This window comes from Glycine max, chromosome 18 (assembly GCF_000004515.6).
Source record: "Glycine max cultivar Williams 82 chromosome 18, Glycine_max_v4.0, whole genome shotgun sequence".
NCBI lineage: Eukaryota > Viridiplantae > Streptophyta > Magnoliopsida > Fabales > Fabaceae > Glycine > Glycine max.
Window position 1 is genome coordinate 41,055,069 of NC_038254.2, and position 51,633 is coordinate 41,106,701.

The 51,633-nt window shown below is 35.7% G+C and overlaps 2 protein-coding genes and 2 non-coding genes across 5 annotated transcripts; 1 reads left to right on the forward strand and 3 right to left on the reverse strand.

Moving 5' to 3' along the window:
• Positions 1 to 10,770: 10,770 nt before the first annotated feature.
• Positions 10,771 to 10,877, reverse strand: LOC113000261 (small nucleolar RNA R71). The gene has a single exon (XR_003265552.1). It is a non-coding gene; the product is annotated as a small nucleolar RNA R71 (small nucleolar RNA).
• An 8,834-nt stretch (positions 10,878 to 19,711) lies between these two features.
• On the forward strand, positions 19,712 to 19,818 carry LOC113000257 (small nucleolar RNA R71). Its single transcript, XR_003265548.1, has one exon. It is a non-coding gene; the product is annotated as a small nucleolar RNA R71 (small nucleolar RNA).
• Positions 19,819 to 28,381: 8,563 nt separating this feature from the next.
• LOC100801469 (outer envelope pore protein 24, chloroplastic-like) lies at positions 28,382 to 29,332 on the reverse strand. Its single transcript, XM_003551383.1, has 3 exons — positions 29,296 to 29,332; positions 28,849 to 29,030; positions 28,382 to 28,747 (listed from the first exon to the last, which is right to left on the reverse strand). The coding sequence occupies exons 1-3, from the start codon at positions 29,330 to 29,332 to the stop codon at positions 28,382 to 28,384; spliced, it is 585 nt and encodes a 194-aa protein (XP_003551431.1).
• Positions 29,333 to 36,025: 6,693 nt separating this feature from the next.
• Positions 36,026 to 43,756, reverse strand: LOC100802527 (uncharacterized). Of its 2 annotated transcripts, none has more exons than XM_006602470.3 (9): positions 43,570 to 43,756; positions 42,926 to 43,100; positions 41,736 to 42,059; positions 41,400 to 41,610; positions 40,460 to 40,606; positions 40,220 to 40,344; positions 38,992 to 39,196; positions 37,986 to 38,239; positions 36,026 to 36,443 (listed from the first exon to the last, which is right to left on the reverse strand). In XM_006602470.3, the coding sequence occupies exons 2-9, from the start codon at positions 43,033 to 43,035 to the stop codon at positions 36,275 to 36,277; spliced, it is 1,545 nt and encodes a 514-aa protein (XP_006602533.1). In that variant the 5' UTR covers positions 43,036 to 43,100; positions 43,570 to 43,756; the 3' UTR covers positions 36,026 to 36,274. The 2 variants fall into 2 exon arrangements, with proteins under 2 accessions (XP_006602533.1, XP_003551433.1); XM_003551385.4 differs by having other exon boundaries at positions 43,403 to 43,730.
• Between the last annotated feature and the right edge of the window lie 7,877 nt (positions 43,757 to 51,633).

Genomic DNA, 51,633 nt, shown 5'->3' on the forward strand with positions numbered 1-51,633 from the left:
CACCAATGTTTATTTGAGAAAAACGCTAGAAAAACCAAAAAGTGGTCTACGAATTTTAAGAAATAAAGGTTCGGGAGTTGTTTACGCACGGGGAAGGTATTAGCACTTCATGCGTTCGTCACAAGGGACGACAACCTTTAATCAAATGTGCAAAATCATAACTTTAATTCTTAGTTTATTTTCCCTTTTTTATGTTTTTTTGTATCTTTTGGGGTCGACAAGAGCGGGGCTCTTGCTCCTACGTATCCTTAATCGCAATGAGGAACTTAGACCTGCGTAGTTCTTTGAAAAACAAGAAAGTTATGCGGGGTGTTGATTTTAGACTTTTAAACGGTTTGTTTTAACCGATAAAAGTAAAAAAGGGAAATCGTCAAGGTGTTGGACCTTTGAACGGGTTCAAATGATTTTCTTGGGGACAAAGGTTGATTTGTGAGTTGATTTTAGCTTTGGTTTCACTTGGTTATTTCTCAACTCATTAAAAGAAAACTTTCAAAGTAAATGACCGGTTGAAACTTACCTTTTTGATGATTAACTGAGGTTACAGCATAAATGATCGGTTGAATTTTATTTTAAAGGTGATTAAACGAGATTACGATGCAAACGATCGGTTGAAATTCATTTTGACATTGATTAAGTGAGATTACGACTTAAATGATCGGTCGAAACTCACTTAAAACAAAGAAAAATAATACCGATGGTAGAAGAATGAAGATGAAGACATACAAAGCAAGAATGGACCCCTAAGGGTGCATAGAATGAATTCAAAGCTTCAAAATTGAAAACTAACTGGTTGAAGATCGAAGAACGAACGAAGAACGACGAAGAACGTCCATGGAATTAATCACGAAAACATTACGAAAGAGTTACGGAAGCGCCTCGACCTTGATTTTTCTTCTTTTTTCTCCTTCTTCTCACTAATTTCAGTGAAATATGCTTACTAAGGATGTTAAACCCCTTCCCCTCAGCCCCCCACGCCTATTTATAGGAAAATGGGGGGAGGAAATTGCAACACAGCTCGCCCAGGCGAGCTGGTTGCTTCATCTTGAAGCTTTCTAATGGGCCTAGGTGGGCCCAGAGGCTGAGGAATGCCCCCAAATTGACCATTTTGCCCCCATGTTGAGTGTTTTGCTCATTTCCTTTCGAAATGTCACAAAACCCTATGGATTGCGCAACAATTGGCGTTAAGCAGCTCAACTCGACTAGTGAAAATCCACATGTTGACAAACAATTGTCCCCAGACGAAATTAGGGTATGACAGTATCCATATATATTGTACAACACGTCTTGGCCATCAACATGTGCGAATGATGAGTACAATTTGGCCGTGATTATCACCACTAAACACAATTAAAAGTAATCACTTGATTGGAAGTACCTAAGCATGATTAGGAGTAATATTACACAATTGGTAATCAAGATGTGACAGACCCATAGACCTCAAGCCCAACAATGTTAGTATAAAAAGGGGTGAACCCTCCTAGGTAAGAGGATTGATTCATTCTAAAATATTCACTATATACCATTAACAACTTTGAGTCGAACCCTTACTTGAGCATTGAAGTGTCTTTTATAGGTACCCCTCCTCGCCTTTTTAGGCTCTCACGCACCCGATGATGTAATCCTACCCCGCAAGGGTATTGGATAGAAGACTCCAAGTAGATTGGGCTAGAGATGCAAGAGAAGGCCCTAGGGTTCTCATGAGCCTTAGGGTAGATTTCGGGCCCATGAGCTAAGTGTGAGCCCACTTATCTTTATATATATTAGATTAAGGTTTCATTATTTTTGGGCCTTGTATTTAGGGCTCCATAATGTAGGTAGGGTACCCTTGAAATGTAGGATTTTCCAGTCCTTATATTTTAGGGCACCTAGACTAGTTTTTGCATTAGGGGTAATTTTGTAATTTCACATGCATTGAGTGAATATTTGATGTGTGTGTTGGTAAATAAATTTAATTGAATTGGGAGAAGCCCAATCCAATTAAATTTTAGAGGGGGAGGTGAGTATTTGCTTGCTACACCCCATTGCCACATCATATAGTCACACTTTGTGCATGTCCTTCATGCTTTACATGCCTCATGACACCTAAGCACACTTAGTGGAGAATCTTGGACTTGATCTTGGATTAGTTTGCTGAACCATAGCTAAAATTCACTAATCATAATTAGTGAAATTTTGGCTCCAAAATTTGGCTTCACAAATTCAATTTCAAATTCAAGTAAAATTTGAATAGAAATTCAAATTTCCCTCCAATTTTGTGTGACACTTAGGCTATAAATAAAAGTCATTTGTGTGCATTTTTTTCAACTTTGATCATTTGAAAATTAAACTTAAGATTTCAGAGCTCTCTTAGAGCACAAAATTTTGTGCTCTTCTCTCCCTCTATTCATCTCCTTTTTCCTCCAAGCTCTTATCCATGGCCTCCTATGATGGTGAGCTTCTTCTAGACTCATCTTCTCCTTGAAGTGGCGTCTCCTCTCTCTCTTCCTTCTCCATTCCACTATCATTCATCTTCCAAGAAGCAAAGAAATCCATTGATGAAGAAGATCCTAGGCCTACAAGCTCCCATGGAGCTTACATCACCCGAGACTTCGATAAAGAACTACAAGAAAGACCCTTCAACACGGTAGAAGACCCTTCGACAGAAGGATAGGCATGCGGTCCATTTGCGATAGGAACATTTTAATGCCCACCGTAGGGCCATGTAAGACATATCCTAACCCCATGAGCTCATGAAAATAACAAGAACTAGTACAAACACAACACCAATGGAGCAATCGACTAATCACCACAACAAAAATGTTCATGTAGAAGATCAGACTGATATGTCTTCAATAGTTAGGAGACTATAGGCTTAGGTCTTCGAAATGCAAAAACACTATCCTAAGGAAATCGTGGCCTTTCAGCATGAGAATGCTCACCTTTGGGATGCACATAGGTCACAACAACCTGATGCTATCCCACAAGAAGGAGGAGAGGCTAAATCAACCACAATCGACTTACCCCGAGCCACAAATCTAAGTGTACGCTCGGACGCTATTCCCTTGTCCTTCAACACTTTGGGCAAGTAGTTATCGCAGTTCAAGAACCATTTTGTCCTTAGCATTATGGAGGCAACTATTCCTTCCAACTCGAACAACTTGACTACTAAGAAGTACGATGGTACCACAGACCCAAACGAGTGCCTGGATGTGTACATTACCCAAGTGAGGCTCTACACCACATAGGATGCAATCCTTTGACGAGTATTCCTAACATCACTAAAGGGGTAGGCCTTTCATTGGTTCACACGACTACCCCCAACTCCATGGACTCATTTGACACCCTGGCGACATCAAGGCAATTGACCTGGTACAGGACGACCCAATGCTGAGTAGTGTTGATATAGCCAACTGTATCATCAAGATGACCCTTGCAGATCAAGGAAGCTCGACCGACATCTTGTTTTGGAACACCTTGAAACAAATGGATATACTTGAGTTCGAGATCCTTTCACATAATGACCCCCTATTCGGCTTTGTTGGGGAATAGGTAGGGACAAAGGGTTGCATCTGGCTCTACACTAGGTTTGGGCATGAGGGGCCACTACAGAAGAGGTTGAAGATACAATATGTGATAGAGGATGCTCACAGGTCGTATAACATCCTCCTCGGTCTTCCTTCACTCAATGCCCTCGGTATGCATGCCAACTAGAGGACGACTAGAGAGTGCTACATGGCTAGCCTTAGGTTACACCCTCACACAAGAAAGGAAACCACACAAGTTGTCCACTATGTGAAGGCTGAAGCAAAAGTCGAGGAGGTAGAGGGATTAAAGCTCGATCCCAGAACTAACAATGGCAACTAGGTGACCCCGGTCGAAGAGATGACCACTTTCCAACTTGGGCCTAGAGAGGGGCATGTCACTCAGTTAGGAAACTAGTTACCCGAGGATGACAATAGTTGAATACATCGAGTCATTTGAGAACACATTGACTTGTCTGCATGGTCCGCAACAGACATGCCCGGTATCGATCCAAGCTTTCATTGTCATAAGTTGGCCATATATGAAGATGTCAAGCCAGTCGCCAAGTGGCCTAGTTAACGGTCGTCGGGTTCATTAGAGAAATTGACTACTCTTCTTGGGTTACCAATATGGTCATGGTCAATAAGTTGAACGGGAAGGGAAGGATGTGCATGGACTACAAGAATTTGAATCAAGCATTGTTAACATTTTAATTACATTAGGATTTATGTCGGTCAAGTGTAACAGAATCCCAATTGTAGTATTGAACCAAAGCTCAGGTTGTCTCCCAAGGGAATAGTGCAAGGATGAATATTTAAATTAAAACCTTTCAATTAAAGATATTTTTGTGTTTTTATATTTTAAACTACCTAAAACTAAAACTAATCAAAATAGAAAATAAAAGATATATTTTTCTAGAAAGATTAATATGCTGAAAATTTAATAATAGAAATTAAAAGAAAAGGTAAGAAGTTACTAGTTGACATGATAATAATTGTAGATAGAAATAAAAATGTTGAAATGCTAAGATTGTACTTAGAATCCCCTTATTTGTTGTAGTTCCTCACACTTCTACGTCATTATATCATTTATCCCTAATTCACTAATGTATTCTATCCATAATCCCTTAGGTGATAAACCCTAAATCACTTGCCTTGATTCCCAATCACTTGGCAAACCAACTTAAGGAATCAACATTATCGTTTAGGAATTAGCGAGACTTAACCAAGATTATTCTATTCCTAGAGATAACCCCAATTAAGTATCCGATTCATTTCAGGTTTCAGCGAGACTCACCAAAGTGCACGTCAATTCCTAGGATCATCTATGAGGTGTGCAGACCCACAAATCATTAAATATAGAGGTGAATAATGAATTCAAAAAATATATTAATGTAAGAAAATTACATCAAATAAGGTTCAATCCTTTCCTCTCTTGGCTAAGAAAGAAACTAGCCGCTCATGAAATACAAGAGAAGAGAAGATAAGAGGGCTTTTCAGTGATGGGTTGTGTGTAGAGGTGTCTTTTTTATTGCTGCCTATTCCTCTCTATATATAGAATCATAGATGTGTTTAATAGAGACAAATAATCTCTTTAATTTACAAAATAATATAATTTATACAAGGAAATAATCTCTTCAGTTGATATAATATGTTTTAATTGTTGCAATTATTTTCAAAGTGATTTCTTCATTTATCTTTGAGCCATATCTCCATAATTATATTTGTTTTGAATTAATTCAGTTTCTAGACGCATTGTCTTGTGCACTCCTCGCTTAAGCAACATATCTTCTACAAAATTTCATATTCTCCTTTGTTTGAGCTGGCTTGAGCGGCCTATACCTCGCTTGAGAGACTACCTTGTAAAATTACCCTAATTCTCTATAAAAACTCACACAATCATTCTAAGACGTCTTAGAATGTAGACATTCTAAGACTTAGAATGTATTCTTTTAAAAAAATAAAATATTTATATGTATATACCTCAGAAAAATTCTCTGTCTCAACTTAAAACCTATCTTACAAATATTTGTATGTATACATAATGCATGTATAGATACTTTAAAGTAGTATTTTATATTAGGTTTATGTATTTGGAATCAATACATGCAAATGCTTGCTTTCAACTAGAATATTATAAATAAATATTTCGGTTTAGCTAATTATATCCTTTTAGCTCATCGGTTTGAATTATCTGCCAACTTTATTAACAATTAATAATATTGAGCGTTACTTTAATAAAACATCCCTTCTCACCTATACTTTATATGAATTTGAATTCAAGACTTTTAATAAAGCATCCTGTCTTAGAATATATATATATATATATATATATATATATATATATATATATATATATATATATATATATATATATATATATATATATATATATATATATATATTAAAAAAATACATTCTAAGACGATTTTCTAAAAAACCGTCTTAGAATGTCTCGAAACACCATCGTAGAATCCTCAAATATATTTTAATTTTTTTAAAAATATATATATTTTTTAAAACGGTTATCTAAAAAGTCGTCTTAGAAAAGTGTCATTTTAAGATGGTTTTTAGCCAATAACCATCTTAGAAGGATACATTTTTCTAAGACGATTTTTATGAAACCGTCATAGAAAGTGAAGACTTTTTATGATGTTGGTTACGACGACGGTTAATAACCGTCGTAAAAAATGTCTTTTAACCAACGTAGAATAACCTTTTTCTTGTAGTGGTGAACCTAGTTCTAGTATAAAACTAAAAACATTTTTGGTATAATGAAACTTATATTTAAATCAATGGATCAACAATAGTGATGTATTGAGACTAACTAATTAAAGTGAGACGCGATTATGATTTAAGAATTAATAAATGTAAAATTGAAGGAGAGGAGATACTTAGTCATAAAGAAATTGGAGAAGATATTAGTTTGGAACACCATCTCAAGTCTTTTATCATCAATAAGTGAATCACTCTCGTACTGCACAACTGCATTGTCGACCAAAATGTGGATGCGGCCATAAAGTGTTGACAACCTGGTCCGCCACTCTCTTGCAATTCTCTTCAAAACCCAAATGATCAGCCACTACAACCATTGGATCTTTGACATCTTCAGTCTTAGCCTGATAGAATTAGAAACCACAATTGTATCACACATCACAGAGAATTAAGGTATGTCTCTTCTTTGTTTTTGTTTTTATCTTTTTGTATAAATATATGCTACTACTATTTTAATTTTTATATTCATTCATTTTATTTTTCTTATTATATCATTCATTATGTTTATTATATATAAAGTTAATCATTCATTATGCTCATTTGCTCTTTTATTTTGGCATTCTCGAATTGGTTATTCTTTCTTTTAGCTTATAAATTTTTGTTCTTCCTTCCCTTCATATCTCTCCCAACATGCAGCAGTCATTCCTATTGGTTCAATAAAATTTCAAATGTTAAAGCCAAATAATAAAATCCCATTGTCAAACAGGAACAAACTCATACCACCTTCCAATTTTATCATTTCTGTATCAAGTATCAACCAACTGCCACAACATCAGTTTTAGGACTTGTATCCAGTAGTTGATGCAGCTTTCCACCAGAGTTTCGTTTATTTTCACAAAAGCCATTCTCATGCTCTACATTTCTATCATTAGAACTTGAATTATTAACTCAAGCTAAACAAAAAGAAAAGAAAGAAAGAATAATAGTAATGAAAGCCTACCTTATTGATTATATTCAAACCATCAATAGGTTCCATTCTCTTGACATTAGCTAAGCTAGTTTTTGGCAATATTGTTAACACTTATTAAAAATAACCAAACTAAGGAATAAAAAAGAGTATATAAAGTAATACACAAACAAACCAGGCATCTACGACTACATGGCACATGCTCAATGAGCCCACTAGCCATTTGTAATAGGCTTCATTGCACCACCTAGAAAACTAAATTATATATCCAAACTCCCAAAGGCATATAATTCTAATTTTACCATACCATCATTATGCATTTGTCACACTGCAGAAATAGATTGTTCTCATACTCCTACAACATAAAAATAACTCCCATTTAATCCTTTGATAAGGTTTAAAATAGTAGTAATGTGCATATTTACTAGCTTGCATAATGAATTAAATGTTGATATATCAAAGCAATTGAAGAAGCATATGACCCGCATAAAGAGCAAAAGAAAGTCTCACAACATTGTGGAGTGACCAAGCTAGGGCCCTGAGATCAAAACACAAGTGACCATGCATTGAAAGCTTTCCAAGAAATGCATTAAGTTGGTGCTCGTGTAAGGAGTTGCAAACTTCAGCTTATGTTTGTTTGAATCAAGAAAAAAAGTATATAATAATATATTGATTATCCAAGTTCTAATATAAAAAGAAAATGAGGTTAAGATAACTTAATTAAAAGTGTAATGACTAACTTTGAAAGTACTAGACCAACAAGGTCATGCTCCATGTATTCAAATACAAGGTACTAAGACAAACCTGTGAGTCCGTGAACAATAATTTCCTTACCATGAACCTAATGTCAGTCATTTATTTGTGCTATTTGTTACATTGTACCCGAGGCTGATTAATAATACTTTAACCAGTGCTCGAACAAGTGAAACCTCCATGGATTAAGTTACTAATACAAAAATAGACAAGGCATCTATAAGTCAAAATGAACAGTTCTAACTTCTAACATTTATCCAAGTCTGTAAAATATATTTTGAAGATAGAGAGAAAGACCACATCACTGACAAGTAGTAACTCATTGTATGCCCCACATATGTAACTGATTAAGCTTAAAGAATGTAAGGAATGATGATCCAAGGGAAAAATCAAGACTACAAATAAAGATAGATATCATGATGTAGCTCCATGTGGAGTGATGTGTCATCATTTTCTCTTATTTCTTAACCCTTTTTGTCACCATTTTAATTACTTATTAGCCTTAATTGTCAAATTAATTATGTAGTTTTATCATTTGGGGCTACTGGACTAGTTTTGTGTTTTTAATTTAATTTCAGGAAAATTATAAGCAATTGGGCTTGAATCCGGAATTGAGCTTGGACTTGAAGAGAGCAGACAATTTTATTCTACCAAATCTTTTCTTATCCAGATTTTATCTCGTCTAGATATTATTTCATCTAGATTTTATCTTATCTAGATTTTATTTTATCAAATCTTATCTTATCTTGTCAAGATTTTATTTTATTAATGGGCTTGGACTTAAAACAGATTTGTAAGCTTTGGGGGCTGAGAACCTATATAACAACACCAAGGTTTTAGTTTAGGAGTCTTTTCGTTTTGGGAGAAAGAATAATTTTAGGTTTTGCAATTCCAGTTTTCACTATTCACGTAGCAATAAATTTCGTTTTATGCTTCAATCTGCAATTTCGTTTTCTACTGATTAATGGAAGACTAAGTCTCCAACGTTGTTTTCTCTTGAGGATCAAACACAACTCTCTTTGAGGTTTTATTATTACTATTGAATTTTGATCAGTTTTTCCTCTTCACCAATTACTCTGTATTTGTTGCTATTAATCCCTGCATCCTGCATGCTTAGTGCTTGATTAATTGTCTCTGTGCTTAATTTACGTTCATGCTTAATGATCAGTTTCGTTCATGATTAATTGGTGTATGTGTTGCTTAATCACATAATGACAGCCTTATGTTAAATTTCACTTAGTAATTTAATTTAGGGTTGGATTAAGTGGTTGAACTGATAAAGGATAAATTCTCGTAACCTAGGATAAGAGACTTGCTTGTGAATCAAGGAAAAACAACGTGTTTTAATTCTGATATTTTCTAATTAAATTTGCTCGTTGTTTAATTTACAAAAACAAACAACCCCCCCCCCCCAAATTCGTTACTGTTTTATTACTATCTGTTATGAATGTTTGGTTGACCATTGCTCGTTGGGAGACGACCTAGGATCACTTCCTAGATACTGCATTTTTAATGTTTATTTGATTCGGGTACGACCTCGATCAAATTTGGCGCCGTTGCCGGGGAGCAGTGGGCCAAAGGTTCATAATAGTGTTTAGTTATCTTATTTTGTGTAGTGTTGTGTTTTACATTTCAGTTGCACCCCTTGTTTAGCGACTATTTTTAGCAACTGATTCAGCGACTGTTTCAGCTTTGTGTTTTGCTGTGAACAGTGCTGAACAGTGATTAGCGACTGATTTTGCAATTTAATTAGTAATTTTTGTTTTGATAGTTAGAGTTGTTATTTTTGGCTGGTTTTTTGTGTGGTAGCTTCTTTTGATCCATATTTTGTGTGAAAAATACCAGGAGCACTTAGTGTGACAGTATTTGAGAGAGATAAAAAATTTGGGAACTTGTTTTTAGCAAAACTTAAAACGGCCATAACTTTTGCTCCGGGTATCAGAACGACTATTATTATGTATGCATTTGGGGTAGAAAATTTTTTTCCATGTTGTGACAATCGGCTTCAGCCGGTCAGGGTCTCCCAAGCTCCAAAAATCAGCCGTTTACTCAGTTTTTTTTTTCAAGTATTATTGTCCTATTTTTCTAAACTTTGCTTAGGTAGTTTTCATAGTTAGACTTTTAATTTTTGTTTGAAAGTTTTTGTGCTATCTTTTCATGATTTTAGGGTGTTCCTCACAAAATTTTAGCTCATTTTGATATCGTTTGAGTATAGTTGTAATTTTACCCCCTTGTTAGGTGCTTGTTGAGAAACACATTATTTGCTACATACAGTGTATGACTAGGGGCAATCCAAGTGATTTACAACCCTTTGATCCTGAAATAGATAGAACCTTTCATAGATTAGTTAGGCATAGTGTGCATCCTGGTCATTCTGTGCATTTTGAGCATTCTGTTGAGGGTGATTCTGAATATTCTGATTTTGAGCATTCCACTACTAATTTTCATACTGAGAACATGGCTCAACCTCCACCTCGTGAGAGGACTCTTAGGGAGATGGTTGCACCTGATTTCACTTATGAAAGCTTGTGCATTCAATATCCTGGTGAGGGTGTTCCATATGTTCTCAAGACTGGACTAATACATTTGCTGCCCAAGTTTCATGGTCTTGCAGGTGAAGATCCTCATAAGCATATTAAAGAGTTCCATATTGTTTGTTCCACCATGAAGCCCCCTGATGTCCAAGAAGATCATATCTTTCTAAAGGCTTTTCCTCATTCTCTGGAGGGAGTGGCAAAAGATTGGCTCTACTACCTTGCTCCCAGGTCCATTTTTAGCTGGGATGACCTTAAGAGGGTGTTCTTGGAGAAATTCTTCCCTGCATCTAGGACCACTGCCATCAGAAAAGACATTTCCGGCATTAGGAAACTTAGTGGAGAAAGCTTGTATGAGTACTGGGAAAGATTCAAGAAATTGTGTGCAAGCTGCCCTCACCACCAGATTTCTAAGCAACTCCTTCTTCAATATTTCTATGAGGGACTTAGCAACATGGAGAGGAGTATGATTAATGCTGCCAATGGTGGAGCTCTTGGTGATATGACCCCTGCTGAGGCTAGGAATTTGATTGAGAAGATGGCTTCCAACTCCCAACAATTCAGTGCAAGAAATGATGCTATTGTTCTTAGAGGAGTCCATGAGGTGGCCACGGATTCATCTTCATCTACTGAAAATAAAAAGCTTGAATGAAAACTTGATGCCTTGGTCAACCTAGTAACTTAGCTTGCCATGAATCAGAAATCTACACTTGTTGCAAGAGTCTGTGGTCTATGTTCTTTTGCAGATCACCATACAGATCTTTATCCTTCTTTGCAGCAATCTGGAGTCAATGAGCAACCTGAAGCTTATGCTGCAAACATTTATAATAGACCTCCTCAACGGAAAAACCAACAACAGCAGAATAATTATGACCTTTCAAGCAATAAATACAATCCAGGTTGAAGGAATCATCCAAATTTGAGATGGACAAGTCCTCCACAACAACAACAACAGCCTGTCCCTCCTTTTCAGAATGCTGCTGGTCCAAGCAAGCCATATATTCCTCCTCCAATACAGAAGCAGTCAAAACAAATACAACAAGTAACTGAGGCTCCTCCTCAACCTTTCTTAGAAGAGTTAGTGAGGCAAATGACCATCCAGAATATGCAATTTCTGTAAGAGACAAGAGCCTCCATTCAGAGTCTGAAAAATCAGATGGGGCAGATGGCTATTTAGATGAACCAAGCTCAGTCCCAAAATTCTAACAAATTGCCTTCACAAAATGTGCAGAATCTGAAAAATGTGAGTGCCATCACCTTCAGGTCTGGCTACCAAATTCAAGTGCCTCCACCAGTAGTAGCACCTACACCTGAAAAAGAGGATGAGATAGTTGCACAAAAGAGAAAGCTTCCTAAAAAAAAATTTCATGCAGGTGGACCTTCTTCTAGTAATTCCGACTTACAGCAGCCTCCTATCCCTCTTCCATTCCCACCTAGAGCAATTCTAAACAAAAAAAAATGGAAGAAGCGGAAAAGGAGATCTTGGAGACCTTCAGGAAAGTAGAGGTGAACATACCTCTGCTAGATGCCATCAAGCAGATTCCAAGATATGCCAAGTTTCTAAAGGAGCTATGCACCCACAAAAGGAAGCTCAAGGGCAATGAAAGGATTAGCATGGGCAGAAATGTGTCAGCATTGATAGGTAAATCTGTTCTTCACATTCATGAGAAATGTAAGGACCCAGGTACTTTCTGTATACCTTGCATTATTGGGAATAGTAAATTTGAGAATGCCATGCTAGATCTAGGAGCATTAGTTAGTGTCATGCCTCTATCCATTTTCAATTCTTTATCTCTTGGACCCTTGCAATCTACAGATGTGGTGATTCATTTGGCAAATAGAAGTGTTGCTTACCTCGCAGGTTTCATAGAGGATGTGCTGGTTCGGGTTGGTGAACTTATTTTTCCTGTTGACTTTTATGTTCTTAATATGGAAGAGGGATTTTCCCATGGTTCAGTTCCAATTATTTTAGGTAGGCCATTTATGAAAACAGCCCGAACTAAGATAGATGTTTATGCTGGCACATTGTCTATGGAATTTGGTGATATTGTTGTTCATTTTAACATTTTTGATGCCATGAAACATCCATCTGAGGAACATTCTATTTTTTGTGTCGAGATAATTGATCAGATCATTGATGATTATATGTTTGATTGTTGATTTTTTAGAGTCAGAATGCACTAACCATGTTGCAGGAAGTTCATATACTTCTGACTTGCTTTATGAGGTACATGCTGAGGAACCTTCTTCTTCTCCTACCCTGGTTCCTCCCACTGTTCAGCCACCACCCACACCAGAGTTGAAGCCCTTACCAGCAAACCTCAAGTATGCTTACTTGGAGGACAAGGAAAAATTTCCAGTGATCATCTCTGCCTCTTTTGCTGCTGAACAAGAGGAAAAGTTGTTGCTAGTGCTCAAGAAGCCCAAGAAGGCCATTGGATGGACTTTAGCAAACATTCCTGGTATTAGCCCATCTACTTGCATACATAGGATACTTTTAGAGGATGGAGCTAAGCCAGTGAGGTAGCCAAAGCGGCGACTCAACCTCGCCATTCTAGATGTAGTGAAAAAGGAAGTGACCAAGCTCTTACAAGCTGGAATCATCTACCCCATTTCTGACAACCAGTGGGTGAGTCCAGTCCAAGTGGTTCCCAAGAAGACAGGCCCCATAGTAATTAAGAATGAAAGGGATGAGCTTATCCCCACAAGAGTGCAGAACAACTGGCGAGTCTGCATTGATTATAGGAGGCTGAACCAGGTAACCAAAAAAGATCATTTTCCCCTGCCTTTCATTGATCAAATGCTTGAGCGCTTGGCAGGTAAGTCTCATTACTATTTTCTTGATGGTTTTTCTGGTTATTTACAAATTCATATTGCTCCTAAGGATCAAGAAAAGACCACATTCACCTGTCCCTTTGGCACTTTTGCCTATAGGAGGATGCCCTTTGGCCTATGCAACGCCCCTGGTACCTTCCAGCGGTGTATGCTTAGCATTTTCAATGATTTTTTAGAGACTTGCATAGAGGTGTTTATGGATGATTTTACTGTTTATGGTTCCTCTTTTGATGCATGTTTGGATAGTCTGGATAGAGTACTTAATAGATGCATTGAAACTAACCTTGTATTGAATTTTGAAAAATGTCACTTCATGGTAGAACAAGGTATAGTTTTAGGGCATATCATTTCGAATAGGGGCATAGAGGTAAACCCTGCAAAAATAGATGTTATTTCACAATTGCCTTACCCCTCTTACGTGCGAGAGGTTCGTTCTTTTCTTGGTCATGCAGGGTTTTATAGGCGCTTAATCAAGGATTTTAGCAAAGTGGCCCTTCCACTATCCAATCTGTTGCAAAAGGAGGTGGAGTTTGATTTTGATGACCGATGCAAAGAGGCTTTTGATTGCCTCAAGCGTGCAGTGACTAACACCCCTATCATTCAGGCACCTGATTGGACAACCCCATTTGAGCTAATGTGCGATGCATCCAATTACGCATTGGGGGCTGTCCTTGCTCAAAAGATTGATAAGTTGCCTCAGGTGATCTACTATGCTTCCAGAACTTTGGATGCTGCTCAAGCAAATTACACTACCACAGAGAAGGAGCTATTAGCGATAGTTTTTGCTCTTGAAACATTTCGTTCATATTTGCTTGGCACTCATGTTATTGTTTATACTGACCATGCAGCTCTAAAGTACCTATTGAAGAAGGCTGAATCAAATCATAGATTGATCAGGTGGATGCTTTGGCTCCTAGAGTTTGATTTGGAGATTCGTGATCGGAGCAGTGCACAGAACCTCGTGGCTGACCATCTGAGTAGGATTGAGCGTGTGTCTGAGGACTCACCCATTCAGGATGATTTTTCGGATGACCATTTGTACATTCTGTATAGTATTTTTGATTCCTTCCTCACTCCCTGGTTTGCTAATATTGTGAATTATTTGGTTGCTTCTGTTTTTCCTCCCTTAGCATCTAAAGCTCAAAATGATAAAATTAAAAGCGATGCTAAGCATTATATTTGGGATGACCCCTATTTGTGGAAGTTGTGTAGTGACCAGGTTATTAGGAGATGCATTCCAGACCACGAGATTGACTCGGTCCTGCAATTCTGTCATTCTTACGCACTAGGTGGCCATCTTGGCATACAGAGGACAGCTCACAAGGTGCTTGACTGCGGTTTCTATTGGCCCACCATCTTCAAGGATGCGTGGAGAATCTGTAGCACTTGTGAGCCTTGTCAGAGAGCAAGCGACTCACTTTCATGGAGACAGCGAATGCCTCAACAACCCATGTTGTTCTGTGAGGTGTTTGATGTCTGGGGTGTAGACTTTATGGGACCTTTCCCTGTCTCTTTTGGTTTTGTTTGTATTCTCCTTGCTGTTGATTATATTTCAAAATGGATGGAAGCCAAACCCACCAAAACTAACGATGCTAAGGTTGTTGTGGATTTTGTTAGATCTAATCTATTTTGCAGGTTTGGAGTCCCTAGAGCCATCGTTAGTGATCAAGGCACCCATTTTTGTAACAGGTCCATGTATGCCTTGCTTAAAAAGTATGGTGTCGTGCACAGAAAGATATGCCAAGTTTCTAAAGGAGCTGTGCACCCACAAAAGGAAGTTCACGGGCAATGAAAGGATTAACATGCGTAGAAATGTGTCAGCATTGATAGGTAAATTTGTTCCTCACATTCATGAGAAATGTAAGGACCCATGTACTTTCTATATACCTTGCATTATTGGGAACAGTAAATTAGAGAATGCCATGCTAGATCTAGGAGCATCAGTTAGTGTCATGCCTCTATCCATTTTCAATTCTTTATCTCTTGGACCCTTGCAATCTATAGATGTGGTGATTCATTTGGCAAATAGAAGTGTTAATTATCCCGCAGGTTTCATAGAGGATGTGCTGGTTCGGGTTGGTGAACTTATTTTTCTTGTTGATTTTTATGTTCTTAATATGGAAGAGGGATTTTCCCATGGTTTAGTTCCAATTATTTTAGGCAGGCCATTTATGAAAATAACCCGAACCAAGATAGATGTTTATGCTGGCACATTGTCAATGGAATTTGGGGATATTGTTGCTCATTTTAACATTCTTGATGCCATGAAACATCCATTTGAGGATCATTCTGTTTTTCGTGCTGAGATAATTGATCAGATTGTTGATGATTATATGTTTGATTTTGGTTCTGCTCTTCATGGTAGGAAACATCCATTTTTATCTGATCTGCATAGTTGTCATTCCTTATGCATTGAATCTGAATTTGAGTTTGAATTTGATCCTGTATCTGATTTTTATGCTGAGAATGAATCTGAATTTGAGTCTGGTTCTGATTTTCTGGGTGTGTACCTCTTGATGTTGATTTTTAGAGTCAGAATGCACTAATCATGTTGCAGGAAGTTCATATACTTCTGACTTGCTTTATGAGGTACATGCTGAGGAACCTTCTTCTTCTCCTACCCTGGTTCCTCCCACTGTTCAGCCACCACCCACACCAGAGTTGAAGCCCTTACCAAAAACCCTCAAATATGCTTACTTGGAGGACAAGGAAAAATTTCCGGTGATCATCTTTGCCTTCCTTGCTGCTGAGCAAGAGGAGAAGTTGTTGCTAGTTTTCAAGAAGCACAAGAAGGTCATTGGATGGACTTTAGCAGACATTCCTGGTATTAGTCCATCTACCTGCATGCATAGGATACTTTTAGAGGATGGAGCTAAGCCAGTGAGGCAACCACAGCGGTGACTCAACCCCATCATTCTAGATGTGGTGAAAAAGGAAGTGACCAAGCTCTTACAAGCTGGAATCATCTACCCCATCTCTAACAGCCAGTGGGTGAGCCCAGTCCAAGTGGTTCCAAAGAAGACAGGCCTCACAGTGATCAAGAATGAAAAGTATGGGGTCGTGCACAAAATTTCCACACCTTACCACCCCCAAACTAATGGGCAGGCTGAGGTTTCAAACATGGAGATAAAAAGGATCTTGGAGAAGATTGTGCAGCCGAACAGAAAGGATTGGAGCACCAAGCTGGATGATGCTCTTTGGGCGCATATGACTGCCTACAAAGCACCCATAGGAATGTCTCCTTATCGGGTTGTCTTTGGCAAGGGATGTAATCTTCTTGTAGAGATAAAGCATAAAGCCTACTGGGCTGTAAAAACCTGTAACTTCTCTATTGATCAGGTTGGAGAGGAAAGGAAGTTGCAACTAAGTGAGCTAGATGAGATCCGTTTAGCAGCCTATGAGAATTCCAAATTCTACAAGGAGAAGACCAAGAAGTTCCATGATAGTTTGATAGCTAAGAAAGACTTCGTGGTTGGACAGAAAGTTTTATTGTATAACTCTAGGCTCGGACTCATGAGTGGTAAGTTGAGGTCAAAGTGGATTGGTCCTTTTGTGGTGACTAATGTTTTTCCTTATGGTACAATTGAGATCAAAAGTGAATCCACAGATAAGAGCTTCAAGGTCAATGGACACCGGCTGAAACCATTCCTCAAAAATCCCTGCTTAGTAGATGTAGTGGTGGAGGAGACCTCCTTATTTCATCCTACTTCTCTTCCGCCATGACTTAGGGAGTTTTCTTTTTCTGTCAGCCTTCTTCAATAGGTACTTTAGAGTTGCATGGTCAGTATAAACAATAACATGAGTACCAAGCAAATATGAAAGAAATTTTTCAAGAGCAAACACTATCGCTAATAGCTCCTTCTCTGTGGTAGTGTAATTTGCTTGAGTAGCATCCAAAGTTCTGGAAGCATAGTAGATCACCCGAGGCAGCTTATCACTGTGAGGCCTGTCTTCTTAGGAACCACTTGGACTGGGCTCACCCACTGGCTGTTAGAGATGGGGTAGATGATTCCAGCTTGTAAGAGCTTGGTCACTTCCTTTTTCACCACATCTAGAATGACGGGGTTGAGTCGCCGCTGTGGTTGCCTCACTGGCTTAGCTCCATCCTCTAAAAGTATCCTATGCATGCAGGTAGATGGGCTAATACCAGGAATGTCTGCTAAAGTCCATCCAATGACCTTCTTGTTCTTCTTGAAAACTAGCAACAACTTCTCCTCTTGCTCAGCAGCAAGGGAGGCAGAGATGATCACTGGAAATTTTTCCTTGTCCTCCAAGTAAGCATATTTGAGGGTTGCTGGTAAGGGCTTCAACTCTGGTGTGGGTGGTGGTTGAATAGTAGGAAGAACCAGGGTAGGAGAAGAAGAAGGTTCCTCGGCCTGTACCTCATAAACCAAGTCAGAAGTATATGTACTTCCTGCAACATGGTTAGTGCATTTTGACTCTAAAAAATCAACATCAAGAGGTACAACACCCAGAAAATCAGAACCAGACTCAAATTCAGATTCATTCTCAGCATAAAAATCAGATACAGGATCAAATTCAAACTCATATTCAGATTCAATGCATAAGGAATGACAAGTATGCAGATCAGATAAAAATGGATGTTTCCTACCATGAAGAGCAGAACCAAAATCAAACATATAATCATCAACAATCTGATCAATTATCTCAGCACAAAAAACAGAATGATCCTTAGATGGATGTTTCATGGCATCAAGAATGCTAAAATGAGCAACAATATCCCCAAATTCCATAGACAATGTGCCAGCATAAACATCTATCTTGGTTCAGGCTGTTTTCATAAAGGGCCTGCCTAAAATAATTGGAACTAAACCATGGGAAAATCCCTCTTCCATATTAAGAACATAAAAATCAACAAGAAAAATAAGTTCACCAACCCGAACCAGCACATCCTCTATGAAACTTGCGGGGTAAGCAACACTTCTATTTGCCAAATGAATCACCACATCTATAGATTGTAAGGGTCCAAGAGATAAAGAATTGAAAATGGATAGAGGCATGACACTAATTGATGCTCCTAGATCTAGCATGGCATTCTCAAATTTACTGTTCCCAATAATGCAAGGTATACAGAAAGTACCTGGGTCCTTACATTTCTCATGAATGTGAGGAACAAATTTACCTATCAATGCTGACACATTTCTGCCCATGTTAATCCTTTCATTGCCCTTGAACTTCCTTTTGTGGGTGCACAACTCCTTTAGAAACTTGGCATATCTTGGAATCTGCTTGATGGCATCTAGCAGAGGTATGTTCACCTCTACTTTTCTGAAGGTCTCCAAGATCTCCTTTTCCGCTTCTTCCATCTTTTTGTTTGGAATTGCTCTAGGTGGGAATGGAATAGGGATAGGAGGCTGCTATAAGTAGGAATTACTAGAAGAAGGTCCACCTGCATGAAAATTTTTGTTAGGAAACTTTCGCTTTTGTGCAACTATCTCATCCTCTTTGTCAGTTGTAGAATAAAGCTTGACATGTTCAGGTGCAGGTGCTGCTACTGGTGGAGGCACTTGAATTTGGTTGCCAGACCTCAAGGTGATGGCACTCACATTTTTCGGATTCTGCACAGTTTGCGAAGGCAATTTGTCAGAATTTTGGGACTGAGCTTGGTTCAACTGAGTAGCCATCTGCCCATCTGATTTGTCAGAATCTGAATGGAGGCTCTTGTCTCTTGCTGAAATTGCATATTCTGGATGATCATTTGCCTCACTAACTCTTCTAAGGAAGGTTGAGGAAGAGCCTCAGTTGCTTGTTGTCTTTGTTGTGACTACTGCTGCTATTGCTACATTGGAGGAGGAACATATGGCTTGCTTGGACCAGCAACATTCTGGAAAGGAGGGACAGGCTGTTGTTGTTGTGGAGGACTTGTCCATCTCAGATTTAGATGATTCCTCCAACCTGGATTGTATCTATTGCTTGAAAGGTCATAATTATTTTGTTGTTGTTGGTTTTGCTGTTGAGGAGGTCTATTATAAATTTTTGCAGCATAAGCTTCAGGTTGCTCATTGACTCCAGATTGCTGCAAAAAAGGATAGAGATCTGTATGGTGATCAGCAGAAGAACATAGACCACAGACTCTTGCAACAGGTGCAGATTTCTGATTCATGGCAAACTGAGTTACTAGGTTGACCAAGGCATCAAGTTTTCCTTCAAACTTTTTATTTTCAGTAAATGAAGATGAATCCGTGGCCACCTCATGGACTCCTCTAAGAACAATAGCATCATTTCTTGCACTGAATTGTTGGGAGTTGGAAGCCATCTTCTCAATCAAATTCCTAGCCTCAGCAGGGGTCATATCACCAAGAGCTCCACCATTGGCAGCATTAATCATACTCCTCTCCATGTTGCTAAGTCCCTCATAGAAATATTGAAGAAGGAGTTGCTCAGAAATCTGGTGGTGAGGACAGCTTGCACATAATTTCTTGAATCTTTCCCAGTACTCATACAAGCTCTCTCCACTAAGTTGCCTGATGCCTGAAATGTCTTTTCTGATGGCAGTGGTCCTAGATGCAGGGAAGAATTTCTCCAAGAACACCCTCTTAAGGTCATCCCAGCTGAAAATGGACCTGGGAGCAAGGTAGTAGAGCCAATCTTTTGCCACTCCCTCCAGAGAATGAGGAAAAGCCTTTAGAAAGATATGATCTTCTTGGACATCAGGGGGCTTCTTGGTGAAACAAACAATATGGAACTCCTTAAGATGCTTATGAGGATCTTCACCTGCAAGACCATGAAACTTGGGCAGCAAATGTATTAGTCCAGTCTTGAGAACATATGGAACACCCTCATCAGGATATTGAATGCACAAGCTTTCATAAGTGAAATCAGGTGCAGCCATCTCCCTAAGAGTCCTCTCACGAGATGGAGGTTGAGCCATGTTCTCAGTATAAAAATTAGTAGTGGAATGCTCAAAATCAGAATATTTAGAATCACCCTCAACAGAATGCTCAAAATGCACAGAATGACCAGGATGCACACTATGCCTAACTAATCTATGAAATGTTCTATTTATTTCAGGATCAAAGGGTTGCAAATCACCTGGATTGCCCCTAGTCATGCACTATATGCACAAATAATGTGTTTCTCAACAAACACTTAACAAGGGGGTAAAACTACAGCTGTACTCAAACAATATCAAAATAATCTGAAATTTTGTGAGGAACACCCTAAAATCATGAAAAGATAGAACAAAAAATTTCAAACAAAAATTCAAAGTCTAACTATGAAAACTACCGAAGCAAAGTTTAGAAAAATAGGACAATAATACTTGAAAAATAAAAAAAAAAATTAGTAAACAGCTGATTTTTGGATCTTGGGAGACCCCAACCAGCTAAAGTGGGTTGAAACAATATGGGAAATTTTTTTCTACCCCAAATGCATATATAATAATAGTTATTCTGATACCCTAAGCAAAAGTTATGGCCATTTTAAGTTTTTCTAAAAACAAGCTACCACACAAAAAATCAGCCAAAAATAACAACTCTAACTATCAAAACAAAAATCGCTAATTAAATTACAAAATCAATCGCTAATCATTGTTCAGCACTGTTCACAGAAAAACACAAAGCTGAAACAGTCGCTGAATCAGTCGCTAAACAAGGGATGCAACTGAAATGCAAAACAGAATGCTACACAAAATAAGATAACTAAACACTATTATGAACCTTTGGCCCACTGCACCTCGGCAACGGCACCAAATTTGATAGACGTCGTACCCGAATCAAATAAACATTAAAAATGCAGTATCTAAGAAGTGATCCTAGGTCGTCTCCCAACGAGCAATGGTCAACCAAACGTTCATAATAGATAGTAATAAAACAGTAACGAATTGGGGGGGGGGGTTGTTTGTTTTTGTAAATTAAACAATGAGCAGATTTTAATTAGAAAATATCAGGATTAAAAACACGTTGTTTCCCCTTGATTCACAAGCAAGTCTCGTATCCTAGGTTACGAGAATTTATCCTTTATCAGTTCAACCACTTAATCCAACCCTAAATTAAATTACTAAGCGAAATTTAACATAAGACAGTCATTATGTGATTAAGCAACACATACACCCATTAATCATGAACGAAAGTGATCATTAAGCATGAACGTAAATTAAGTGCAGAGACAATTAATCAAGCACTAAGCATGCATGGATTAATAGCAACAAATACAGAGTAATTGGTGAAGAGGAAAAATTGATCAGAATTCAATAGTAATAATAAAACCTCAAAGAGAGTTGTACTTGATCCTCAAGAGAAAACAACGCTGGAGACTTACCCTTCCATTAATCAGTAGAAAATGAAATTGCAGATTGAAGCAGAAAACGAAATTTTATTGCTATGTGAATAGTAAAAACTGGAATTGCAAAACCTAAAATTATTCTTTCTCCCCAAAACGAAAAGAGAGCCTAAAACTAAAACCTTGGTGCTGTTATATAGGTTCTCAGCCCCAAAGCTTACAAATCTGTTTTAAGTCCAAGCCCATAAATAAAATAAAATCTGGGCAAGATAAGATAAGATTTAATAAAATAAAATCTAGATGAAATAAAATCTAGATAAGATAAAATTTAGATGAAATAATATCTAGATGAGATAAAATTTGGATAAGATAAGATTTGATAAAATTGTCTGCTCTCTTCAAGTCCAAGCCCAATTCAGGATTCAAGCCCAATTACTTACAATTCTCCTGAAATTAAATTAAAAAACACAAAATTAGTCCAGTAGGCCCAAATGATAAAACTGCATAATTAATTTGACAATTAAGGCTAATCAGTAATTAAAATGGTGACAAAAAGGGTTAGAAAATAGGAGAAAATGATGACACATCACTCACCTCCCCCTTAGATTAGACCAAAATTTAATTGAATTGGGCTTCTCCCAATTCAATTAAATTTCTCTCTCAACACACATCAAATAGTGCACCAAATGCGTGTAAAATTACAAAACTACCCCTAATACAAAAACTAGTCTAGGTGCCCGAAAATACAAGGGTTGAAAAATCCTAAATTACTAGGGTACCTTCCTTACACTATGGAGCCCTAAATACAAGACCCAAAAATAATGAAATCCTAATCAAATATTGTCATGCCCTAATTTCGTCCGGGGACCATTGTTTGTCGACATGCGACCTTCGTTTGACCACCTCAAAATGTTTAACATCCATCGTTGTGGAATCCGTAAAGTTCCAAGATGTTTCGAGAAGAAACCGGTCAAAAACACAAAAACGGGAGTGTATTTAGCAATGTGGGGTGTGTGTAAATAAACTGTTATACTCTAATTTCATCTGAAAACCATTGTTGATTGCTTCGAAAGGCTTAACACTCATCACGGTGGAATCCGTAAAGTTTCGTGAGATTTCGGAAAGAAAATGGCCAAAAACACAAAAATGGGGGGTGAACTTATCAAGATAGGGGTGTAAATAGCAATTCAAATCTAGGCCCCTCTAGAACATTTTGGAGGTTGGGTTGCTTTAGGAGGAAGCAACTGGGCGGCAAGCTCCTCCACGTTGTTGAAAAATGGTTTTCGGGACTTTCGTGGTTTTCGTAAAATTTCTGAAAACCTTGGATAAGCATATTTCACTTAACATTGGCGAAAGGGAAGAGAAAAAAAAAGATGAAAATCAAATCCGAAACACTTCTGTAAGGCTTCCTTAACTTTTCCGTAAAGTACGAAAAGGGGGGTGAACTTAGTAATTAGGGTGCATTTAGAAATCTTCCTCAAAAAGCCTCAAGGCGACAAGCACCTCCCTTTTTCCCTATAAATAGGGGAGGGGGTTGTTTCAAAATGTTCATGACCCCTAAGCTATGCATTTCGGTATTTTTGGACAAAAAACATGTTTTCGTGAAGAAAAATCGAGTCGAAGTGCTTCCGTAATGCTTCCGTAACGCTTCCGTAAGCGATTCTGTGGAAATTCTTCATCGTTCTTCACCGTTCTTCGTTCGTTCTTCGTTGTTCTTCATTCTTCAACCGGTAAGTTCCCGAAATCGAATCTTTCAATTCATTCTATGCATTCTTAGTGGTCCCTACTTATTTTGTGTACCTTCACTTTAATTTCGCTTACTTTCAGTTTTCTTTTCTTCCACTTTAACGAGCTTTTAATCGTTTATTTAATCCGTTTTCTCACCTAATAAATGATAAAATGAATTTCAACCGATCATTTGTGTTGTAATCCCGTTTAATCACTGTTAAAACAAAATCTAACCGATCGTTCACGCTATAACCTCGGTTAAACCAAAAAAAAGCAAAATAATAATAAAATAATCAAAATATCTTTGAATAAAATAATCAAAAAAATCAATCGGACGTTTTTCTTTGAAAGTTTCCTTGAATTAATTGACTAATAATCAAAGTGAAACCAAGGCTAAAATCAACTCACAAATCAAGCTTTGTCCGCAAAAATCACTAAAAACCGTTTTAAGGTCCAACGCCTTAAATGGTCCTCTTCGCTTTTATCGGTTAACATGGACCGTTCAAAAGCATAAAATCAACATGTAACTTTACCACTTTTGCAAGAACTACGTAATTCTAATTTTCTCATCGCAATTGAGGATACGTAGGAGCAAAAGCCCCGCTTTTGTCGACCACCCCAAGAGATTGTTAATGGTCCAATGCCTTAACGTTTCTCTCCTTTCAAAACCAAGAGATCATTAATGGTCCAATGCCTTAATGCTTCTCTCATTTCAAAAGAATCAAAAGATCATTTAATGATCCAATGCCTGAAACGAATTTTGTTCGGTCAAAATATATCTTGCGTAAAAAGATAAAAACAACTTAACCAACGTTCAGTTCTGAAAGAACTACGTAGGTCTGATTTCCTCATCGCAATTGAGGATACGTAGGAGCAAGGGAAACACCCTTGTCGACAACAAAAAGATAAAAAAATACAAAAGGCATAAAAAGACATAAAAACGTAAAAAAGGGAAAATAAAACAAATCGAAGACATGATATTGCACACTTGGTTAAAGGCTGTCGTCCTTTGTGACGGACGCGTGGGGTGCTAAAAACGACTCCCGAACCTTTTACACTTAATGTTCGTAGACCACACCTTTCCGGTTTTTCCGACGTTTTCCTCGAATAAACATTGGTGGCGACTCCGTGCATTTTCCTCCCATGGAAGACGCACCCGTGAGCCCTCGCGTCGCCCTCCCACCGAAGGGTAGGTTGTGACAAATATGTACAAAGATAAGTAGGCTCATACTTAGTTCATGGGCCCAAAATCCACCCTAAGACTCATGAGAACCCTATGGCCTTCTCCTACATCTCTGGCTCAATCTTCTGGAGTCTTCTATCCAATACCCTTGGGGGTAGGATTGCATCATCCCCTCCCCCTTGAAAAGGATTTGACCTCAAATCCGAAGGTTCTTGAAACTGTGGGCTTCTTCCCTCAACACTTGTAAAAAGAATAAAAACATATATATTAGGGGTGTTGGGTATGTTAAAGTAGGGTAAGGTTTGAAAATCCCTTTCTTGGGCATCTTCCCATAAGAGAACATGATTCCTCACCAACTCAATGAGTGGTGCTACAAGTATAGAAAAATATGGGACTAACCTTTTGCAAAAGTTTGTTAAGTCATGGAAGCCCCAAATTTCCCTTATACTTGGTGGAGTGGGCCACTCAGGAATGACCTTTATTCTCGTAGGGTCCTTGGGAACCCCTTGATAACTATTTAAAAAATTAAGGAAAGTGATGCAATAAAACATACATTTTTTGTATTTTCATGATGATTACTCCTACCAAAAAGTACGACAAACCTAAGGTGTCCCATATGAGCACCTAGGTTTATATTGAAACCAAAAATAAGAAAAAACCTACCTAATATGTCCCTATGTACACAAATTATGAAGATGTTGGGTGCATAAGTGATTTTACAAAAAAGAGTTGCACCACTCAACACATTCATCATATCACCTATTTTAGGGATTTGGTGCCTAATGTTGGATCGAGTGGCCTCAGAATAATTAAGAAGGGGGGGTTGAATTAATTATTCCTAAACCTTTACTAATTAAAAATTACTCTTCTAAGGCTTTTACTAAATTGTTAAGAGAATGAGGAGTAGAAGAGAAACTTAACAGAAAGTAAAAGCGGAAATTAAATGCACAACGGAAAGTAAAAGAGTAGGGAAGAAGGAGACAAACACACAAGAGTTTTTATACTGGTTCGACAACAACTCGTGCCTACATTCAGTCCCCAAGCGACCTGCGGTCCTTGAGATTTCTTTCAACCTTGTAAAAATCCTTTTACAAGAAAAGATCCACAAGGGATGTACCCTCCCTTGTTCTCTTTGAACCTAGTGGATGTACCCTCCACTAGAACTGATCCACAAGAGATGTACCCTCTCTTGTTCGCAGTCAAACCCAAGTAGATGTACCTTCTACTTGTACCACAAAGGATGTACCCTCCAATGTGTTAAGACAAAGATCTCAGGCTGTTAAACCTTTGATACTTTGTGAATGGGGATACAAAAGAATTCTCAGGCGGTTAGTCCTTTGAACACTTTTGTATTAGGGAAAGGGAAGAATCAAAAGAATTCTCAGACTGTGTCATTTTGAATTCTTTGACAAGGGAGAAGGGAGACACAAAAGAATTCAGGCGGTTAGTCCTTTGTTCTTTTGGAAAAGGGAGAAGAGAGACACAAAAGAATTCAGGCGGTTAGTCCTTGGCGAATTCTTTTTGACAAAGGGAGAAGAGAATGAAAAGATGAATAGCACAAGTTTTCAAGGTTTAGAAAACCAGAAAACTTTGGAAAGCTTTTGGTACAAAGAAGAAGAAGAAGTTCAAAGAGTTTCAAGGCTTGTAAAAGATTGATTGAATGAATTGTTGAAATGTAAAACAAAGCCTTACTTTTATAGACTCTTCATGTCTGGTCAAGACAACCATTTAGAAGAGTTATAACTTTTAGAAAAACTTAAAAGTAATTTGAAAAAGTCAAAAACCTTTTGAAGAGTTACATCTTTTGATTTATTCAGAAACAGTCACTGGTAATTGATTACCAAATCAGTGTAATCGATTACACAAGGCTTTTATGTGAAAGGATGTGACTCTTCACATTTGAATTTGAATTTCAACGTTCAAAGGCATTGGTAATCGATTACCAAAACATTGTAATCGATTACAGCTTTTTGAAATTAATTGGAACGTTGTAAATTCAATTTGAAAACTTTTTCAAAACAATTTTGCTACTGGTAATCGATTACCAGAGAGTAAAAACTCTTTGGTAAACATGTTTTGAGAAAAATCATGTGCTACTCAATTTTTGAGAAAAACTTTTCATACTTATCTTGATTAAGCCTTCTCTTGATTCTTGAATCTTGAGTCTTGAATCTTGATCTTGATTCTTGAGATCTTGAACCTTGAATCTTGGTTCTTGACTCTAAACTTTCTTCTTGAGTCTTGAATTCTTCTTGATTCTTATCTTGAACTCTTGAATTGTTCTTGATTCACTTGAGTTGTTCTTTGATTGATCTTTGATTCACTTGAGTTGTTCTTTGATTGATCTTTGAGCTTTTTGTCATCATCTTTGGTTATCATCATTGTTATCATCAAAACACCTTTGAATCACCTTTGATTCATCTTGAAGCTTTGCTTCTACACCTAATAATACCTATTTTGGGCACCAACAAAGCACAAAGATTTAAGCTTTTGTGAACCAACAAAGCACAAAGATTTAAGCTTTTACGAACCAAACCCTCATCCAATAACTCATTTACTTGAGGAATAACCTCAAGCCTAAGAGGTGTGGCAGTGCTAACAAGTGTCTTTTTACAAAGGAGAAGATGTGGAGGTTGTCTAAGAAGGAAAGTTTCTTTAATGTTTGTCTTTATTGAAAAATGATTTTTCTTCTTAGCTAACCTCTTGGAGGAGACACTTACCTCCTTACACTCCTCCTTAACCATTAAAGATTATTCTTCTTCTTGGGGGTAGATTTTTTCATTAGATTCTTCCCCTTTTGCTTTTTCACTTTCACTAGAGGAAGGTGAAGTAGTAGCCTTATCTTGGCTACTATAAAGGTCATGGCCTTTCATAATCAAGGTTTTCTTGGTTGGGCATTGGGAAGTAATGTGTCCTCTTCCAAGACATTTAAAGCACTTTATAGAGCTAGTCTTTTCTTGCATACTAGCCTTAGGGGGTTGCTTTTCTATTGTCTTCCCCTTATCATCTTTGGGCTTAGAAGGTGTCGCCCCTAAGATGCCTTGACCTTGGTATTTCTTTGGATAAGAGTGAGAGCCATAAGATTTTGAAGTAGACTTCCTTTTAAGTTGTTGCTTTACCCTTATTTCCCAATCTAAGTAAGCCTCTACATTGTTTGGAGCCCTAAATACAAGGCCCAAAAATAATGAAATCCTAATCTAATATGTACAGAGATAAAAGAGCTCATACTTAGTCCATAAGCCCAAAATCTACCCTAAGGCTCATGAGAACCCTAGGACCTTCTCCTGCATCTCTGGCCCAATCTTCTTGGAGTCTTCTATCCAATACCCTTGGAGGTAGGATTGCATCATATCAGTACCTATTGCAACCTTTTAACAAATTCTTGCCCATTTAGGATTCTAGACATATGATATGAGCTTACATAAATAATCCAATACAACCTTTACTTTGACTCTTAGCACCAAAAGAGGTGAAATCATTTTCTAAATCCCCCCTTGTCCCATCTTCTGAAAGCAATTGGCACCTCCTCCCACATAACCAACTTTAGAAAACCTACTGGCTTCATATTTTCAAACAGAACTCCCTTCCCACAATGAATGACTACATCCTCACTCCAACAGCCTTTATTCATAAACTGACTCATCAATCATCACAAAACCCTTCCCTTGGTAAATGAACCCTTGAATGAACCCTCTAGCAAAATATAAAGCAATCAATTTTCTACTCCAAAAGTCATCTCATGAGGTGAAAGTTCCCCTGCTTATATATACACTATTTTGACTATACCACAAATCAACATAGGATCTCCAGCACAAATCTATAAACTCTACCAAACAAGTTAAACTTAAACATCAAAATTCTCACAACAAAAACAAAAGACAATCAGCCACAACTAGCATCCAAACATTGACATTCATTTGTAAACTCATTCCACCTTGAAGCCAGCGGTATGTTTGGGATTCCTCAACCACTCAACTCCCAAAACCCTGTTGTATGTCTGGTAGGAGGCCCTCAATGTGTCATTGCCGCTGTAGACCTTCCACAAGATGAAAAAGTCCCACATGTTCTTGGCCATGTCATAGGCGAACGTGGTCAAGCCCTTGTGGACATAAGTGTACTTGAGCTTGTAATTCCCTGAATTGAGTGTGTAATTGGTAGAAACCTTGTTTGCGGAATCGTACACGAAGGTTCCGTCCATGATGATCCTATAGTCGCCCCTGCTATGCACGTAGGTCAAGTTCAACGACCTCTCCCTAACCCTAACCGTGTTCATAAACTGAAACCAAAAATCCTAAAAAAACATAAAAAAATAGGTTGTAGAATAATTAAGTAGGGGAGCGATATTGTACGCTTTAATCAAATAAATAAGTAGAATTTGAGAAAGTAGAGAACCATTTTGGGAACATTGTAGTCGACGAGAGCCAGACCGGTCAGGCTGGGGCCGTTAATGAAAGTGACTTCCGAAACGAAATGTCGGAGGGACCAAACGCGAAGGCTTTGTGGTGGTGGCGGGGAAAGTGAAACGAGGAAGGAGGAGGAGGTGGGAGAAGAAAATAATGGGTGAATTAGGATTTCTAGAAAAGAGTATTTAAAAACACACTCAATTCTAAGACGGTTTTCACAAAACCATCGTGATAAAAAACTTTGTATTTACAAAATTGCCATCGTGGTCAAAATTGCCATCACGGTCTTAGAAAGTGTGTTGTAAAAAACTACTTTTGTAGTAGTGTGCTCATGTAACCATCAATGTTTGTAAAGGAGTCTACACACTTAGAGAGGGCAAGAAATGAATATTCTACTACATTCAAGGCATTGAAGATTCCCAACGAATCAACTCACCAACAACACCATCATACAACACCTTGACAATCCACATGTCATACGTCAAGCTATTGATGTTAAAGAAGCGCTTACTAGGAGACAACCTAACATTTTAACTTTAACTTTTTTTTTTCATTTTAAATTCTTAGGATAGTTTAAATTTAAATTTATTGCATTTCAATTCTTAGTATAGGTTTTAATTTTAAGTTTGGAGTCAAAAAAATAAAATAAAAATTTGTCTTAAAAAAATTATCACTCAGTAGCATAGCACTAACTTGCATTTGAGTTTTGTTCATCATGTGCAGTCTTATTAGTAATCAACTCATTTGGAGGACCACGTACTCACTATCCAGGGAGGTGGCAAGGCAGCAATGGATAAAAGGAGATGTTGAGGGCTCTTCAACCCCAAGTGAAGCCTTATCTACCCCTCTGTTTTACCTTTTTTTTAATTTCGCTTTATTAGTTTATTTGTTTAGTATATGTGTGGTAATTTATGAATATGTTTATTATTAGGAAGATAAGGAAACACAAGTGATTAAGAAGCATCACCATTTTCTTGCAAACCCACCATAAAATAAAACAAATTTGTGTGCTTAAATCATTCTTTATGCAACTGAACTCAAATGCTAAAAGTGAAAACCATTGATTTTGCTTGATTGAGATGTGTAATGAGTTTGGTATGAAAAATTGAAAGCAAATAAAGCAACTTGTAGACCTAGCCTGATGAGTGAGTGATCCTTATAATGATACAAATATATATTGAGAGACATTCTTATTTCACTCATAGTAGATTTTGACTGAATCTCTTGTAGATTAATTGCAATTGTATGCGTTGAAATGATCAAGGCCATGTTTGCATGTTTAGCCAAGAGCCAAAAAGCCTACCCTACATTGTTTATCTCTTGCACCTTAATTTGAGCTTAATTGATGTATTCTTTTCTAATTCCCTAACCTTTGAAGTTTATATGTTTACATATCCACTACTATCCTTAACTTAAAAGATAGGAGAGCATAGGTCTAGGAATTGGGAAACATTTTAAGTTTGGAGTGGCAATGCACCACTCAAGGGGAACAAAATAAAGGGTACCAACAAGCTACCACTTGAACAAAGGTTTAAATAATTATCATCATTCTCTCTTGTAAACTATTGAAAAAGAAAAAAAAAACTGAAAAACAAAAAATATAGAAAAAAAAAAGAGAGAAGCAAGGTAAAGAAAAAATAAAAAGTTGAGGACAAAGCAAAGTATGTATAAAATTGAAAATATGGGGTACCAAGGATTGGTAGGAAGTGAATTAAAATCCAATTAATAGACTAAATGTTTTCCTTCCTTTGAGTTACTTTTGAATATCTAGAAAAACTAATTTTCCTTGTTAGCCAAGCCCCATTACAAGCCAAGAAATGTGAATGTATGTATACAGGTTTTGATGATGCCAAAGTATTTCACTTGATAAGCTCCGATTGATTCAAGGTCAAGCAAACAAGATCAAGAAAAGATAAGGCCTTAGTCCATTTGTTAAAAGAATCTCATATTGATTGATATAATTTTTGGCCTCAAAGTTTATTTTTGAAATGTTTTTTAAAAAAAGATTGATCAATTCAAAATAAGTATTTTTTGAACTGGTAATCGATTACCAAGTTTCAGTAATTGATTACCAACAACAAGACTTCAGAAAATCCTTTGAAAAGTCATGACTCTTCAAAATTTAATTGTGTAATCAATTACCAAAATGTTGTAATCGATTACCAGTGAAAGAATTTCAGAAAATATTTTAAAAAGACACATCTATTCAAAATTGTTTTTGAACAGCCACCAAAGGGCCTATATATGTGTGTCTTGACTTCGAAAATATTAAGAGAGTTTTTTCAAAAAACAGAACCTAATTGTCAAATTCTCTCAAAACTACAATTTGGCCAAACACTTGCAAAATCAATTAAGAATTTTTCTTAGATCTTCAATTTGTATTATTTACTCTAAAGGAGAGAAATCTTTTTGTACATCTCATAAACACAATTGTTATGCAGAGACTGTTCATCTCTTGGCTTGTGAGGATTCTTGAACACAAGGGTGAGGGATCCCAAGGTGTGTTCAAAGGTTATAAAGAGTTCACAAAGATAGTGGAAATCTCAAGTAGGTTGCTTGGGGATTGGATGTAGGCATGGGAAGTGGCCGAACCAGGATAAAACGAGTTTGCAATTCTCTCTTTCCTTATCTCGGTTATTTTTATTGCACTTAATTTGTCTTGCATAATTGAAGAACATTATCAAATGAATTGCCATCTTTTATATTCTGAACCTATCACAAATATTTTAAAAAGGGAATTAAAACATGTTAATCAAAAAAATTCTTTAAAACTTAATTCACCCCCCCCCCCCTCTCTTAAGTTATTTAGGCCACTTGTTCAACAAGAAAGTCCTTAGTGATCTTCACATGCATTTTATGTGTTGATTAACTTGAGATGAAAGTCAACATTGAATTGTGGTGTATTAAGCTGTGATTTGAGTGAAACACTTACCCAAAGCTAAGTGAAAAGCTTAAGAGTGAATAAAGTGGAATGGAAGAAGAGTGTGTATCTAACATGTCATTGTGTATCCTTAGTCTTTAGTTTTAATTTGTCTTTTATTTTTGAGTCTTAGTTTAATTTTGTTTTTGAGTCCTTACTTTTTTAAGTAGTCTTTACTGTTTTAGTAGTTTTAGTTAGTCTTGCTTGAGGACAAGCAAGGTTCTAAGTTTGGATTATTGATAAATTTCAAATTTGTTGGATTTTCATATGCGTTTTGTGATGTTTATTTGACATTTTAGTTAACTTTAGGCTTTTTTTGAATCAAATTAGCTCTAAATTAATCTTTTACTTTGTCTTAGGTAGAATTTTACGTCTTCATTATTTTTAATGAATTTTTGATAGTTTTTAAACAAAAACAAGGTCATTTTGGCTAGAGCTCCAAAGGCCCAAAATCAGTAGAAAGTTTTGGAAGGAGAAATTGCAAAAATTCAAGATAAAATTAGGAAAATTAAGAGCAAGATATTTTTCAAGGATAAATCATCTAAAGAAGAAGATAATCACTTGAATTAATTAGAGATATTATTTGTTTGTAATTTCTTGTGATTATCTCCTTAATTAAACCTAGCTACAATTCTATAAATAAGAGGCTAAGCATTCATTGTAAAGGTATAGAAGTCTCGAACAATTCTTAGAATTATATTTTAGACTTCCACCTACTAGACTCCTCCATTCCATTAGAGACTCTAGGTTTCATTGTATTACTTTTATGAGTATAATTCCTTCCACCTAGTAGAGGAAATGATGAACCTTGTTTCGCTTTAATTCTATCAATTTAATACTTCACCTCAAGTTCTTTATTTGTTTCCGTACTTAATGTTTTTATTTGATTAGCCATCTTATAGATGAGTTTAGGAATTGGTTTGTGCTTTGGTGAGTCTTGTTGAAACCCGAACATGAATCAACTACTTAATTGAGATTATCTCTAGGGATAGAATAATTTTCGTTAAGCCTCGCTAATTCTTGACCATTAATGTTGATTGCTTGTGTTGGTATGTCCAAGGGATTGGGTATCAGGCAAGTGATTTAGAATCTACGACCATGTGGAAGTTGGGGTAGAATACATTAGTGAATTGGGGATGAGCAAAAGAGATGAGTAGAGAATTGTGAAGTTACAGTGGATCAAGTGAATTCCAAGTCCAAACCTAGACATTCATTCATCAAGATTGACGTCACCATCCAAGTCTAGTATTTCTTTCTTTACTTAATTATTTTATTCTCATTTAATTTTTATTGCAATTTATTTTATGTTATTTATTTCGTGAGAATCACAAAATAAAAATACAAAAGCCTAGTTCTTAGTTAAATAATTACATGAAATCCCTCATTTATTCCTTTGTGAGACATCTTGGATGATAGTTCAATTACTACATCATGATTGGGTTACAATTGGTCTATAAGTTGAATCTAGCATGAAATAAAACCCTAACATGTTTTTGGTGCCGCTACTAGGGAATAAATGGATTTTTTTTAGTTGATTAAGTACTTGTAAATATTTGTAAACAGACTATTAAATAATTGTAAATAGTTATAGATAATTGTAGATAGATTTATAAGTAATAAGTCCTCTATTTTAATATAAAATAAATGAAAACATATAAGCCATTAGATTGGTTGTTGGGAAAATGATATTAAGGACTAGGATGCAAAAGTAATGAAGTTGGAAAAATTTTAACCACAATGTGACATGTGACACTATGAATAGTAGCTGGGGGAAAATATTTTATATATAATAATAGAATAGATAATAGATAATAGATAGTACTAGAAGTAATAGATTGTTGTTGTTAAAATTATAAGAGTGACTAGTGCTTAAGTATTTAGAATTAATAAGATAAGACAATAGAACTCAAGAGAGAGCAACTTAGGCCTAGTAAAGGACCAAGTCCACCAAACCATATGCCCACCTAAGTCTACTAAGATGAGAGAGAGAGGGAGAGAGAGAGAGATGGATTTTTACATATTCTTTGTGAAATGGCCTTAAGTTTTAAGAGGAGTAAAGTTGGGCATTGAGTTGGGTGAACCCAACTAGTTTTATAATGAGTCTCCTTAGGTTTTAGTTAGAAACTTAATACTCACTTTAGCATTGTTGGGAGGAAGGAGGTGTGCTTTCAGAGTCATAAGCGGAGGAGTGAGAAAAGTGGGGAATACACTAATGCCACTTATGCTTAACATTTAGAAGTCATAGTTTTAAGGTAAGAGGAAGTGGGTTCTCCCTTACTTCTATGAACTTTTGTACAGGGTAGTGAGGTTTCTCCCAAACCATTTGGCTTTTCACTAAATTATTGGACAAGTTATGAACACCCCAAAACTCTTATATCACTACAAGAAAATCATCGATAGGAAATGTTTCCCAGAAAATTGGTCACAACTTCGTCACTAAATGGTTTAGCGAGGGATTAGCAAAAGAAAGTTCCTTGTTAAAACCTAATCATTGATTGGCGACGGACGAAAATCCCTTATTGTTCCCTCACCAAATTCCCTTGCCATTTTCGTCGCTAATTTGCTGCACTTAGCATTGCTATTGCCTCGCAAAGGAAGTGTCCTATTTCTTTCGTTATTTCTTCATTAATGCCTCACAAATCTCTCGCAAGATATATCTCGTTACTTATATAGTCAAATTATTATTGAATTAATTCCTCAGTATTTCGTTGTTCATTGCTCAAGAAATCTCCTCGCTAACCCCCTCACATCACCCTTGCAACAATCCTTTGCCATCACCTCGCTAATCGTCACAAACGACCATTGTTAATCCCTTGCTAACCCCTTGCTATATATCTATTGCATTTCCTCACTAATCCCTCACTAACCCCTCGCAATATATCTATTGCAATTTCCTCGTTAATCCCTAATCAATCTCTCACAATATATCTATTGGGAGACATCTCTAATCCCTCGCCAATCTGTTGTAGGATTCAAATGGGCAATTTCTAATTTTCCTATTTTATTTGTCAAATTTTCTTGCCAATTTTAATTCAATTATTATTATTATTATTTACATATATAACAATATAATATACAATTTTAGTAATTATCAAAGGTTTTGTCTTTGATAATTTATAATGTGCTAATTATTGATGGCAAAGTCCTAGGTAAGGTAATCTTTTTACATTTCTTCCTTCTTTCTACTCTATTTGTCTTAGGTATGGCTTGATTGTGAGGATGAAATGAGAGGGAAAGAAAGTGAATAGATGAGAAAAGAAAAGAAGAGAAATAGATAAGAAATAAAATGGAAATGGTGATTTGGTTAAAGAGAAATAGAATGAAAAAGAAAAGAAATATTTGAATTAAAGTTATTTGATAAGTTAAACAATAAAAGAGAAATTAATATTAAATAAAAATACATTTTATTATTTAATTTTATTATTAATAATATTATAATATTTTTATTATTAATTTTATTATTATTATTACTTTATTGTTATTTAATATTAATATTATTTATTTTTATTTTATAATAATATTAATTATTATAGTATTAATATATTAGAAAACATGAGAAGGGGGCTGGTGATGACACGCCGCAGCACAAAAACGGACAAAAAATGCCAATTTCTGCAAAATTCTTCACCAATTTTCTCATTTGAAAAAAAAAATCATGGGACCCATCAGGTTTTATGAAAAAATTGTTCTTTTCTACACATCCAAACAGCGGGCGTTTCCCAAAATCGTCCCTCCTCCTCATCTCTTCTCTCCTCTTCCGCGGTACCAAACGAGCGCCTCCACAGCCCACATTGTTCTCCCTTATTCGTCCAAAAACACATGATATAAAACTAAGACTCCCGCCAGAGTGAACCAGCCACCCGTCAGGTGTGATCTTGTGTTACACATTAGATGTTGGTTGGGTGCTACAGATTAAATTGCATGTTTATCATATGCTAAGCGAAGTTCGTTATGATTTGATCCTGTGTTATACACGAGATTTAGTTGAGTGTTAGAAAAAAACCGCCACAAGATTACCTTAACGGTAGCGGTTTATCAAAAAATCATCACAAAATTGTCTTAATTGTGACAATTTAAACACATCAAGAAAAAAGCTTTAACATTTTGTAAATTATTGAAAGACAAAATTTGCAAAAAAAAAAAAAGTCGGGAATAAAACACAAGATTGTGTAACTTTAGAAACAAAAACTACAATTAAGCCTAAACAAAATTTAATAAATTAATAAACATTATATTCCAACCAAGAAACACGAAACGTCAAATACTAAATGTGGTATTATCTCAAGACGAATAAGTTCTCCAGGCATATATTACCAGTTAAGTCTCACATGACCAAACAGGAGAGCAATGAAATATTTTCAATTTGATGGGATCTAAACCACAATTCTATTCTATTATAAATAAATGGCACCATATATGAAGCAAAAAGAAAAAGATTAAAAATAGCAGAATGATGAGAAATTTAGCTGCACTGCACAAAACTGTACCAGTTATCTCACTTCCATCTCAGAGACTGCCTAATGCCTGTATAAATGAGTCCTAAAGACCTCCCAATCAAGCTAACTAAAAAGAATGAGATTGCATCGCTCACTTTATCAATAACTGCTCTAATTAGAGGCATGGTTATGTCAGACAACTCAAGGAAAAGGCTGAAGTAATATCGCCTGCAACACATAAATTAACAGCAATTACATTCATTGGATTTAAATTTCTCCAAAATGAGTTTGATTCTATAGTGAGCAAGGGTGCGAGAGTGTACCTTGATTTGATTTTAAGTATCATGATCATAACCCGCTAAAACTTAAGAGTAAAATATACCCCGAATTACTCAAATTAAAAGAGCTTTGTTTAATTTATAACAGCAAGATATATATATACAGGCTAGCTCGGTCCATTTCGGTCTGCATTTAAATGGACCAGAGCAGACTGATCCGCTTATTAAATGAATCACATTTTTGCATGGTTTGCATCCAACCAACTTGGCCCACATTTTGAAAAGTTGCAAGAGAAAAAGTAAAAAAAATGATTGAAAAATTGAAAAAGAAAATGATAAAAACTAAAAAATGTCAAATAATATTAACAAAAAAAATATAGAAACAAAAATATGCATGTATTGATGAAATAGTAAAAGAGAAAATACTCTATAAGGTGACAATAAGGATATTATTATATTATTATCCAATCACAAATTGACATATGATAAGCTTGTTGAATTTTATATTGATTATCTTTAAGGTCATACTATGATTTCTTATTAGTTGACTAGAGAATTTTTTTACACTAACAGTGCACAAAAGTTAAACTTAGTAAAATTTAAAAGAAAACTTCATATGCATCACTCAAACATCAAGTAAAAAAAAAACTTAACATCTCTAATATCTTATATCAAGAAATTATAAATATTCAAATATTAAGAAAGAGGTCAATATACCTAACACTCTTATTGTACCTTTAGTACCCCTGGTACTTTCATTTATATATATATATATATATATATATATATATATATATATATATATATATTATTTTTTTTGCTGATCAAAAAAAAAAAAAAAGAAAGAAAGAGGTCAATATGTACACAGACTATGCTAATCTTAATTTCTACCTTCACCAGATTTAGACCCTTAATTTACCAACTGCATTTCAATGTAGTACCTACAATCAACTGCCATCCAAATCCAATAGTTAACAGCTTGTCTCACATGAGCTGATGATGTCTCTCAATTTTAACTTTGCAAATATGGGTTGCACCTTCGGCCATCAATTTAAAAATTGGACTAGAGGGGCCAATTCAACTAGTCTAACTAAATCTGGTGATTGGTTCAGTTAACTAAAAGAATTACTCTTCTCAAAACCGGTCAAATTTGTCTAAAAACCGTGAGAACCACTACAAACAGTCCAAAACCAGTGTAATTTGCCTCTTCAGCTGACAAAAGCTAAAATATATGTCATTTGCTAAGGCATTTAGAAGTGTAATTTGAACCCATATTTGCCAAGTTAAACCAACATATCATCAAATGTTCAGCTAAGCATGTACCAAACAATCTAATTTAAACAGTTGGCAATAAGGACTACATTATGCACAAACGGGAAAATGAAGAACTGAGTTGAAAAAATTGGACAAGCAGTGACTAAATGAAAATAACGAGAAATGCAGTGAAAAGAGTTATTTAATCATCAATAGAAGGGGTGAAGAGAAAACATACCATCCTGTCAGGGCTCTTAATTCCTTGGTCCGCTTTACAGGCATTGAGAAATGGCTAATGTCAATGCAATGTAATTCAGGTGACATTGCTTTTGAATTTTGCTGGGTAAGCCTCTTCCACCAATTTTGCTCTTCAGTCTGAATACTGTCTGTTACATCAACAGGTTGGCTCTCAAGAATAAACAGGTCAAAGCGATCCTCATACATTGACACAACTGTGTCCATGTTGTGGTACAACCACTGGTTCAAAGCCACCTGATAACAAGAATATCACTGAAAGTCTCACAATCCATTTGACTCTCCACTAAATAATAAATATATGCCAGATAAAGGTAAATCTCACAATCCATTTGACTCTCCACTTTATTGGGGTGCCAAAAAAGAGTTTGATAATAAATGAAGCACAGGAAGCTAGTTAACATATATCATTAGACCAGACATTAATTTGTTAAAACTTAGAAGTATGGCATACAATACATATTTTGTGTCTATATAGAATTCTTTCAATAAAACTGTAACTATTTGCATATGTATGATCTACACACATAATGTATAGCATGCAATAAAATTCAGGCTACAAAATTCATTTTTACAAAGATGTATATTTTGATTGGTAGGATAAGGATAAAACAAATTTGCTCATCTGCAGTTAACCATGACTGAATGAGCAAATATAAATTGTCCATGTTATTACCTGTTCTCTCCCCATACTATAGAATATCAGGGAAACAAAAGCTATGGGAATATAAAAAGAGAACAAGGACAACTCCAGTTCAGTTGATTTTAAGAAAAGATTTTTGTTATAGCTCCAAACCACATGAATGGAAAATTTTATTATAAATTACCTTTTATGGAGTAAAAAAAACTGAGGAACCACAGTAGAAACTTCTCACAGAAAAGAATCTATATTCTGCTGTTACAACTCACTGTGGTCAATGACCAATATGGGCAAACAACAGAAACAAGATCCACAAGCTTGAAATTTGAAAACTATACTATTACAGTACCTCGTTACGTAACTTTTGGAGCTCTCTGGTGGATAAAGCACATAATGGCATATCCAAACTACTGGTTTTACTTGACACATCATTGTCAACTGAAATAAACTCCAGATATACACTTGCGACCCCATCTGCTAGAGAAATCACTAAATCTTCTAAAATGGAAATTCCATGCACAGAAAATATACGCGAATCATAATAGCAACCCTCCCTGATAATAGATGGATGACTGGTGAGTCTCTTAAATCAAAAAATTACTTTTAAGAAAGGGAGTAAACATTCAAATTGGTCCTTCAAAGTTACACATGACCATAGTAGCCTGCCAAAGATTTTTATTCCAAATTAGTCCCTCCCTCTAAGTTAGAAAACAGTCACCATATTTGCCTTTTGTGTCCCCACTTTACTCCACTTAAAGACAAATTTGGTTATGTTTTAAATCTAAGGGACTAGTTTGGATTATAAATCTTTGAAAGACTAATGAGGTGATGCACATGTAACTTAGGAGGACCAACTTCATGGTTTGCTCTACAACAAATGAATTTTAAAGTTATGGTGGATTAAAAGAAAAATAAGCCATGGTCATGGACTCAAAATATGCTAAAAGCAAACAAGGTTAAATACTCTAATATGGAAACTAATCATTAATACAAAACAGATTTCCTGTGTAGACAAAGCCAAATTTGTAAATCTATGATTTAGAAGTCATGTAGTGATTCAGATATTCCATGGGACAAACATCATTTTCTATGCCTCAACATGTTTCAGCAGATAGAAAGAGGACATGAAATTAAAATCTTTCTCTATTGGTTATAAACCCATGGTATAAATGAAACTAAAGAAAAGATCAAACTAATGACAATATCAACAGAGGCGCTCATGCTAACAGGACAGGTCCGCTTGTAAGAAAACTAACCTGCAATTTTTTGGACCCATTGGCAACTCACCTAAACTAGAATTCATGTTACTTAGTTGAAAAGCATTGAACCATTGGACAGATACACAAGAAAATACATGTTGATTAGAATTTACAATTTAAAAATTATGAAAAGGTAACTAAATGCCAAGGGACAATCAAGATGAGTATCAAGCATGCATACTCAAATGATTTGGAGCATCCCTGCTTCATTGCATAAACTGAAATTACATTAAAAATGGAATGCAGAAGAAACTCAAAAAAGTGAAAAAGAATATCACAATGAATAAAGAAACAAAAAATAGATAATGCTGATTTTACCTGAGAGAACCAAAAGTAAGATACCAAAGTAATTCTGCATACAAATCTTTCTTGCCAGACCTTGTAATGCTCTGTACAATAGTGATATCTCCTTTCACTTTTACAAGTATCATAGAAGCAAGTTCCTGACAATAATGTCAAAGTAAAGTTTCACTGTTAGATAGAAGTAAAATTTATATTTTACTTTCAATAAATACCTTGTCACAATACCCTAAAAAAATCCCAAAAATAAATAAATACCTTGTCGGCATTGCCCTTAAGAAGGAAAAATTCTTTTTCCAGCCACGCAGTACAGGTAGAGTGACAAGATCTCTGAATAATGTCAGAAAACATTCCAAATAGATCATCCATACCAACAGCTCTGGAAATGCAAGAGAAACTATTAACCTGAAAAACAACATTTGAAACAATTGAACAATACTAATTGTAAAAATAGTATACATCTACTTAATCACATAGGCATGGATTTTGTTTTTGTTCAGAAACAAATTATAAGGGGGGGAAATTAGCAATAAACTAAACAGTATAGAGAATCAAACTTCAGGAATTGCAAGATAACATATTAATAGTCAAGTTTTGTAGGTAAGTTAACATTTCCAATCCATCTATGTATTAGAATGAAGCAAAAGATGTACTAAATGAGTTGTTTGGATATTAGTAAAAATAGTTATATAGCATTCTTTAAGATTTCAAAAAGTAACAGCCTTATCCCGCTAGGTAAGGTCGGTTACATAGATCAGGCGATGCCATTCTTTAAGATTTCATTCAAATAAATTTCTATAGAAGAAATATATCTCCCACTTTATTAATCTTATGGAGACTGTTGAACACTTGCTCAATAAGAAAAGTACGATAGCTGAGATATATTTAGTCAGAAAACACATTTCAAACATTCAATAGAACAGATTCAATGTGTGTTCCAAATTTTCAAAATTCTAGATAATACCAAAATTACATAAATTATGCATATGACAGTATTGAAGAAAATAAAGATAATTCCTGCCTCTTCCTCAACATGCTGAAAAGCAACCCAAAGCAGCCTTAACTTTGGACTTCTGGCAACAGCACTTAAACTCAAGGGTCTCTATTCCAATTTGTCAACATTCTAGATTCTAGACTATTTCAAAATAAAATAATATATTCATATGACAATATTGAAGAAAATGAAGAGAATTCCTGCCTCTTCCTCAACTTGCTGAAAAACAGCCCAAAGCAACCTTAACTTTGGACCCCTGGCAACAGCACTTAAACTCAAAGGTCTCTTTGCAGATTGAACTATGATGTCTCCAGAATAATCCTTGTTCTCTAAAGCATTTAGAGAATTTAAAAGTTTTTCTCTCACCACATTCAATACATACTTTGACTCAAAACCAGAATTTTTCTTCGCAGAACTGCAAAAGAGACAAAAGTTCTCAAGTAGTTACAGAAATAAACTTTAGTCCTTTCTCAAAATACCAAACAAAATATTAAAAAAAAAAAAAATTCAATCTTGACATATTGATGTGCTTACCCTTACCTACCAGAAATGTCTGAGCTTTCAGGAAATACATTTTTATCAGAATTAGTCTTTTGATAACTAGCATAAGATTTCTCAACAGGAATTACTCCAGCCATATAAGTGAGAAATATACTGCCCAACAAAAGCATCTGGTCAACAACTGGAACCAAATCAGAGGCTGTTGCACCATTAAAGTCAACCAAAGCCCCTAAACCAATGCACTTTAATGGAAATTCCTGAAGATGAGGAGTGAATTTCAAGTGTGTGGCCCCAAATACACTCAGCTCAAATGTCTTCCACATAGAAAAGTGAACAAATTTACATCCATTTCTGGAATACTTTCTGAACAAAAAATAAATATTGAAAGGTCAGACTGCCAAATTCATGATAGCAAGCATGAAAAGCAACAAGGATCGCTGCTTATTGAATTATTGAGAAACTGATACTCCCAGCCAATCAACATTACATATAACTAAAACAGCATGAACTAGCAGAACCATCATGTGCTATGTATTTAGAATCTTATTAAAGGCAACAAACCATGCAAAGAAATGAAATCCTGGTTTCTTTGAAAAGAACTATGATTTTCTATCCATACTAATAAAGAAGAGGTATTCCAATTTTCGGAATTCATTTTTAAATGCATAAAAATGTGCTAGTCAAGAGTTACCAACAAATAACAAAGGGAATTTCATAAAACTAAAACCCATGACACGTTAGTTTCAACTGACATCAACCAATGAAGTTTTATCAACTTTTATTGTCTGACAGAAACATTTAGCACATTTTTCCCTATATTTTCCATTAACTCGTTTTATTGAATGATAATCAATACATATTCTAATAAACTTCAAAATGTTGAACTCTCTTTTGCATGTGCCTCCTCTAGTTTAACATGTCTAACAAAACTCCCATAGTCTATTATCCACCCAAGTCCACTCCACATACAACAAGTTGCAAATTTTAGGTATTTTATTCTATATCAGAAATTTGAGATGAGATGCAATTTATTCCAAGTTGATGAGGCCAAACATTATAGATCATAATAGAATAGAATAGAATAGGACTTCTATAGAAATACCCCATTGGATTGATTAAAATGAGAAAAGATACAAGAAGACTAAGATTGTATAGATGCTCTATCTATAGAGCTTATAAGAATTAACAACTATTTCTATGTTTTATAGAGCTTATAAGAGGAATGAAACCTTTGAACAGACTTGAGACTTGTAATCTGGCCCGAGAAGCCCCTCTCTCTAACAGGCCTTCTCTGCGCATTCAGCTTAACACAGAATGCAGAAGCCACACATTCCGCCATTGATAAAAACGTTCTTGCTCCACACTCAACACATTGTGCCACTCCTACTCGCGTATTTGATCAACCTGAACCCAAAAAATAAAACATAAACATAAACACACCAAACATCAAAATGTGTGGGGAAAAAAAACTAAAAACAACCCTAAGCTCAAGAAAAATTCGATATGATTTAAATAGTAAAGTAAGGTAAATTACCCCCTTGGAGGCACACTAGTGCATTTAAAAGTAAGAAAGAAACAAAAGGACACATTCACATTCTTAGCATTGTTCAAGGTCTCCTAAAGTGGAACAATAACAACCACTAATTGTAACCAAGATGGACAAAAACAAAACACTTATTCGGAGAAAAAAAATTTGAGGTTCGTACCAGTCAGAGTTGGAAAAGAAAAGGCGAATTTGAAAGGAGACTGAAGGAATGTGAAGTGAGAGAGCAAAGAGTGAAGAGAATGTGGTCAAAGTTTGGCAGGGAAAGGAAGGAAGCCCGGTGGGTTTGCAAAATTGATGAGATGAGAATTGGATTGGATATGTGCGTACCTGATTCGTTTCTTCGTCGTCAGTGTTACTGTTTTCAGAGTACAGTGAAATACTAGTAGTAGTTGGTAACTAACGGCTGGATTAGGGATTTAAACCTTCCGAAACGTGACTGTGAGATGCCGATTTGTTTCCGTGGTTGTAACTTGCAAGAACCGCACCGGTAATCCGCATAGTGTTTTTTTTTTTTTTTAAAGAGTAAATAGTGGTTTCCCCATAGCTTAATAAATTAGTTTCTAAAAGATGAAAAATTAAATTTTAATTTTTAAAAGTAAAAAAATGTGATAAATTTATCTATTATGTGATACATAGGGATAAAAATATCTTAAAAATATTGTCACATCGCTGTTGAGTGTGTTGGACTAACATGCTTCTAAATTTTGGGTAAGTTTTGAATGCACAAATTTGTTAATAAATATTTTTTTTATAACACCCATTATTCTTTGGAGATCAAAATTAGAGAGTTTTCTTTTCACATGCAAAAGAAAGAAGCACCTAACAAGCACCTAACCATGGCCATCCTAGAAGCTAAAGCTGGTTCCAAATCCCTTCAATTTAATCTCTTTTGTTTTTGAATTCGTTTCACTTTCTAAGCAATCCTAAATAGCTAATGGTGTCCATCCTAGAAGCTAAAGCTTGTTCCAAATCCCTTCCATTTAATCTCTTTTGCTGCTTTTGAATTCGTTTCACATTCTAAGCAATCCTAAACAATTAACCATGGTCATCCTAGAAGCTAAAGCTCATTCCAAATCCCTCCAATTTAGTCTCTTTTGCTACTTTTGAATTCGTTTCACTTTCTAAGGAATCCTAAACAGTGTAGATCAAATAATTTTTTTCCTTTCACAATCAATTGCATTGAAAAGTGGGAGTATGACATTACAAACACACTAGTAGCTGAGTAGCTTTCACATTGAATCAAATGTTAGCTATAATCAATGGGAAGGCACATAACAAGAGATAAGACTCTTTCTAAACAAATTTGAAAATTGAAAATAAAAATACCTAAGCCTCGTTTGTCAGTAAAAAGCTCCTTCATGGAGTTGAGCTTTGTAGAGGACGATGGTTGGGTTCTCTTTGAGGGGGATGGCGGCGAGTTTGGCAATGTCGTTGACAAGTATGAGGTTGGAGTCGGGGTTAGTGAGGTAGTTGTGAGCGTAGTTGAGAAGGAAATCGAGGGCAAAGTGGATGGAGGTGGAGATGAAGCCAAAGACGGCAACATCTTCAAAGGAGTAGATTTGGAATTTTAGGTAGCGGAAGGAGGTGTAGAAGATGCGATTGAGAAGGGTAAAGGAGGCTTGGGAGGCAACAATGACGAAGTGGAAGATGACATTTTCGGGGCAGGAGGAGTGTTGAAGGACGAAGAGGATGACGACCATGAAGGAGGCTTGTTGTGAAAGGAGAAGATTGCTCTCAAAAGATTAAAAAAATTCTTTACTGACAAATTAGTCCATTCAAAACTTACCAACATATTAGTCCTAAGATTAATAGGAGGAAAGATTCCTGGAATATGCTTAGAAATCTATCTTCTTTATCTACATTGCCTTGGTGTGTTATTGGTAATTTGAACAATATCCTTCCTGGTGAATTAATGGCTTCAAGAAAGCAATGTTGGATTGTTGTCTTGTTGATATTCCTCTAGAGGGGTACCCTTTTACTTGGTTCCATAGTAAAGGTACTCTTATTGTTGTGGAAGAGTGGTTAGACTATGCCTTGACCACTAAGGATTGGCTAGACTTGCATCCCGACGTGGAGCTAAAGAATACTCTAGCTTCCATGTCAGATCATAGTCCCATCATCTTATACGTTGATGCTCAAAGGCATGTAGAGGAGACAAAAATTGGTATTTGAGAATTCTTGTCTTTTTTAGGAGGATGTGAAGGAGACAGCGCAAGGTAGTTGGGATGATTCTTGTGATGTGGAGTTTACTAGCAAGATTAAAGGTTGTTAGGAGAAGTTGGAGGCATAGGGAAGGAGGATCTGTAGTAGATTTAGAGATGAGATCAGAAGTAAACAAAAATTAAAAGATTTGAGGGGAAGGGTGGAAGAGGAGGAAGTAATGGAATACAACAAGGAGAAGGAGGTTCTTACTAACAAAGCATTGGCTAAAGGATGGAGATATGAACACCAAATTTTTCACTCATCTGCTTCAAGTAGAAAGTGAAGGAGATTAAATTCCTGAAGGATGAGGAGGGAAGGAAAGTAGAGACCCATAGGATATTTGTAATCTTAAGTTTAATTATTTTACAGTTATTTACTGGCAATGGAGGAAATTATGGAGTGGTCCCTAACAAAGTGAATACCAAAAATTCAGATGAAGACAATCTCATATTGATGAGACCGTTTTCCATAGAGGAGTTCAAGGAGGGTTAGTTTTCAAATGATGCCAGATAAAACTCCTAGGCCATATGGATTTCATCCAAGGTTCTATCTTCATTTTTGGGATGTTTGTGGGGAGGATTTTTTAGGGCGTGTTGTATGTAACACCCTATGCAAATTACACCAGATTGAGAGAGATCCAGAGGATGTACATGTATGGGATTGCACAGTTGAGGATGACTTAAAGGAATTAATTGGCACTACCTATACCAACAAGATGCATATACTTTTTGGTAGCACATCACTTAAAAACTCCATAGTTAAGCGTGTTTGGCTTAAAGTAATTATGGATTAGGTGACAGTCATTGAATGAAAAGTCTCATATTGGTTTGCGGGGATAGTCATTGATCCTGAAAGCAGTCAAAGTTGATTGTGGAGTTCTCAGAAAGGTCTACCTACGGAAAGTTCTAACTGGTGAAGGGTTCTGACCAACAAGGATGTTGAGTGAAATGTTATCGTGTGAAATCTCATAGAGTGTGAGTCATTGAGATGTCAATAATCAAGGGCAATAACAATTAAAATGAGTGTTTTAATTACTTTATTTAAAAATGAATTGAGTTAAACAATTATTTTATCAATAAAAAGATTAAGTGGTTGATATAAGAATTACTGAGATTATTTAATAATTATAAGAGAAAGTGTGGCAGCTCCATATATTAATCAAAAGGATTAAAGATTAATATTATTAAGATAACTATTATAGTAATAAGATAATATTTTATATCTAGTTTGGATAAAATATTTGTTATTTTTGAATTAGTGATCCTGGAGACGATTTAAATCTTATTATTTTTTATCTTAAAAAATAGATGATATAATGTTAATAATAAGATAATTCTATATAATAGAATAGAAAAAGATAAAGAAAAAATTTATTAGCCAAATTTATAGAGAATATATCTCATGTGATCCAATCTTAAATCATATATTCTTGTACTTATATAAGGATAAACAATTTTCTTCTCCTATAATTTTGTAGACAATCTCTTTCAGAAAATAAAAATTTAGTAGAGCATGTAGGATTGAGAATGAGGGAACAAAGAGAATCTTGTTGACACAATAAATAGAGAAGAGGAAAAATATTCGAAGAATGCGAATTACTATGCTTCAAGAGATGAGTAAAACAACTTTTTTTTTTCTAAACTTTCATGGTATAGATTTTTGGAAACACATCTTTTTGATTTTATAGGTCATAAATTGATACATTGATCCTTGTGTGAATTAATCTTTGTGATGATTGCAAAATTTAAGTTTTGTAGTATTCTTGCGTGAAATTATTTAAGTATATGATATAATCATACAAACATGTAGCTTTTACTATGTGTGAAGTTTAATTTAATTTTACAAAAAAAAAAAGAGTCTTGCAATGTACAAATCTTCATTGGCTGTATATTAAATCTTAGAATTTATTTGAAAATTCAAGAATCAACATTCCAGGGTTTTGTATTTAGCTATCATATATATCAACTAAAATGTATTTTGATAATTATTAATTGACTTATTTGATGCTATAATTTGAGGGTATGACTTTATTAATTATTAGTGTGTATAAAATTAGAGTATTTATTTGGTATTTATCTGGAATTATGTTTTGTAATTATGTGTGAATTGGTCATCATCTTCTGGGAAGTAATGACAATGTATGTTTATTTTATTATGAGAATTGAATATGATAGATACCTTTATCTAGAAAGGGATGAGATATTAGATACCTCCATATGGGATGGGGAAAAGATTTCAGATACCTCCATCTATGATAAGGAATAGATTTTGGATACCTCCATCTATAATAGGAAAAATAGAGGGATGTTATTGCATGGATATGAGCTCGTAGACCTTTTGAAGAATTTAATATTCACGCCGTTTTTGGGAACCAAAGAGTTGACTCTAGTGATTTTGGGAATCACTGAGTTGTGTTTGTGATATTTGTTTGTTCAAGAATTGAATGCAGTGAAGTCTTGGTGTTTATTTGCTAGAGTGTTCTTTTGTTTTGCGAATAATTCGTTGTTGTTTTATAAGCATGTATACATTATTTTTAATTTAATTTTTCAAATATAATGGTTGGATTTTTCTGGTTACCCCATCGGTTGAGAACAATATTATTTGTGAACTCTTTGAGAACTTGTTTTACTCATTAAAAGTGTTATTTTCAAGGTTCAAGGAAGAAGCTTTTGAGACAGAGGAGAATTAAAGACTTAGTTCATTATTAGTAAATTTTGTTTTAGTTTGGTTAGTATTGTTATATGTCCATAGTTGAGAATAAAATAGTTTATTTATGTAAGGACTCCTTTATTATAACATTTGAAGTATGTTGAATCTTTGAAATTTCTAAATTCTTATTTTATGGATGTTTTAAACTATATTTTTATTACATGTTATTATTGTTGTAACAAAGGGCGTTATATTTATGGTATCAAAGTATACCTCTCTCCCAGTACTACCGGTTCAAGGACGAACCAAGCTGAAGCTGGTGGGCATGTAACATCCCATGTGAATTACACTAGAATAAGAAGGATCCAGAGGTTGTACAAGTATAAGATTGTATAGTTGAGCATGACTTAAAGGAATTAATTGGTATTGTCAATACCCACAAGATGCATCTATTTTTCAATAACCTATCACTTAAGAACTCCACAACTAAACATGCTTGACGTGGAGCAATTATGGGATTGGTGACTTTTTGGGAAGTTTCCTGGAAAATGTTTGAGTGAGGAAAAAACACCTTAAAAACTCTCGTGTTGGTTTATGGGGATAGTCATTGATCTTGGAAGCAGCAGAAGCAAATTTTTGAGGTCTCGAAAAGGACTACCTGCGAAGGATTCTAATCGATGGAGGGTTCTGACCAACAAGGATGTTGAGTGAAGTGTCACTTGATAAGTCTAACTGCGTCCAAGACACATTGGATTGTACAAAACAATTAAATACCTAAGATTTTAATGTTAACAAAGTATAAATTTTACATATTCACCTTTCATGCTTAAGCTGTAGGTTCATTTATCTCTATGAGATACATGCAGAAAAGCATGAACATAAAGGCTCTGAACAATAGCCAATGTATCAGTCATTGGACGATACTCCATCAGCGTCCAGTTCTGAGAAGAAAAGTGACTTAGCACTTAGCTCACAGTACAAAAGCAATAGAGCAGTCACTTGATCCTCAAGTACTCAAAACAATCATCAGAAAGTAACATCCATAGGTTTAGTAAGAAACTCGTGCCATATCACACAAAATGGAAGATTTAAATTGTCTTGTCTTAACATTCCTAATTCCTTTTGTCTTGTCTTATGCTAAGAGTCAGCTCTAAGCATTAGACACATTGGTAGATTGTACTTCTTTGAAGATATGATGCAGAAAATGTTTGTGGTTCCCACTTTTTCACTCTACACAGTAATTGCCTCGTGTCAAGTGTCAAAACTATTGGACAACAGTTAGTTGGGATCTCTCAATGGATTAAAGCTCTGAAGTCTATATAAAGCTTGAAGATTTTCGTGTTAAAAATGAAGGAAGAATCACAAGAGAATAATTTGAGACAAAACAAACAAAGTGTTGTAACAATGTCAGTTTACTGGATGGAGGAAACTTGAGCGAATTGAGTGAATCTTAGCTTTTCTAAGTCAACAACTTTCATTGTATTCAAGCTTATTGTGTAAACACTCTTTGAGTGACAGAATACATTTTCTATCAAAACATATACTATTTGTGAAAGCCAAGGAGTGGCTTAGTGACAAAGAATACTTGGGTCTTAATCTCAGGGGGAGATTAAGGGTAGTGCAAGGAGTGGCCTTGAGAGTACCTGTTGTAGCTAGAAATTGTTATACAAGTGGCCTCAGATATCTTAAGAAGGGGGGGTTGAATTAAGATATTGGAAACAATTTCCCCAATTAAAATTCTATTTCACTTTCTATGCAAGTTACAAATTCCCTTAAAAATGAACTCTTAAATAATGAATGATTCAAATAGAACAATCTGAATATAAATATAAAGCAAAAATAAACAAAAGAGTTTAAGGGAAGAGAAAGTGCAAACTCAGATTTATACTGGTTCGGCCACACCCTTGTGCCTACATCCAGTCCTCAAGCAACTCACTTGAGAGTTCCACTATCTTGTAAAATCCTTTTACAAGTTCTGAACACACAAGGACAATCCTTCCTTTGTGTTCAGAATTCTTTTACAACAAGAGACCCTCGGTCTCTTAATCCCTTAGAGAATTTAGAAAGAAGAGAAGAATGAATCTCTCTTGAAAGAGATAGATTTTACAGTCTGAGCACTCAATTGATTCCTTATTGAATTGCAAGTGTATTGGCCAAGGAATTCTTAAGAGGATAAAATGTTTTTTCTCTTTGAGAGAATAAGACTAATTGTTCTGAAAAACTTTGAGCAAATTCGTGTTTCAAGTCACATATATATAGACCTTTGGTGGTCATGTAAAAACCATTTGAGAAGATGTGACTCTTAGAAATATTTTTCTGAAAATCTCCTCTGGTAATCGATTACAGGTTTTAAAATTTGAATTAAAACGTTTATTAACTGCTGGTAATCGATTACCAATATTGTGTAATCGATTACACAGTCTAAAATTTGAATTCAAATTTTTAATAGTTGTTGTAAACATTTTTGGCCATTGGTAATCGATTACCAGAGAGTAAATCTCTTGAAAAACACTTTTTAACATAAATTACTTGGCCAAACTTTTTGCTATATCAATTAGGAATTTCCTTCCTAATGTACTAGTGATCATCTTGATGTTCTGTCTTGTATTCTTGAATCATTGTCTTGAATTTAAACTTGAAAAACGCATTTGCATCCTTTGCATCAAATCATCATGATCATCATCAAAATATCAAAGTCATTTGCTTCTACAGAAATGGCATAGAGAATACTTGGTTATAATCATAAAATTGATTGGTGGAACCCTTCAAGGCTTGAAGGAGAATTGGACGTAGCCAAAGAGTTGGGGTAAACCAGTATAAAACCTTTGTGTTTTCTTTACTGCTTCTATATAACTAGTTTTTTTTCCTATAAGTTACTTCTATACTACTGTATCCAAGTTTTGTGAACTGAATTTTAAGCACAACGTGATTTCGAACCCCTTGGATGAAACCCATCGTCCATTGATATCTGTTTGAGAAAAGCTCTAAAAGGTTTTCAAAAGACTAAGTTTTTTTTCCATTACACTATTCAACCCCCTCCCCTTCTAGTGCATTTCAGGTACTCCAGTTGGTATCAGAGCTTGGCCTCTGGGTTGAGCTCTTGAGAGAGTAAGGGAAAGAAAACTCATGAAACAATGGAAGAAGGATATGCTGTGAACAAGGCTCCCATGTCTAAGGGAGCTAACTACGACTACTAGAAGGAAATAATGATTGTTTTCTTTGAATCCACTTACATTGATATATGGGATGTTGTAGGAAAGGGCAATCACATTCCCTTAGACGCTTAAAAGAACGAGATCCTCAAGGACAAATGGACAGATGATCACAAGTTCAGATTTCTTCTCAATTCACGTGCAAGGAACACTCTACTGTGCACTCTATCACAAGAAGAATATTCCAAAGTTCACAACTTTAGAAGTGCCAAATAGATGTAGGACACCTTAGCCATTACGTAAAAAGGGTCCTCTAAGGTAAAAATGTTAGAAGTTAAGCCTTCTGACACATAAGTATGAACTCTTCAGCATGGAAGAGGGAGAAGAC

Bases quoted from the DNA above. Each gene is read 5' to 3' on its own strand.
- LOC100802527 (XM_006602470.3), bottom strand. From the start codon at position 43,035: ATGGCGGAATGTGTGGCTTCTGCATTCTGTGTTAAGCTGAATGCGCAG. The intron at 39,197-40,219 runs GTAAAATCAGCA...ATCTATTATCAG, and splicing joins CTTACTTTTGGTTCTCTCAG to GGAGGGTTGCTATTATGATT. The intron at 36,444-37,985 runs GTATGTTTTCTC...TATGTGTTGCAG, and splicing joins TTAAGAGCCCTGACAGGATG to GCGATATTACTTCAGCCTTT.
- LOC100801469 (XM_003551383.1), bottom strand. From the start codon at position 29,332: ATGTGGATTGTCAAGGTGTTGTATGATGGTGTTGTTG. The intron at 29,031-29,295 runs GTGAGTTGATTC...ACTCTTTTCTAG, and splicing joins GTTGTATGATGGTGTTGTTG to AAATCCTAATTCACCCATTA. The intron at 28,748-28,848 runs GTTCTCTACTTT...ATGTTTTTTTAG, and splicing joins ACTACAATGTTCCCAAAATG to GATTTTTGGTTTCAGTTTAT.